Genomic DNA, 71,500 nt, shown 5'->3' on the forward strand with positions numbered 1-71,500 from the left:
TGGCACACACTTTTAATCCTAGAACTCCAGGGAAAAAGGTAGGTAGATATGAGTTTGAGGCTAACCTGGTCTACAGAGGAAGTTCTAGGACATCCAGGGCTACACAGAGAAACCTTGTTTCCAAACAAATAAAATAATGGGTCTTAAAAAATTTTTATTCTACCTCAATATTCTCATGGTGGCATCACACCTTAAGAGCTATAAAAAGCTGTGCTATGATCTTTTTAAGGCATAGACATTGTTATTAAAGAGCCCTTGTGCCATTTGGTGGTAAATACCCATGATTCCCCAGGAAGATGATGAAGAAGGATCACAAATTCAAGGCCTTACAAAGGCAATACATCCTGGGCAATTTAGTGTGACCTTATCTTGAAGTCTAAATAAATAAATGGCTAGGGATGTAGCTTGTAGATAAGAGTGCTTGCCTAGTATGTGTAAGGACCTGAGTTCAACACTATACACACACACACACACACACACACACACACACACACACACACACACACACACACACACACACACACACACGGGGGGGGGGAGGGGGAGGGAAGAATATACATAGAGGGAGGGGAAAGGACACTCTGGCTAGGGATAAACTATGCCCCCCAGAAGTTTTTAAGTTGAAATTTGAATCTTCACAGTTCCCCAGAATGTGACTGTATTTGGAGATAAGGCTTTAACGAGAAAATCAACACTCAAAGACATCAGAGCAGTTCTTAATCTAATATAACCAGGTCTATATAAGAGAAGATTATGACACACGGAGGCATGACCATGTGTAGGGAGGAAAGGGTATCTACAAAACTGGGTTCAGGAGAAGCCAGCCCTAGAGTTTTTGACCTTGGACCTATAGCCTCTGGGACTGTGAGATCAGTTTCTGTGGGGGAAGCTTCTGTGCGTTCTGTAAGGTGGCACTAGCAGGCTATCAGTCACCCAGCTGGGCAAGACAGCTATCTCACTGGGTAATGCAGAGAACAGTTTATGTTGCTAAGTCAGGAACATATGCTCCTACATTCTAGAACAAAGGAAGAGCTGCAATCAGATGCCCACTGGTAATGATCTAAAAGCCAGAGACAGCCAGAGATGCTTAACACAACCCAGACAGGCTTTTTGAAAGGACAGCCTACATTTTGTAACTCACATAAAAGAAAATAGAAGCCTGAGGAGACATCAATTCTATTTTTGAGTCCATCAAGGGCCAGCCATTCAGACATCTGTTATAACCTATGTGTACTACAGATATGGAAACATTTAAAGATGTCTACATAGTTTGCAAAAGTGGAATAATGATCCAAACTGTGTAGACTCCAGCCAAACCTATACTGCCTGGCTACACTAGCTTTGCTCTTCCTACTCTACTCCAGTCTCTTCGAAAGCTATAGCTGAATAAGGGTTTTATCTAATATTTTCTGAATGTTTTCTCTTGAGGCCTATGAGCATTTGGATTCCTTGAACAGTTCTCTACCTGCCTTCTAGTTTGTCAGGGTCTATACAAATGGAGAAAGCATGGCAAGTATCTTTGGTATAAAAAATAAGGTATTTTAGCAGCAGTGGAAAAAGTAACTAATGCAGTGTTGATTCTGAACTCTATGAATGGACTCACCATTTAGGAATTCTTTTTTGTTTTCACTCAATATCATAAGGTACATGGGTTGTGCTTTTCTTGGTGACACCATACTGCTTTCCAGACTGGCTACAAATTTGAATTCTTTAGTCCTTTTTTGTTCCTCTATCCTTTGCCGCACAGCAATGGAAGCTGGCGAAGGTAAGCTGCAGGCAGATGGCGCCCTCTTGTGTTATGCTTTGTGTAGACCATAACTGTACAGTGTTACAGGATCTTGGGTAGGCTACACTGGGGTTATAGCTTATGAATGGGCTTAAGTGTTGAGGTTCCTCAGCACTAAATAGTAGCTAGTGTTAACAGCTCCTGGGTCTGGAATGTCTGAGACCTTTGGCGTTAAAGCCTTGACAGCTCTCTAAATCTCTTGTCAACTAGACAAGTTTCTCCTCTTTGAGCTCTTCACTGCCTTTTTTTTTCTTGGTTTTTTTAAACAGGGTTTCTGTGTAGCTTTGGAGCCTATCCTGGCACTCCCTCCGTAGACCAGGCTGGCCTCGAACTCACAGAGATCCACCTGCCTCTGCCTCCCGAGTGCTAGAATTAAAGGCATGAGCCACCAATGCCCAGCTATTCACTGTCTTCTTTAACCCCAGCTCTGCTCTGTTTCTACGTGTCCTCCCCTCCTCTTTGGTCAGAATCTCACAATGTAGCTCAGGCTGGCCTAAAACTGGGGCAACCCTCTGGCACCAGCTTTCTAAGTGATGACACTACAGGAATGAGGCAAGATGGCCAACCTACATCTGAAGAATGGAATCTTTTGGCATCTCTCTTTTGGGTGGGAGGTGTTTGGGGGGGGGGGAGTTCAAAGCACAGTTCCTCTGTGGCTTTGGAGGTTGTCCTGAAACTAGCTCCTGTAGACCAGGCTGCTCTCGAACTCACAGATATCCGACTGCCTCTGCCTCCCGAGTGCTGGGATTAAAGGTGTGTGCCACAACCGCCCGGCTTTTTTTTTTTTTTTTTTTCCTTAAAGATCTTAAAAAAAGGGGGGGGGGTAGGATTTATTTTTAACTTGTGTGGATGGGTGTTTGCCTGAATGTATGTCTGTATGCCACATGCATGCCTGGTGCCCAGAGAGGCCAGACGAATGTCAGATTCCTGGAACTGGAGTTACAGGTAGTTGTGAGCTGCCATGTGGGTGCTCTGGGTACTCTGGAAGAGCAGAGCTCTTAACCACTGAGCTACCTCTTCAGTTTTAGACTGGTTTTGAACTTGGGGCAATCTTCTTGCCTGAGACTTCTGTGTTGCCGGGACTATAGGCTTGTTGTACCACCATGCCCAACTCCATCATTATCCTTCTTGCTCCTGGCTCTGGCCACTCTTTAGAGGGGCTCAACTGCCTCTTGTTCTGGCTTCTGTCGAAGTTGCTACTGTTCAGGAGGTAGTAAATGCCACTCTTCTGCTGCTGCTGCTTCTACCTTTGTCAACTGCTAGTTTTGAAGCTTTGCCTCTTTGGCAGCTTTCAATGCAACCAGATGCTCTGCCTCTTCTTTAGCTGTCAATGGAGCAGACCACTCCATTGCTTCTGTAGCTATACTAAAAGTAAGAAAGATGATTCAAGAGAAACATTTGGATCCATTGTGCAACACTAAGAAAAGCAGCATGGGAGGGTTCCCCAGCCAGCTTACCAAGGGAACTAACTGAACAGGCTGCTTAAATGCTTATTATATAGCCAAAGAGATATTTGTACCAACCAACCACAGAAAAACATGTATGCAAATGAAGGTTTGTATTTGTGCCAGTCATAGCACTCTTTTCTACCAGACACAGCAATCTTTGCTGCTACCAGACAAAGTGCTTCCCGCTCTGACCCAGGTGGAGAGGCTGCTTCTCTCCAGGTGGAGGGTTACCTAGAGTTCAGTGACGATTATTACACAAAAGTCCAGTACTATTTGAAACAGTCCTGGATTGTTATACCTTCAGGAGCCAAAGAAATAGATGTAGTTGTGTGGTTTCTTCAAGGCATGTGTAATGTGTTAAAAACAGCAGTGCTGGCATAAGTATAGTCTTGCTGGCTGTTAGGCTGACAGTCCTTTTGCTCAAGGTAGCTAGGGTGGCAAGAGAGTCCAATAGCTATCAATAAGGAAGTCAAATTTTCCTATCAACATCTTATTGACAGAAAAATGAGCATCATTAGAATGATGCTCAAATTTGCTCAAAAATGAGCAAATTAGAACTTAAGGATTTTAACACTAATTAATGCTAATGATGATTTTAACCATGCTTTATGAATGTTTAATGAAGACCCAGTGTTTCACAGTGTGTTGTCTCTTCCTGAGAGTATTTCTCTTCAGTCCTGAGAGAACAATGACAGTCCAGAAGAAACTATTCAAGTCCAGCTTGATGAACAGGTTTTACTGGGGTGACTTGGGCAGCTGCCACACTATTGGCTTTCCAAGTGTCGGGATTAAAGATGTGCACCAACACATCCAGCTACAATGTGATTTTTTTCAAGGAAGCTAAAGTGGGGATCCTCCTAAAGAGATGTTCATCTCTCATCAACAGGTAGCAACATTGGATGTTTTACTGCTGTTGGTAATCCAACTGGATGCCAGGAAGAACATGATGAAAAGTAAATTCAGAAGAATACAAAAACAGACCACCATACCTGCTTTGTGGCCGATCTTGCCTATGCTCTGGTCACTACTCTGAAGGACCAGTGATACAAGTATTCTGAGAGTATAAATGAGATGCCACACTTATTTTTTTGAAACTAAATACATTTTAATAGAAAACAAAATACAAAATAACTCTTTTCAGAAAACAGAAATATTTAATCCGTTTCCACACATTAGAACTTCCTTTGTCCTTAAAACATGGTTTGATATTTGCTGAGTGTGCACTCATGATTCATTCCTGTGTTCACTATACTGGTACTGCAGTGAGGGGTGGAAGCAGATCATTGAGGGAGAAAAAGACACCAAAAAGCCACATCTCAGAATAAACAGTCATCTGGAAATCCAGCTTTTAAGCCTATTTTGAGATTTATTCAAAATTATTCTTTATCATAATTTTGTTGATGGTGCTAGGGATGGAACCTTGGACAATCGACTCAAGTGCTGAGGCCCATCCTCTGCCCACCATAATATTTCTTCTAGGGTAGAGAAGTACTGACAGAGTGCAGCCAGTAAAAGAATCTTTCTCTCCCACCATCACTGCAAGAGCTCAATGTTCAGTTAAGCTACCTGCCTGCTTGCAAAAGCACATTATATGGTACCCCTTTCTCCTGATACATGGCTACCAAAGTCTGAATTCCCTGAACCTCAAAATTCCAAGTATCATAGCCAGTGCCAGGAGTCAAACCTGCAGACAGAAGCAGAGACACCTCTGCCAATGCTAGGTTTCCTCCTCAATAATAATAATTATTATTAATAATAATAAAAAATCCTGGTTCTATCATTATGGAAAAGAAAGACTGCTAGATCATCCCTTCCTTTCCTAGTCCCTGTCACCACTTCCCTTGAGGGGTAGCCACAGGAGACACTGTCTACAGCTGCTACAGAGGAGTTCTGCAACTGTTCCAGTAACCCTACTGGGAAGAGGGAAATGCAAAAGCAAGGTGCCTGCATAGAGCCAGGAGGCATCAAGCCTGAGCATACAGCTCTCAACTGGAGTCTTGTGCACCAGAGCTGTGTTGGGTGAGTGTGGGGTAGGGGAGGGCTCTTTTGCAATCACTGATTCAGTTTTAGCAAGTCCTGGACTGTGACCAGTTTTCCAGCCCCACCAAGTCTGCCACCTGAATTAAAAAATTAATGTTCTTGATTCTCTTGTGTGATTCCAGTCACCAGGAGGAGGTTGCAGGCCATGAACTGTACACTCAAGACATTGCTCATCTGTCCAGTGTACACGCCCACGAGCTCACCCGAAGAGCCATCAGCAGGTGTGTTGCAGCACGTGCTTCTGATGTCCCAGACACGTACAGAGTTGTCCATGGAGGCAGAGGCAACCAGACCGCTGTCTGGGCTAAAGGCCAGACTGGTGATACTGTCCGTGTGGCCTCTCAGTTCTTTAAAAAGCGTCCCAGAGGCCAAGTCCCACAACTTTAACCGCTGGTCCTCACCAGCGGATGCCAAGTACTTACCGTTGGGAGAAAAGGAAAGGGAAAGCACGGGACCTCGGTGACCCGTGAATAGCCGCACTGAGTTCCCCTGTTGGGCGCTCCACAGCCGGACAGTTTTGTCAGTGGAACCTGTTGCCAAGTAGTTTGAATTGGGGTGGAATTTGACACAGTCCACGTCAGCCAGGTGTCCTGCATATATCCTCAGCGGGTACGTCCGATCAAAAGACCACAGCCTGGCAGTACGGTCATGGGACCCACTGGCAAAATATAGGCTGTAGGGGCTGATGTCCACATCCCATACAGGGTAGGCATGTCCCTGATACAGCACAGTGTTGGTGAAGCTCCCTAGGTCCCAGTACCTGATGGACATATCTTCAGAACAAGAGAGCAGCCCCGAGCTGTCTGCGAGGAACCTTGTGCTGTACACTGGGCCACAGTGTCCTCGCAGGATCTTCATCTCTGTGCCTGTATTATCCTCCTCACTCTCCTGGAACATGGTGGGTGGGGTGGTAAAACACACAAGAAGAAAATATTCAGTGGTCTCACAAGAAATATAAGCTTGAGCTGAGCATTGGTGGCATACGCCTTTAACTCCAGCACTCAGGAGGTAGAGGCAGGCAGATCTCTGTGAGTTTGAGGCCAGCCTAGTCTACGGAGAGAGTGCCAGGATAGGCTCCAAAGCTACACAGAGAAACCCTGTCTCGAAAAACAACAAACAAACCAACCAACCAAACCCAAAACCCAACCCAACAAACAAACAAAAAAAGAAATATAAGTCTGAAAGAGGAAAGGTAGAGAGCAGGGCCTGTCAGAGGGTGTGCCCTTCATGGCCACTCCAGCTGACCATGCCCAACCATAGGCCACATCAGACTGAAGATAAATACTTTTTGTGAGTCTTAATTTTCGAATGAGGATATGACTGAAAGGCAAGCCTGTGGGACATCTACTATTCATTCTTTTGAAAACACTGACTTCTGAATTTATATAAAGTTCATAGATTCTCCTTAATGGAGCTCTCTTCAGCCATCAGCTCTTATCATTTTGTAGCCAAGTTATTCCATTTCTATTACATTTAATGAAATCTAGAGATAGGCCCGGTAGTATACACTGTGATTACAGTACCAAGAAAGCTAAAGCAGGAAGATCTGCTTTAGAAGAATCTCAAGAACCTGAGCCAAAACAAAATTGCATAGGAACTTTGAGTCAGAGAATACAGCTACCAATAGACCATGAACACTGACAGATAAAAGCTGCATATGGTGACTTATGTCTACAGTGCCAGGACTCAGGAGGACCATCAAGATTTTGATATTACATAGACTTGGGGGTGGGGGTGCAGTAAAACAAAACAAAAAAACAAAACAAAAAAAAGGATAGGAAGGGAGAGTCTCATCCGTATCTCCTAAAGTAAACCATAGACTGAGAAAGACAGTAAGGCATGGTGGCGCATACCTTTGATTCCAGCACTCAGGAAGCAGAGGCAGCTAGGTTTCCAAGTTTGAGGACAGCCTGGTCTAACATAGAGAGTGAGAGTGAGGAGGGGGGAAGCTTACAATAGAGCCCAGTGACTCATGTCACCTTTGGAAAAAAAAAAAAAAAACAGAGGAAATGTCCACAATAGCACTTGGAGATAAAGTGTGCTCCCACAGCCCTTTCCCACAAGGCTGCAGGCTATCAGTCCATTTCCCCTCTATTCCCTCACAGGGAAGCTCCTGAACATACAGGTGTGACTCTCCACTACAATGGGTAACACTAGAAGACAATCAAGATTCCTTAACACTCAGCTTTGCTGGTTACTGCACAGGAAAAGAACACCTTTTTAGTAGGCACTGTTTTTTCTACTAGAAAACTCTAAGTCAAAGCAAAATAACTGCTTTCAATGTGCACAAAACTTGAGGGAGTTAAAACACTGGTGTCTGTCTACAAATACTCAAAATGGCTACTGCAGACACTTCAAATTAGAAATGCAAAAGCATTTGGGTGCTCAAGAAATGCTGATCATGAAGGCTAACTCTCTCAGCCCAAGTTTTTATACAGTAGTGACTCTGGTAACTGAAACTCAGGTCACTGGCCATCCCAGATTAGCCACTCCACCTGACAACAGGTTATTGCACTGACTGAGAAGACACCAGAGTTCTACAATCCATGTCTGTTTTCAAAGTGGGGCTGAGACTACTCTTGGCATACAGAGCTAGACACACAGTACATCAGTGTCCTTATTTTGGACAAGGCTGTGAAACAGCCTAGATTTCTGCAGGGGAAGACAATATTCACTACTGTTTAAATGTGGACCCCCTAACTACCAATGCTGTTTCTCACTATTTGAACCTGCACAGTACACATTTGAGAGCATACAACAACAGACATGTAATGTGATCCCTAAGTCAGTATCAGCTGAAGATCTGTTAGGCTCAATGATGGCACCTGCTTTTCAGACAGTGGTAAACACTGTCCACTCATAAATAATGTTGAGTATTGGGAGAAGGGTTTAATGTGCATTTATCAGGCATGAGTGGGACTCAATGGCTATATCATCTGGCATGAATCCAGCTTTGGCTGCCTAGGAAGGGGACTACAGAGTACTGTTTGGTGAGAGGTCAGGTTTAGAATGAACACTCTAATAGGAAGGATTTACAAGAAAGAATAAATGGCACCCCTACCTCCTCCTCCAGAGTGTCACAAGCTAGACGGATACGGGATGTGTCCACATGGTGGGGCTCTGATTTCAGCTTTTTGGACCGCAAGCTCCAGAGCTTTATGCAGGAGTTGTCAAACCCAGCAGCCAGAAGCTTGCTATCAGAGGAGATCTCTGCAGTATTCAGCAGCTGCTCTGTGTTATAGAAGGCATAGAAGCAGATGGTGGTGAGGGAGGGAGGTCCATCCTTGACCCGCTTGATACTCTCCTGCAAGACTTCCAGGGCAGCCTCATTCTGCAGAATAGGGTTGGGCACATCTGGTGGCTCCAGGCCGCTGCTCTCACTGCGGGAGGAGCTGCCACTGGCATATAGCTGGTAGTCTGTCCTCTTGGCAGGCTGCACGTCCAAGTGAATGTGCACGGCAAGCACCTTGCACAGGGCAGTGTTGTTATCGCTTTGGAGGTAGCGGATAAGGTAGTTGTAGCTATCTTCCTGGAGACGGACCACATATTTGTTGTCCAGGAATGCACGAAGCTGAAAGTTTGACAGAATGTCCTGGATGGTCTGCGTTGTTTGCAGCTGCTCAATGATGTCCTTCTGACTCGCATTCTGTAGGAACATTCCATGGAAGCGGCTATAGAAGCTTTCCACTGTGCTCTTAGGGCCACTCTGGACCAGGTTGAGATGGAGGTAGACAAAGAGGGGGTAGAGGAGAGGCATAACTTCATGGCTGTGCTGGGAGTCAGAATCTGCAATGAGAAACACCAAAAACTCATACTCAGTAACACCGGAGAAACAAGCGGATCCTCCTAGAGCCAGTTACCCAACACTTCCGGCCCACAGAATCTAGAATTTCAAAGTCTCCCCAATCAAAGAAGAAGGGCAGACTCTGAGTCAAGGTTGGGGGGTTTGGCCATGCCTTGTGCAGCTGTGGTCAGGTCCAGCTCCTTCCCATTATTTCTCAAGTCAGAAACCCATGTGGTGGTAGCGCACGCCTTTAATCTCAGCACTTGGGAGGCAGAGGCAGGCCTGGTCTACAGAGCTAGTTCCAGGAAAGCTAGGACTATTATTACACAGAGAAACCCTGTCCTGAACTGCCTCCCCAGAAAAAAGAAACCCAGGCCTCTGAGGATCCTTAGATGGGTTCTAGGCAGATTGCATTCTTCACAAAGACTTTCACCTTGATAAGCTTCAAGCTAGAAACCCAAGTAAGTTCAAGATCTTCCAGGTGGCAAGCCAGGGTTGCTGGTGCATATCTTTAGTTCCTACACTTGGAAGCAGGTGAACTGCTGTGTTTGAGGCCAACCTGATCTACACAGTTAAGTTCCAGACGAGTCAGGAATACACAGTAAAAATGTGACTCAGAAAACTTCTGAATGGCACTTAGTCTTGGTTCTATGAGTACTGTAGCCAAGAGTAAAATCAAAGCTCATTGGTATCCAGGCTGATTTGTCCTATGTGATGATGACAATATGCATTTAAAGCTTTGAATTCCTTGGTGAAAAATATGAAACTGCCCTTTCACAGTGATAAATTACATATAAGGTTTTTCTTTTTGGTCATTGAGACGACTCACTAATCTGAAAAACTTTGATAACGAATGCTGTTAAGTCAGGCTTTAACTGTCACGGATGAGAAAAGAGGTGCACTTGGCACCTATGTATGTGTGCAAGTGAGGACAGAATGTGTAAGAGTAGGGCTCTGTAGATACACCGTGAGGGGCAAGGGGCAGCCACCCTCAAGGCACATGTACCAAACAACTGAGCCAAGTCCAACTTGCTTAGAGCCACAACAGTTCCTAGACACTGGAGGGCAGCAGAGGTTAGTCTTAGCAAAATCCACCTGTTAACAGCCACTGTTAACTTCACTGCTTTTTGGGTTTTGCCTGTCCTTTATTGTAATGAATTTGGATTTTAGAGAAATAGAAAGGTCTTATATTTAGTGTAATGTTCGTTCATGCTTAAGTAACTCAAATAAAAATGCAAGCCAGTACTGCTGTTCCCCTAGCCCATTTTCAAAAAGCATGAGCAGGAACCTAGGTAAATACCTAAGATGCAATCTTGAAAATGTGCACCAGCATAAACTCCAATAGTTCCAACTCAATGTGAGAAGGATTCTCTGATAAATTAGCCTGGTCTGTGATAAAATTATCCTATACCTTCATGACTAAAAACTACATATTAATACTGGGTCATCCCAGAATTATTTATTATGGAGCAGACCACATCCAGAACAAGAGAACACAGAGCCCCCCTCAATGATACAATTACATGTGTCTGGCTGAATCATGTTTGGGCTTCCTCACTGAACAGGATATTCTGCAAAGGCAACAGTTGTGTCGGAAATCACAATACCACCCTGCCAGTGCTTAACCCAAACACATGCTGAATGAATTAAAGGTAGGCTAAAGTTGTTCCCCACCATCAAGGCAAGAAAACTCCATAGCAGAGCAATAGATATATCCATTTAAAAACTTAATAAACCAAAGCTAGTTAAGAATAACCTTCATTACCTCCACATTCTTGCTTACTACAAATATAATCCTTATCATAAAGACCCTGAATTTCTGATCTTCCCGTCTTTATTTCCCAAGTGTTAGGATTACAGCATTGGACCACTTGTCCAGAGCTATTCTGAGATATAATAGTCTTATCCTTTCAGTTTAAACATAGGATGCTTTTTGACTAAATCTTTACTTTGTATAAAAGTATGACCACCCCCCCCCCCCAAAAAAAACATTAGACCATGTAAACATAGGTTTCTCTATTATGGGGGGTCAAGTAACATAGGATGACTCTACACATAGAATGGATGGAGACTTAATTTAGGTCGATCTCCTCATATGCATATTTACCATTATATTAACACAAGGACTATTCACTTGAGGGAAAATTATTTAAAATTTTGAGGCTTTTATTTATATTTGTGTGTGTGAACCCATGCATGCAAGCTACATCAAAGTGGGTGCCCATGAAGCCAGAGGAAAGTTGAATCCCTTGGAACTGGGCTACAGGCAGCTATGAGCTGCTGAAGTGGGTATTGGGAATCAAACTCGGTTCCTATGTTAGAATAGTAAAGGCCTTTTAAAAAATTATTTATTAATTTATTATATATACAGTTATCTGCATGCATGCTTGCACACCAGAAGAGGGCACCAGATCTCATTACAGATGGTTGTGAGCCACCATGTGGTTGCTGGGAATTGAACTTGGGTCTTCTGGAAGAGTTGTCAGTGCCCTTAACCTCTGAGCCACCTCTCCAGCCCTAGTAAAGGCTTTTAACTGCTTGCTGAACCAGTCATTTCTCCAGCACCCATAGTATTTTAGTTCTCTTCTGATACTATAGTGGCTCTCAGGGATTGAGCTCAGGGTGTTAGGTTTCCCGGCAATCACCTTTATATAATGAGCCATCTCTCTCTAGCCTTTTTTTGGTTTGTTTTTAACATAGGGTCTCCTGTAGCCTTGGCTAGCCTCAAATTTGCTATGAGGATGTTCTCGAACTGTCCCTGATGTCCCTTCTTCTCATGTATTAAGGTGCCACTATTCTTGGATAAGTTCAAATTATTTATATACTTTTTGAGACAGGGCTTCACTAATATATAACCCTGGCTGGCTTGGAACTCATCATGTAAACCAGGCTGGCCTCAAACTCACAGAAATCCATGTCTTTTCCTTCTGAATGCTGGAATTAGATGTGTGTGACACTAAACCAGTATCCACTAATTATTCTCAGTCCTTCCAGGGCAGAGTATGCTTTTTTATTTCTTATAAAAGGTGATTACAGAAGGAATTCAACAAGATTAGTACTCAGAATCAACATGGTTCTCTTATTGCAACTCCTCAATTTTAAGTTAATACTGGCCATCTCAGGACCAGAAAACATGGTTTAAGATCTGCCTGCCTCTGTCTCTCTAGTACTGGGATTAGAGGTGTACGCTACCACCATGGACTAAATGGCTCCTCTTAAGCAACTGTTTATTTTTTGTTTGTTTTGTTTTTTAAAAACTCACATTAATGCATCAAGAAGAAGCAAATGGAACACAAATCCACTGATTTTGTGTCTCTGTGGTCATTTCATCTATGACCTGCCTAACTGATAATGGCTAAGTTCTTCATCCAAATCATGAGCACTACTCTGAAAGATGGTCTACATTTCAAATTCACTTCACTTAAAGGATGCTTTCTCTATGGATGATTTGTCCTTCATTTATTCAGAAGTCAAAAGCCAAAAGCTGCAGGCAAACAGTGAATAGGACACACAGAGTTCTCTCTCTATCCTTGCAAACTTCAACATCAAGATCTAACTTTCACAGAAATTCTGTTTGTACACAAGAACTGTGGCACAGGCCTTTAATCACAGCACTCAGGAAGCAGAGAAAGGTGGATCTTTGAGTTTGAGGCTAGCTTTGTCTACAGAACAAGTTTAAGGACAACCAGGACTACACAGAAACACTTGTCTTGAAAAAACAAACAGCCACCAAACAAAAAAGAACCAGACTCCCTAGAACCTAACACTATGCTTGTAATACAAGAGGTTCTGAGGGATATCTACATTATTTGGTTTCTTAACAAGGACTTACCAGTAAGAAAGCTTCTCAGTCGTCCAAACTGTACTTCATATTGCTGAGGTTCTGCCTGGCAAGGGGCTGCAGACACTGCATTGGCACAACCAGATTCTGATTGGACTAAAGGAGGAGACACACAAGACAGAGGCAAGAATGTAGTTACTATGCACTATGCAGCAGGATAAACAGAGGGCATAGAGTCCAATGGCATCTCTAAGTAAGACTTTCTAGGGCTCTGGGAGACTGGGGCAGGCTGATAATATTTGTTTGTCTCTCTTCTCCCCTGACACTCCATAAAACGAGGGCAGACGAATGAAAAGCTAGAGAGCATCAGATAAATTAAGCTAAGAGAGGATAGGCACATAATAGCCCTGAAATTCATCTGAAACATCTAGTCTACGCTGATGTGTTACAATGTGCTAGGTCTGTCAATTTGAGGTATTATGCCTCCCAGTTCAGAGCAACAGTCTTCATTTGTTTCTGATCCTGCCTTCTAATTTTCCAAGATTCCTGATTTAAAAGTTGGAAGTTCTAAAAATCATTTACATCTTTTCTCTACACTTCATCCTTTTGCTTTACTAATAGGGAGGTTTCCTTAACTTTTAATCCCCCCCCCCAAGACTGCAGGCTGGCATCAAACTCAGAGATCTGCTTGCCTCTGCCCCTCCCCTGGATTTAAAGGTGTATACCACCACACCTAGCCTAATCTTCAACCTTTTTGTTGATTTTCCTTTTTATATTTTTCCAAAGAAGGAAAGAGTTAATTTGGCTCACATTCCTTTTTATCATCACCTACCTGGCAAAATGTTCTCTTTCCCTAGGCAGCATTATCTTCTTGTCGCAATACTATGATATGCACAGTGGTCAGAGAAACATTTCCCCCAAGGCAGTGAAACAGGACACCTTAGGGATAATGGGAATGTGCCTGATCACTTAGGAGGGCATGAACAGAGTTTCACAAAGAATGTCTTTGGTCTGTAATCCTGGGCAGGTCATAATCCAGCAAACTTGTTCACTAGCCTTCTTGGGGAATAAGGTTGGCTGCAGTGTTCTGGGCAGCTAACATGAAGAAGCCTGGGGTCTCAATATTTAGCATGCGAACATGCACTTTTTGACTTTATATTTTCTTTTTTCTGACAGGGTCTCATTATGCAGCCCCCAGCTAACCTGGGAATCTCAATCTTTCTGCCCCTTGTGCTGGAATTACAGGAGTATGCCATCATACTTGGCCTGAATTATGCTTCCTAAAAAAGAAACTCAAGCTTTCTGAACCATCCAGTGAAGAGTCTACACCATATTGTTCTTGATTCCTATTTTAACTTTAAGGCAAACTTTCACAAAATGTTCAGAGCCCTTGACGCTCTGCAAATGGAGAAATGGAAAGGTTGCCCTCAAATTCCTTGCAGCCAGCACCCACTTAGGTGGTACCAACCTTGACTTCCAGATGGAAGCTAGGGGCCAAGGGTTAAGATGTCATCTTTACAGTGACCTGAAGAAAATGCCACATTTAGCCACTAGAAGGTAGATGGAGGGATGGTAATGAATACAGTAGAACTGAAGGAATCAAAACATAGTGTACAAAGAAGGGGGGGAGGTAAAGAAGAGTTCCTGTCTTCCAGCAAAATCAAGATAGCTAGAACATCAGTCAAAGTCCTTCAGATTTCAGGTTACCCTCAGACTATGCTGGTTCTTGGCTGGTGTATCTAATTGTAACTTGGACCCTTTAATGATACTTAGCACCCAGTCACTGTCTTGAAATCTATCTCCAGATCTCAAATGTCCTCCTTTAACCTGACAGGAGTGCTCCTTATAATTACTCTTAAAACAGCTAATTCCTTCTGCTACTGGCCACCATGACCATAATCTGGAGAGTACCAGGCCTTTGAAAGACTCTCTTGCCCTGCTAACCTAGTGCAAAGGACCATTTTCTCTACTCGCTGACCCTGTACTGCAGCATGTATTTCTAGCAGCAATTTAAGTTTTTTTTTTTTAAGATTTATTTATTATGTATACAGTGTTCTGTCATGTAGACAGTTGTGAGCCACCATGTAGTTGCTGGGAACTGAATTCAGGACCTCTGGAAGAGCAGCCAGTGCTCTTAACCTCTGAGCAATCTCTCCAGTCCCATAGAATCCTAGCAAGTTCTAAAGGAGATGTGCAATGAAAGCCTGCAGAGTGAAGACCAATGATTCAAATCACTCATGAATCAGAAAATCCAGCCCACTTCAACTTCTCTCTGTTCCTGCTGGCCTCTTGAAAAGCCATTGCATCTAAACTGCAGAGTGATGTCTGGAGATCCATCAGTAGTACTCTCTCTCCTTCTCAACAAAAGCAGTTATTGCCCAGCAATAGGACACTCCAAGAATTGTGGCAGTTCATAAGAGGTTGCTCCAAACTTGGTAAATGGAGAGAAATCCACTAGAGGCAGGGAGGTAACTGCTCACCAGGGCAGTTACCTGGGACTGAGGGACCGAAACAGAGAAGAACAGCCAGGTATCCCTTAACAGAACATGGAGGTAGATTTCTGACAGCTTCTGTTATCCCTCCATGAAGCCAAGACTCTCATTTCAAGGACCTACTCAGGTTTCAAACATTTCATCACTTTCTCCACAGTAAAGAGAGTCTACCCTAAAGGAAAACAGGCCACTCACTAGCAGTGCTGTGAAAAGGAACCAAAGAATCTGCTGCTGCTAGCATGGAGCAGAGGCAGTACGTTCAAGGAAAGTAAAAGTCCAGGAACAAAGAGGGGAGAAGAAGCCACTCAGGCTATGTGAAGAAGAGCCAGAGCTGGGCCATGCAAACAATGAGAACTCCATGCTACACAGCTATTAGTGTGTCCTTCGGAATCACCTAATTTACTGAAATACATCAAATCACCAATACTGTTCAGAAATTCAGTATAAGAAAATCAGCTAGGCATAGTGCCATACCCCTGAGGCTGAGGCTTGCTGAGAGTTCAAGGTGAGAAGGGGCCTTATAAGAACTCGTTTCAAAAAACCAGAGGGAGATGGAAGGCAGGAAAACTATCACATAAACCCTGAACTCATAAAACAGCTAGATGACAACCTTTAGGTATGGTAACAATGACTTGATAGTCTTGATGGAGTCACCTTCCTTCCCTCCCTCCCATTTTGGCCTCCCATGTGCTGGGATTAAAGGTCTGAGCAAACATGATTTCAAACCAAAATTGAAAAATTTCAGAAGTGCTTCCAACCATCAATCCTACAGTATGCAAGCACCTTATAGACCTGATTTCTAGGAGCAGAGTTCTATGCTAGCAGAGAGAACCTATTACTCTGGGTCTTGTACAGTAAAAGTTACACAAACCATCAGGTACATATAAAACAATCTGGATGCTCTGAGGAAGGAAATATGGCTCTAGCCAGGGGCTCCAGAAGGCTCAGAAGTCCAGTGAGCACAGCTTTGAAACAGGAAAGGCCTACAGGCCAGAGACCCTAAGAGCTGCTTACTGAGTGAGCAGCTGGTAGCCTACTCTTTGCTGAGAATCTATGTGGGCACTGACAACACCTGTTCCAGGCCAGCCACAGGACCCTGGTACCTGTGAGGTTGGCTGCCATCTCCTCAGGGGTCTGTGATAGTCTCAGGCCTTGCTTCAAGGGGCCGTCTGAGTCCACGTACTGCCGGCGTTTGAGGTAGCAGGACACTGCCACCTGAACCTGCTCCGTGCGCACTCGTTTCATGACCTGTGAAGGAACATAAGAAGCAGACTATAAGGGATGGTAGAGGTTTCACACAGTTGAAAAGATGGATACTGAAGTGACCCAGTGAGGACACAAGTCTGGGTTCCCTAATTCTGACATGGCATTCTCTTCCATTTTATCTATTTTTTCCAAAGGCCATATAGTTTGCTTCTTTGATGGAAAACATAGAAACATACCCCATAGATCATTCCCAAATAACACTGTCATTCAACCAGCTCCACGAACCTTTTCGTTAGTGCTCCTAGCATCAAGCAGAAAGACCTAGTTTGATTTTCAGGCTATTTCTACTGCTCTGTCAGAGAGCTATTCATTAGCAGCAAACCTACTAAAAGCTCAAGTGTGTGTGGGGGGGCAGTGTAAAATCAAGGGCCTGAGAAACCCAGATACTGGGTAACTAGAACCTGGTAATGGGAGATATTTCTGTGTGGTTCTAGGGATGGAACCCTTGCACAAGCTAGGTAAGTACTCTACAACCTCACAGGTACCAGGGTCCTGTGGCTGGCCTGGAACAGGTGTTGTCAGTGCCCACTTAGGTTCTCAGCAAAGAGTAGGCTACCAGCTGCTCACACAGTAAGTAGCTCTTAGGGTCTCTGGCCTGTAGGTAAGTACTCTATCCCCCACTCATAGTTCATTTGATCTTTCTTTCTTGAGACAGGGTCTCACTGTGTAGTGATGGCTGGCCTGTAACTCAATTTGTAGTCCAGCCTGGCCTTAAACTCAGAGAGAGCCACCTGCCTCTGCCTCCCAAGTGCAACACACTCAGCCCATATTTCTTAATAGTAAAAAAGAGGTGGCTTCCTGCCAGGCATAATGGCACCTTTAATATTAGCCCTTTGGTAGCAAAGGCCAGCCTGGTCTTCAAAGTGAGTTCTAGGACAGCCAGAGAAATCCTATCCCTAATAAATATCTCTTAAGAATGCTTCCTTTAAATTTTTTTGTATTAATTTAAAAAAAATGCACACAAGTGTTTTGCCTGAATATATGTCTATACACCACTTTTGTTAGGTACCTACAATGACCACAAGAGAGTATTAGATCCCCTAGAACTATAGAGACCTCAGGGGTGCTGGGAATCAAACCCAGTCCACCTGAAGATCATCCAGTGCTCTTAACTGCTGAGCCATCTCTCCCGCTGTTATCTTCTTCTTTAAATACTTTTCAAGACTTTAACTCTAATTATTATTCATCTGCAATTCTTTTGAGTGTATTATGCATGAATAGTCAAGTACATTTTCCCTGGTTACTTGGCTAACACACTGCTTCCAGAGTATCTGTAAATGTATTTTTCCTTCTAAACAGATTAGTAGGATATTCTGAAGATCAACCCTTCAATTTCTTGAAAATCACACAGCAAGGAGAACACAGAGGGTAGAATCACATAGATAAAAACATATGTTTATTACAAACAAAATGTTTACAGACCCTATTAAACTATGAGATGGACATAATGCTATCTATGAATTTCATTCTTGGGTTACACAAAGAGCCCAACAAGAAATCTGCCAGAAAGGAGACGTGATTGCTGTAATGACAAGGCTATAATTTGGTCATGTAACAGAGCACGGATAAATTCCCAATACTGACATTCCCTTTCATGACGGTTTATTATTCTTCCAGTATATTGATGAGCTATTTTAATTAAGCTTTTTTATTGCGAGCACAAGGGCTCTGATACTTTGAGAGACCTCTTTTCCTGTCCATTAGTAAGACCAAAATCATTATTGTTTCTCTGTGGCCACTATTCAATACAATCATTCATTCTGACTGCATCAGTGATTCTCTATGGCTCATCCAGCTATACAAGAATCCCAGTAGCATGTCGGCTGTGTGTGTGTGTGTGTGTGTGTGTGTGTGTGTGTGTGTGTGTGTGTGTGTGTGTGTGTAAATAAGTAACCCCAGCCCTGGAGATTCTGATTGTGGGGGTGGGATTCAAATACACACAGCAGCTGTGACTCCATGACCCTTTCCAAGTATGGCCCAATCAGGATAGTCAAGACATCCAGCCTTGCCTGTATCATACTATATATACCTGCTGATGTTTTCCAGAGTGCCTAGTTTCAAACCCTACTAAACTAGTCCAATTCTACACTTCAAAAACTAAGACCTTTCCAGATTTTCCACTGTGAGCTTTCAGTGACATGGGACTATGATGTACCCACGTGAATTCACAAACATTCCCCATCATGCCATTCCCCCACAACCTCCCTAGACAGGGTTTCTCTGTGTAGCCCTGGCTGTCCTGTAACTCATTCTCTAGACCAGACTGTCCTCAGAAATCCGCCTGCCTTTTTGCCTTAAGTGCTGGGATTAAAGGAGTGTACCACCAATGCCTAGCTCCAATCAAGCCCTTTGGACAGGGAAAAAATACTTCCTGTGAGACACAAGACAACGGATGGAAGAACAGACTCTGAGATAAGTGTTCTTGAAATAGGACAATACATATGCAGATGAGGGGAAGAGATGCTAAAGCTGTAAAAGAAAACAGTTGTCAAGGGTGGTGTCCCAAATTTGTAATTCTAATACATGAGGAGGTGAAGGTAGGAGGCTCAAGCATAGCCCCAGGCTATATAAAAATCCAGTTTAGTTTGTTTAAAAACAAAATACAAATAGGAAAGCTCAGCTACATTTGGAATTGAGAGAATTGAGTTTGTAAATGAAATTAATTTACCCAAATTAACTTCGTGAAGTGGGGATAGTTTAAATGCAACTGCTTTTACTCTAGAGGCTCTCCCTGTAGACAGGTGGTAAGCCAGCTTCTGGGCCAAGGACCTCAAGGCAAGAATTCAGCAGGAACTGTGTTTATAGCCCACATGGAACACAAATACCACAGACATATCCAACCGGCTTAGCTGGTTCTATTCTGATGTACATTTTTCAAGCAAAATAATGAAAGAATGAATGTCTCAGAGCAACCGGATTTTCATGATAAATATCCATAAATGGACGTACGTACGTACGTGTGTGTGTGTGTGTGTGTGTGTGTGTGTGTGTGTGTGTGTGTGTGTGTAGCTTAAAATAGAGCCAAGTCTCTTAAGACTCAGACATGAGACTTATACTGCAATTTTGAGATACCTGCCCAGTTTTCCAGGGATCATAATAAAACACTAATAAAATAAAGGGGTTTGGATATAATTATACAATCTTAATAAAATTTCAAAACGTCTCAGTTTTCAATTTACATAAAACTGATTCCAAATAACCTTCTCTTCCGTATCTTAAAAGGTTGCTTCTGTTCCACGAACACGCAACAAAGTTGAAATGTCAAGTCTTACATGATCACTCCAAGTAATCACCAGGAAGGACAAAGTGCAGACTTCTCTTACACTTCCCTAAAATGAGGGTGCTGGAGCAGGGCCTGGTAACCCTGGTCCATCATATTTCATCTCCGCCTCACCACTTCAAATACAGTGCGTAGAGAACACACCAAGTTGTCTACTAAGACAAGCCAAGTAGTAACTACTCAGCCCTGTGAGATGCCAACATAATACTGAAAGGTTCAGGCAGATACCTAAGCAGCACAAAGGGCCCTGTGTTGCGTTGCCACGTCATGGCTATGTCACTCCTTACAGGGCTGTGTAGGGACTATGCGCATGCAGGAGCTCCCCCTTTAACCCTAGCCCACATCTTGGCTCTCTCCTCTTCCTGTCTTTCCCGTTGGTCGACCACCCCTCTCTCCTCTCTGCTCTGTTCTGGTCTCTCCTCCCACCTGTAATAAACTTTACCTTTAATGTACCCTCCACGGTTCATGATCCATTGTGCAGGCACGAGCCCCATCTCTCGGCTTATTTTTTTATATTTTTAAACTTTTACAAAATCACTACAAACTACTATAAACATAACTCATTCCTTTAGAATAGAAGCTTCAAGTACAATGAGTTCAAGATGAATCCAGGGAAGCTAACTTCTACACAATCCTCAAATTAGATCCCTAAGAGTTGCTGCTATACATGGGCCAGTTTTGGGGGTATGTGTTAGTATTCAGGTACCTGTACTGGCCTGTCCTTGGGGTCCTGACAGCATATATCCTCAGCTGCAACCACTAAGAGCACCTCCTATGCACATTCAATACATTACCTTATAAAAGACAGGCCTTGCCCACCTCCCAATCTCTTTCCCTCTCCCACCTCTCTCCCTCTCCTTGCCTCTCCTGTCCCCCAGCAGCTGGTCTCCCCCCTCTTTTCCACTTCCCTTCCCTCAATAAAAAACTGTCCACGAGAGCTCTGTGGCATGATAGCATGACTCTTTCTCCCGCTGTTTTTTAAAACAACAGTATGGAAAACTGAGTTATTTTTTTCTAATGGTGAACCTATGCTTAAAAAAAGTAGGTTCCCCCCTCAATTGTGAATTTATGCTTTATATAGTCTAGAAGTTTATACTTTTTGCTTGAGATGTCATATAAAGTACTTGCTAAGGTACTATTTAATTTAATCCCTGCCCCGTTTGTTTGATTTTGTTTTTTGACAGGGTCTCTTACAGCCTAAGTTGATTACAGTCTCTGAAGATGACTTTGAACTCAGGATCTCTTGGCCTCATCTTCCAAGTACCAGAATAACAGGTATGTGCCATCACATGGAGCAAGAGATCTATCTAAAGATCATCTAAGTGGACACCCCCCTCCCCCCCCTGCCCAAATCCAGTTATTTTCACTGTTATGAGAGTATATTCAATTAGCTTTGTGAAAAAATAAGTCAAAGTTGAGAAATAACTGAGGCACACTATGTAGTTTCAGTCATATTCATATAATTTAAAAACCTCGACTTTCCCCCTCCAGACTATGTCTCACTGCTGGGTGATGGTGGTGCACCCTGGAGGCAGAGGCAAGTGGATCTCTTTGAGTTCAAAGTCAGTCTGGTTTAGAGTGACTTCCATGGCAGCAAGGGCTATATAGTGAAACCCAGTCTCAAATAAAAAAAAGCAAGAACAAAAACAGATTATGTTTCATGTATCCCAGGCTGACTTCAAACTCATTATACGTAACCCCTGAGCAGGGTCTTGAACTTTTCTGATCTTATTTCTACCTCCAAACATGACTGTCTTTCAAAGTGATTCTTTGCTCAGACATTGCAATATGCTTCTAAAGTGGTGTCACTTCTCCTAAGGTGTCCTTAAGAAATGAAGATCTTGTAAATGAGGCTATAGTTAGGGCTCAGGGTGAAATGGAAGAACCTGAAGTTTTGGTGGTGGCATCTATGGAAGTTCATACCTAGGAGTCACAACACCCAAGAGACAACATTAGTTACTATTTTCTTGGGCTGGAGAGATGGCTTAGAGGTGCTCTTCCAGAGGAACAGGGCTCAATTCCTAGAACCCACATGGCAGTTCACAACTGTCTATAATTCTAAGTCTCTGGAAGCCCTGCCACCCTCTTCTGGCTTTCAAGGGCACTGCATGCATGTGGTGTGCAGACCACACACACAAAATCTCAAAAGGGGAAGGAAAAACAACAACAACAACAACAAAACAAACTGATTTCTCCATCACCACCTTCAAGATTTCCATGTCTTCTCTGCTCAACTGTCTAAAACATCCTAACCTAGAGATTCCACATCAGTCTCCTTATCCAGCTGGCTGACCATGTCTGGCCTCAAGAAGCTGCTGAGAAAGACTGTACTACTCACCTCCTATCTTAATGCAAGTTACTTTCCCCTTTTCCTTTATGGTCACATGACTGGGCTAGATACTGCTTAACTTGTCCTTTGAGATACCCTATAGCCAAGCTATGTCTCAAAACTGGAACAATGGTCTTACCTCAGCTTCCTCCTAGCTAACTTAATGGTGTTATTACCCATCATTAAAAAGCAAGAAACCTAGTCATAATCTTAAGATACTCTGCCCCCTTTAAGAAATCTCTAATTCCTATTTTATTTTAAAGAATTACTTCTAGACTGAATCATTTGTACTTTCTGCTGACAGCACAAAGCACTTTGCAATTGGACTATCCCAATATCCACCTACCTCTAAGTTCTTCTTGTTCCAATGCAGGCTGTCCATGCTTACCATGACTATTCCCCAGATGGGAGTCTACCCAGGAGAGGGTTCGTTCTCCCCACCCCCCACTGCCCCTCTCGACAGGGTCTCACAGTGTGGCCCTGATTGGCCTGGAACTTGCTTGGTAGCAAGGGTCCATGGAGCCCTTGAACTCAGGGCCTTCAGGTGCTAGGATTAAAGATGCATGCCACCACCACGCCCAGTGGGAGGGTTTTTTCTTAACTTTTAAACTGATAGGAGGCCAGGCTTTGGTGGCCCACGCCTTTAATCCCAGCACTCAGGAGGCAGAGGCAGGCGGATCTCCGAGTTCAAGGCCAGCCTGGTCTCCAGAGCGAATGCCAGGATAGGCTCCAAAGCTACACAGAGAAACCCTGTCTCAAAAAAACCAAAAAAGAAAAAGAAAGGGAGTCACTGGGAGTGATGGTACATGCCTGGAATTCCAGTCCTAGGGGAAGCTAAGGAAAAGAACTGCATTGAGGCCAGCCTAGGAATATAGTATAGACATAGGCCAGCCATGGGTAGAGAGTGATACTGGTTTTTTTACAATGGAGGAGAAAAAAAAAAAAAAGTGATGTGAAATAGCCTGTGATGATGCCCTTTAATTCCAGTACCCAGGAGGCAGAAGCAGGTGGATCTCTTGTCTACATAGCCTTGTGCCATCACATGGAGCAAGCATAGCCTTGTCTACATAGCATAGCCTTTTCTACATAGCAAGTTCTAGAACAGTCAGGGCTAAAGACCCTGTCTCAAATAGAAGGGAAAAAAAAAAGCAATGCAGGACAGAAGGAATAAATAGGAGTATTTTCATTTTCTGTATTAGAAAGACACATATACTTCATAATATAAAAGGAGTCTGTGCACAATGTTATTAATGCTTAGTTTGTTCTGAGTTAACCCCTCCCAGCTCAGATGCTCCTGGAGGAATACAAAGTTGACACTAGCAGAAATTAACTTGACTCCACATTTCAAGTAGTAACACCTATGCTCAAACACCCATAATGAGAGAAGAGTTAATGAGAGATGCACAGGCATCATAAGTCTCAGAAACAGGGCTGACCAAAGGGTCAAGACTGAGTCCTGGAGTGACGGACACCTTTGTGTTCTCAACACCGTCTTCTCTGCTGGCCTGGAGATGAGATTTAAGACAGAACATGAAACTTCAGAATATGAATCTTAGTCAGATGGTGGTGGCTCACACCTTTAATCCCAACACTCTGGAGGCAGAGGCAGGTGGATCTCTGTTGAGTTCAAGGTCAGCCTGGTCTACAGATCGAGTTCCAGGACAGGCTCCAAAGCTACAGAGGAACCTTGTTTCGGAACAACAAAAACAAAAAAAACCAAAACACAGACTATGAATCTCTGTCTTCTCAGATTGTTAACACACTAAATAAGGCTATATTCAATTCCTATCCTGCTTACTGGCTTCTGAAGGGACAGGTAGCATGAACTATATTATGACTTAAAAGTTTGAGTGCTATCTAGTTTCTGCTTGGACTTATTTTAGGCTTATGGCTTTTGTAATTTCTAGGAACCAAGAAAGCCACAAGTATTTTATTTCTACTTTAATACTCAGCCCCTGCTTTAGCAGCCATGGCAGGCTACAGAAAAGACACATAGGCCTCTGACACAGGGAAACACTCGGATCCTCTGGCCTGCAGGAGTCTAGGGACAAAACTGAACACATGAAACTCCAGACCTCTCCCACCCCCAGCCTCCTAGGTGCTTAGTTCCTGGGAACTGTTTGGCAACAAAAGAAACTCCAGGGGAGACCAAAACCTCCCCTAGTCTCCAGAATACAGTTCCGAAAACTATTGGTATCTATGAACAATAGACCACCTGCAAGTAACAAGACAAACCCATAGAAACCACAGAATGTTCCCTCTCAGCACTGACCAATGAGAATACCTGGTACACAGGTATTTCATGCCAAAATATGACTTTGAGACATTTTCCTGATTGTTCCCAAATGTCAACCAATCAAAAACCAACCCATACCTTCTGATGTAATCCTGTAACTTCTGTCTTTAAAACCTAGCAGGAGACAGGGAACTTTACCCCCTCTGGAGGCTGCTGTGTCAGCTTGCTAGACGGGGGTCCCTCTCCCGGTAGGATAAACAATTTAATAAACCTTGTGCATTTGCATCGGTGGTCTGTCTCCCTGGTCTCTTTGGGGATCCTTGTAACTCGGGCTCAACAATTTTATCCACAAGTTTGAGGCAGACAGACCTGGCAAGGGCTTTTGAAACCTCAAGACCAACCCTCAGTGACAGACCTCCTTCCCCAAACATTCCACCAAGGGACCAACCATTCAAATATATCAACTATGCTGGATATGGTTAATCCTGGTTTGTGGTGATGCACACCTTTAATCCCAGCACCCAGGAAGGAGGCAAACCAACATGGTCTACATAGTGAGTTCCAGGACAACCAAGGCTACGTAGAGAGACCCTGTCTCAAAACAAACAAAAAACCCACACCATATACAAACATATGAGCCTACAGTGCCACTGTCATTCAAATTATCACATATATAAAACTTCATTGACATAGAAGGACATGCCAATATACATATCAAAATGTGGTATAATTTTGTTCCAACTATTTATACATCTTAAAGCACCAGTATCCATAATCAACAAAACCATTATGGATTATCAAATTCTGTTTTCCAGGTGAGCATCATGGCACATCTTTAATCCCAGTACTGGGGAGGCACAGATGGGAACACTGTTGCAAGTGAGTTCCAGGCTAGCCAAAGATACACAGTAAGACCCTGACTCAAAAAAGTCAAAGTAAGTAAGACATGTAATTGACTTTCCCAAGCATTTTACCTTATCTACCAAGCCACACCAGGTAACTGCTTAAGTTTTTCTTGGGGGTAGAGGAGTAATAGGGATTAAACCTAAGGCTTCCCACTTGCTAAGCAAGCATTCCATCACCAAGCTATCCCGGGTCTTCACAGCACTTCTTGAATTTTCAAATTCCTTTCTTGCTTGAAACCTCAGTCCAAGCTAGCTTGGTTGGTTTTTTTTTTTTTTTTTTTTCCCCCCCAGACAGGTTTTCTCTGGGAAGCCCTGGCTTTCCTTGAATTTGATCTGTAGAACAGTCTGTCCTTGAACTCAGAAATCCACCTGTGTCTGCCTCCCGAGTGCTGGGATTAAAGGTGTGCACCACCATCGCCAGCACTTTTTCATCAATTGGTTAAAGTGCCCCCCCCCAGCCGACCTGATTCTGAACTTTCTAATGCCCTGCCACTGCCTCCAATGCACTTGGATCACAAGAATGAGTCATCATTCTTGTTTTCTGTGTATTATGTGTGATTTATACCTGTGCTCTCTGAGACATGACCCTAGCAATCATTAGTGAACATTCCTTTTTTGTCTTTCTTTTGTTATCTAATTTGGTGAGACTGAATAAAAGTCCCAAACCAGCACTACTGGGCTTGCTTCAGCCAGGTATGCCCTCTTGAAGATCATCTTGGTGTTGGAGAAACAACCAAGTGTGCCTGGTGGCAGAGACCACAACATGGAATGACACCCTCTAATCATAGGGAGACTTCTCAGAGAAACCAGCCTTCTTCTAATCTGGTACATGACATATACCAAAATATGGTGTTTAGGAAAGAATACTGTCTAGAATAACATATAGTTTCTGCATGCCTTGCTGGAGTGTTCTCTAAGCTTTGAAATTTATCTGTACTAACCTAGACACAGAAGTAGAGAACTACTTCAACCCAACATCACTCTACTACAGGCATTCTTTCTAAAAAACCAATGTGATGCACTCATTTTAAAAGTTACTGCTGTCACTGGTGTGGAGGCTAAAAATAAAACCCAGTGGTATCATCCCATGTTGCTCTGAACTGCCTATTACCCACTTGAACAGATTTTCAGTTCTCACTTTACTGGGGGTTCCACAGGCATTCTCACCTTTTATGTAGTCTTTGGTCAATCCCTCTCCAACAGATGGAAGCATCCTCACAAATGCTCACCTGGCTTGAACAACCCAGATGCTCAACAGCCTGGCTACCTCATCATCCCATGGCTTCCTCATCTTTGCCTCTCCACTCCAAGTCTGGAGCACTATCATAGTATTTGTCATATTGCTGTGTTTCACACACTACTATTGACACCTAAGGTTTATTTAACATCTTCCATTGCTGGACACCATCCTAAACTACTTCCCATATACTATCTGTCTGCTTTGACCCTCAAAACCCTACCAGGCAGGAGAGGAGTCAGACAACTTGCACAAAATCATTCAATTCTTGGATGCAGCATCTGAACCTACACTCTTTACAGCACCCCATGCTCCACTGATCCCACACTGGACTCCTCGGGGAGTTCAAGGGCAACCACTCACTGATGCTTGCTCTGAGAATGAGCACCTGGAAGTTAACCACTTGAGATGCTGATGGTTATGTGGAAGGCTGGAAACGTGACTTCAAGTACTGTGAAATGAATAGTGCTGGCATCACACAAGATCAAGCTAAAACAAGTGAGTGTGGGGGAAGCAAAGGCCCTTCCTCTGTCTCCAGATGTCTTTCCTATTTTTTTTTTTTTTTTTGGTTTTTTGAAACAGGGTTTCTCTGTGTAGCTGTGGAACCTGTCCTGGAACTAGCTCTTGTAGACCAGACTGGCTTTGAACTCACAGAGATCCACCTGCCTCTGCCTCCCGAGTGATGAGATTAAAGGCGTGGGCCACCACCGCCTGGCTACACCACCACCGTCCGGCGTCTTTCACAGATTCTTACAGTGTAGAAACAACGAAAATAATCAGTTACCAAGCAGTTAGGAGAGGCCTTCACCTCTCTTCACAGTGACGGAAGTACACAGTTGTAAAGGACTGTCCCAAAACACACGAATTTAACTTGTTATTGATGGCAAAATACTGAAGGCACAAGGTGACTTGGTTTTTTTCCCCCCGCTTAACATTTGCTTTATAATTCATAAAACAAGGTTCACACATGTGTGAATATATATCTAGACCAAGTTTCACTCTGTAGCGTAGACTGGCCCAGAACTCACTTTGTAGACCAGACTGGCTAGGAATTCGCAGCAATCTTTCTGCCTCAGCCTACAGCGTGCGCCACCACTACCAGCTGAGTCTAGTCTTAAATTACCATCCCATTTTACAGGAGGAGAAACTGAGGCAGCTAACTAGCTACATGATTGCAATCCTAACCTTTGCGGTTACCAACTCCATCCTTGACATTCCGCCCCTCCGAGTTTCAGGAGCCAAGGAGTCTTCAATCTGGAGTTAGGCGGAATCCCTTCCAACTTCACTTTCTACTACCTCCCGACCAGGCTGGAGCGGGTCTCCAAACATCTGGTCCCGACTCCCGGGAAACCCGAGGCCATCCACCTGCGAGTCCGGGGTCCCAGCAAAGGGGGAACTCACCTCTCGACGCCGGAGCCACAGCGCCTGCGAGGTCCGCGACTCACGGCGGCAGCCGGGAGCCGGCCGTCTGCAGCCCACTTCCGCCGAGCGCCCTCGTGAGCTCGCGGCTGGCTCCGCGCGAGGGCGCCCGGCGGGGCCGCGGGGTCTCCGGGAGCGTGCAGCCGGGGCCGCCACGTGCGGGGTCGCTCGGGCCTGCGCAGGTATGCGCGCGCCCCGCGAGCGGGAGGCGCGGAGCCGCCCGCCTGAAGCCCCTCCCCCGCGTCCCCTCCCCCCTCCCCGTGCCCCGCCCGCACTCACTGAACATCCCAGGCGGCTCCCGCTGCCCCGCCGCCGCCTCGGCACCGGCTGCTTCCGTATCGGTTGCCCGCCGTAGGACTTCCTACCGCGGCCGGCTAGCCGGGTCCCCGAGCGCTACGTCCTACCGCGCCCGCGGCTTTTGGTGGCCGCCCCATGACCGCCTGACGGTGCGGGCACGCCGGGCTAGGCCGCGGACGCGCGACGCCGCGGCCAGGGCGCACTCGGCGCTCAGCTAGCGATGTCTGCGTGACGCCCCTCCCCGCCCCGAGCCGTTGGCGTCAACGTCTGCCGGAAGCGCCTCCCTCACGTGTAGCTAGTTGCTGTGGAGGTCCCAGGTGGATGCCGCGTTGAGTTTGGTTTTTGCCTTGAAACGCCAGTTTGGCAGATCCAGACACCAGCCCAACTGGAGGGAACCCCGCTGGAGAGACTGGATCTGAGGAAGCTCTGCCTGAGGGATTTCCCGCCATCTGAGGGAGCCCCAGTCTGAGGTAATTCTTCCCGAGGGTTCTCCCACCTGTGGGAACCCTACTTGAGGAGAGCTCGGACCTGAAGGTGCTCCCCATGAGAGAACCCTGGTATGAGAACCTCACTTTAGAGAGTCCGACTTGAGAGAGAGCTCCCCGATCTAAGGGATCTTAGAACTGGGGGAGTCCTTCTTGACAGAGCCAGGTCCTGAGATGACCCCCCGATCCGAGGTAGTAGGATTTGAAGGTATCAATCTAGAACCTTTTTTTTTCTTTAATTATTTGTATGAGTGTTTTGCCTGTAGTACCCAGAAGCTAGAAGAGGGCGTCAGATCTAGAACTGGAGTTACCGGTGGTTGTGAGCCACAATATGGGAAAAGCAGTTTTTTCTCTGGAAAAGCAGTTAACCACTGAGCCATCTCTCCAGGCCCTAGAACGGCAGTTGCGATGCTTTAATACAGTTCCTCTTGTTGTGATGACCTCCCAACCATAAAGTTATTTTGTTGATACTTAATAACCAATTTTCCTAGCATCATGATAATGTAAATATCGGATATATGATACCCTTTGGGGGTCGCGACCCACAGGTTGAGAAACAGCTGCCTTAGTTCCTAAGGAATTTTGAGGGCCACTACCGGAAGGGTTGTTTCTCAGGGCTGAAGGCAGGTAGTAGGCTCTCCACATCGCACATTCTCCTGCCTTCACACAGCAGTATGGTGGATGTTTATCTTTTTTAAGTTAATTTGTTTAATGAAAATGACAAATTTTTATGACTTTTAAGAAACTTAAACAAGCCTTTTCTGGGTTTTATAGTAATTGTAGGTTGTTAATGTATATGCTTTCCCTTTGTTACTTAGTTTTATTGTCACAGTTTTTTAAAAAAAACTTGTGTATATGTTTTGTAGTAGCTTTGCATGTGTGAGAAGTTACGTATTGTAGTAGAAATAACAGCATTTCTATTGAAATTAGTGCCTGCCTTATTTGTTTACTTATTTATTTATTGCTTATGCATGCAGGAGCCTGGGGAGGTTAGAAGATGCAGAATTCCATGGAAATTGAATTACAGATAGTTATGAGCTGCTGTGTGGGTGCTAGGAAATGAACTCAGATCTTCCTTAAGAGTAACAAGTGCTCTTCTTGGTGGCTCTGGTCTTTAATCCCAGCACTTGGGAGGCAGAGGCAGGTGGATCTTTGTAAGTTCGAGGCCAACTTGGTCTACAGAGTGAGTTCCAGGACAGCCAGGACTGTTATGCAGAGAAACCCTGTCTCAAACACCACCCCCTCAATAAAAAAAAAAAAAAAAAAAAAAAAAAAAAGTAACAAGTGCTCTTGACCTCTGAGCCATTTCCTTGGCTTCAACATCTGATTTCTTTTTGCCCTGGAGAAACATTACTTTTTCAAGTACTATATTGCTTGCTAATTTGCTTACTTAATAAAGCTAATCCTGATACCCAATACATTTTAGAAGCTATGGGCTGAAACTTCTTTTAATCTTAAATCATGTAAGGTGACTATCATTCTGTGAGTAATTTTTTTGTTTTTGTTTTTTGAAACAGGGTTTCTCTGTGGTCTGGAACTCACAGAGATCCACCTGCCTCTGCCTCCCGAGTGCTGGGACTAAAGGCGTGCGCGCACCACCGCCCAGTCTGTGAGTAATTTATACACTTTGATTTTGCCTTATTGAATTCCTATATATTCAAAGTGTGATGTGTGATCACAGTAGGAGTGGGAGTATTTACAATCTTCTGCCTGCTTTTGCTGAACTCCTGGTTAAAATTAAATGTTTGTGTATACATATACATACATATATAAAAATTTGAGACAGCATCTCACTATGTATCCTTGGTTGGCCTTAAGCTCCCAGAGATCTGCCTGCCTCCTCTGCTTTCCAATTGTACCCATATATAAGGTATATAGTGAGGGACTGGAGAGAAGACTCACCAGTTAAGAGCACTGGCTGCTCTTGCAGAGGACCTGGGTTCAATTTCTAGTACCTGTGAGACAGCTAACTCACAACTGTCTGTATTCCAGTCTCAAAGGATTTGATACCCTCTTCTGACCTTCTTGGGCTCTTGTATGCATACACTCAGGCACATATACATAAATATTTGTAAAAAGATAGTGTTCATTTTCTAATGCCTTTTCAGTTAGGCCTTATAATAATACTGTTTTCTTTTTTAATTGTAGAATACATGTAGTTATGGCTGCTGTTTATTCTGGCATTTCCTTTAAGCTTAAAAGCAAAACAACTTCCTGGGAAGATAAACTAAAACTAGCTCACTTTGCTTGGATTTCCCATCAGTGCTTTCTACCAAATAAAGAACAAGTAAGTTTAATATAAAACTTAGATTTTTGTGATTTAAAATAATTATATATACAACTTGGATGTTGACATTTATTTAAAAGATTAGAAAACAGCTTAGGGAGGAAACTTCATTGGAAGTCAAAGTAATGTCAGTGAAAAAGTAGTGAGATCTTTCAGTTTGGTATGTTGAAGGTTGGGAAGTTGGGGAGTGTTAGTCTTTTTATAAAGCCAAGCTAGAAATAGAGAGGTACTAAGTATAATGTTCTATTAGTATTTCTTAAGCTTCTGTGGCTAAAAAGTGGATAATACAACTATAGTAGGATGACAAGCTCATGGAATTGGGTTGACATACATCCCAGTGCTGGTTTTAAAGGAGGCACCATGAGATGTATCAAAAATGTATTCTAATTGTTAGAGTAGTTATGAGATGTAGAACAGTTGACCTAGTAGTGTCCACACCTACTACACATTTGAATCAGCTTAGCAGCTTGGTAGTACCCTGGTAAGCACTCCACAAAATGATATGTCCTTATCCTTTTTCCTTTTAGCATCAGTCACTTCATACATATTGACAATCCTGGAGAGTAAAGGTGAGGGCTTGGGCAGACTAAGTGTAATTCAGTGTCATAGTGTTTGCCAAGCTTGCCAGAAGCCGGAGGTTCAATCATCATCACCATTAACAACCACAACAACAGCACGCACGCACGCACGCACGCACGCACACACACACACACACAGTTTTGAAAGCTGAGGCCTCAACTTTTCTCAGTGTTTTGTGCTTGAGTAAACATGTTGCAATAATGGAAACTATATGTGTACAACCCTCTTTCTCATAAAGCCCTTGTGCATCAGTTTGCCTTGCTTATGTCTCCTGAACCATAGATTTAGAAGGTATACTGCATATTTCTTGGGAAAATCAGGACAAATGTCCCAGTGTTCTGACACTCATTTCTTTTTTTTTTTTCTTTCTCTTATCCGTCACTGCTATTTTTTTTTTAAGATTTTATTTATTTATTATGTATACAACATTCAGCTTCTGTGTATTTCTGCATACCAGAAAGGAGACACCAGATCTCATAACGGATGGTTGTGAGCCACCATGTGGTTGCTGAGAATTGAACTCAGGACCTCTGGAAGAGCAGTTAGTGCTCTTAACCTCTGAGCCATCTCTCCAGCCCCCCCCCCTTTTTTTTTTGTTTTTTTGAGATGGGATTTCTCTGTAGCTTTTGGAGCCTGTCTTGGAACTCTCTCTGTAGACCAGGCTGATCTAGAACTCACAGAGATCCACCTGCCTCTGCCTCCTAAGTGCTGGGATTAAAGGCATGCGCCACCACCACCACCACTGGCCCTTCATTGCTATTTTGATTTGCATATGTGATCCCTTTTGTGGTCATTGTGGACTTTTATTGTGTTTCTCTTAGAAAAGGCCATTGAGTTCTTTCTGCCCTCTTCTCTTCTGCTCCTCTCTTTCTAGTGTCCTCCTGGGATTGACAGGACTTTTCCTGTCTCCCTCTTCTCTTCTGTCCTCTCTCTGTATCTGTGTCTCTTTGCCTCTTTTCTCACTCCCCATGCCCCCTTCTAATAAAACTCACTGAGCTCTGAAAAAAAAAAAGGCAATTGAACAATCTTAATTTTACTGAAACTTTTCAATGACTCCAGACTAAGACAACATTGTTTTTCCTTTTTCCTTAATCAACATTTCAAGATTTCAAAACATATATTATTATGTAACATACAAGTGAGGATTTAAAAAACAAATGCTTTCACTTTACGTTTCATGCTGCCATTGAATTGAGATCTTTTGGCCACAGCTTCCCAAGTACTGATACTAATAGCCATGTATAACCGTATTCAAGTCTATTTGTTTCAAATAGGATCTTGCTATGCTGTTCAGTCTCATCTCATGTTGAACTTGTAGACTAAGTGTTCCTCCTGTTTCAGCCTAAGTGGTAGCTGATACTGCAGACATGTTTTAAAGGAAAGTTGTTTTTTGTTTTTTCAAATAGAGTTTGGTCATGGTTGGATGTCCCTATAATGCTGAAAATCTTCCTTTCCTGTAAGAAGTTCATTTACATAGTATGTTTTCTACAAATCCAGGTTTTACTTGATTGGGCAAGACAAACATTGGTTGCATTTTATAAGAAGAAACTTGAACTGCAGGAAGATGTTGTTGAAAGGCTCTGGGTCTATGTAGATAACATTCTGCATAGTAGAAAGTTGCAGAATCTCCTTAAGAATGGAAAGACTGTAAATCTTCAGATTTCCCTTGTGAAGGTAAATAATGGTTTCTTCTGTTGACTTTTTATGTGCATCTTTGTTAATTTCTTACTACTGCTTAAACTTGTTTCAGAATCAATTATGTGAAAATGTGGGAAATTTCAAGTTAGCGGGGGGGGGGGGGGGGGGGGGGGGAGGAGGAAGTAGTAGTATGCAAAAATAGAAAGTGATACTTTTGAAACAGAGCCTCTATATGTAGCCCTGGCTGTCCTGGAGCTTTCTATGTAGACTAGGCTGGCCTTGAACTCAGAGATCTGCATGCCTGTTTCCTGAGTGCTGCGATTAAAAACGCACACTACCATTCCCGGCCTATGAACAAGTTTTTGTTACCATCTGTTCATGGTCTTCCTGCTTTGTGTACCCAAGTACTGGGATTATACGTGTATACCATCAGAGCCAGCTTTATTCCTTTTTAACAGAAAAAGGTGTAGCTATCTTATTATAACTACACTGACACACAGACATTTGATGAAATTTTCTGGAGGGAGATCAAAGGTTTTTGATTAAAATCACAAAAGTCTGAACTTTATTGTCAAAACAGTGTTTTTAAAAGCCATAATAATTGCCATTAAAAGCCAGTACTGATGAGCATTTAGTTCATGACAGGTTCAAAGGGTGTAAGAATATAACTGGCCATCATATGAATAGTAAGTAGCAATATTGGGATTTGAAACTAGATGTCCCTAGTTGTAGAGCTGTTCAGCCAGAGCCTTACAGAATGGAATAGAACAGAACAGAGAACAAGGAAGTAGATAAACTGCCAGTAATTCTTAAGACCATACCCTTTATTGTGATAGTATTAAATAATGGGGTCATTCTAAGTGGTCCTTCAAGGCAAAGCTAGAAGATCAAGAGTAGCTTTATATTTAAGAAATGATATTATAACTAATAAATGTATGTTTATAGTTATATAGAATATTACTAAAGGACACATAAAATAACTTGAACACAACGTTTGGGGTCTAAGTGTGGAGAAAATGTTTTATTGGTCTATTTAATAAAATATCTGGAAGCTGCTGGTGATATGTTGACATCTTAGGATTCAGCACATTGGCTACAACTTATCTGTTAAGCTAATACTTGAGTGAAATGATGATTGTTTCATGCGGTTGCTAATAGCTTAGCACTTCAGACAGCTCTGATTCTTTAGATTGTGTAAGTCTGGGAGCAAGTCACTGGCCTAACAGTAAATTTTGGGATCTGCCTGTTTTTGTGTCTGAATTTGGAATTTTGAGAGTTGAAAACAATTTCTCTGCTATATGAGAAAAAGAACTCTCTATTATAGGCTGGCATCCACTTAGCTATGTAATTGAGAGATAATCTTGAACTTCTGATCTTCCTGCCTGTTCTTCTTGAGTGCTGAGATTATAGGCATGCACTACCACCCTGTTTATATAGTGCTGGGGATTGAACCTAGGACTTTAAAAGTGTTAGGTAAGCACTCTACCAAGGAAGTTACATCTCTAGCTCTGCTTTGATGTTTTTAATAGGAAAATATGTATATATATATAGGACCACGGGTCATGACTCAAGTGCTACCTGATGACATCTGAGATAAGTTAAAGATTTAGGGTCTAAACCTTTTCCTCCTATTGGGTTGCCTAGTCCAGCCTTGATATGAAGGGTTTTGCCTAGTTTTTAATTGCATGTCATTATGCTATGTTCAGTTAATATCCCTGAGATGCCCAGTTTTTTCTGAAGGGAAACGGAGGAGCAGTAGATCTGGGGAAAGGGGGAGATGGGAGGTGAGAGGGTTGGGCGGAGTGGAGGGAAAGGAGTATGTGGTGGGGATGTATGTTTGTGTGTATATGTATAAATAATAAGAAAAAGTTGACTACTGACCTTTAAGCTTTGCAAAGCCTTTTGGAATTAGATGGCAAATTTACAAAGGCACTAAAACCTTTTCAGAATTGATAATGACAGGAGATGATGTATGAAGGAAATAGAACTCACACTTTTTGTCTTTTATTGATGCATCAAGTTCATGTTAGAGGTAGAAAGATCTGGGTGTTTCTCATCAAAATGTGAAAGGAATGATTGATTCTTTTATACTTTCTGAGTAAGTGTAGCTTCAAGGTAGTCATGAGCTTTCTTTCTTTCTTAATACTCAGATCATAAATGAGAGAATAGCAGAGTTCTCACTTTCGGGATCCCAGAGGAATGTCTGTGCCATCCTGAGTTGCTGCCAGGGCATCCTCTCAGCACCTGCCCTTGCTGTCATCTATACAGCCAAACCAGAGCTGCTTGTGGCCTTGCTGAGCCAGCTTTGCTGGTCAGTCTGCAGGCATCCAGAAGGAAACATGACAGCCCAGCTGTTCGAGGTCATTCATCTCGCTCTTGACCATTACCTCAAGCTTCAGCAACAGCAAGCCAACCCCAGACGTGTCTTTGGGGATATGACTGGCCACCTCCTCCAGCCTTGCCTAGTCCTGAGACATTTGCTTTTTGGAGGCACATGGACACAGGCTGGTCAGGGCCAGCTACGGCAGGTACTAAGCCGAGAGATCAGGAGTAAGATTGACACTGTTCTTCGAGGTGGTATTTTTCGACATGATTTACTGTCATCCTATAAAGAGGAGCTCTTAGAACAGCACCAAGGGAATGTAAAGACGGGAGTTCTGAAGAATCTTCTCACTCCAATGGAAACTGTGATTACAAGGCTGGTAGAGCCTGACTATATCAAGTCAGACCTACATGCTTTAGTTGTGGCCAATTCAGTGTCCTTATTGTACAGACTCTTTCTGGATTCATATCTTAAGGAAGAAAACCAGTTTCTCTGTTTTCAGGCTCTCCCCAGGTTGTTTGGCTGCTTGCAAATTTCACACCTGCAAGAGGGGCAGATGGAAGCCTTAGCCCTATCAGATTGGACCACAGAGCTTTTGGCTGTAGAGCAACTGCTAAACTCAGTGGCCACGAGCAATATTTACAATGTGGCTGCTGACAGGATCCGGCATGGAGAGATACAGTTCCACTTCTACCGACGTGTGGCTGAGCTGCTGATCAACCATTTGCAAGCACCCGTGCCAGCTTGGTTTCGTTGCCTGAAGATTTTGATGTCTCTGAATCATTTGATTTTAGAACCAGACCTAGATGACCTGTTATCCTCAGCTTGGATCGATGCAGAAATAACAGAATTTCGAGCCAAAAAAGCCCAGGAGGTGCTTATTAACACTGTCTTCCAGACATATGCAAAGCTCCGACAGATGCCACGATTGTTTGAGGAGGTTTTGGGGGTGATCTGCCGTCCAGCTGCTGAGGCACTGAGGCAGCCTTTGCTTGCCTCAGGCCCCTCTGTGACTCTCTGTGCTTGCCTCTTGGAGCTGCCACTGAGTCAGATCCTGGATACATGGTCCCTTGTACTAGATAAGTTCCAGTCTTTAGTCATGCCCTGTTTGCAGAGTGATACTGACATGTCTTTGAAGGCACTGTCACTGAGCTCTCTGCTACACTGTATCATGTTCAACATGCCGAGTTTGGACAACAGCATGCCTCTGCCTGTCATCAGACGGACACAGTGCATAATGGAGAGGATGCTGAAAGAGCTTGTGAAGCCCCTTTTGGGCCTTTTCCTGAACCTCTGGAGCCCAGAGCCTGAGCTGTGGCAGCAGAAGGTGAGTGACTCTGCACTCTTACTCTCTTATACCTGGGCTCAAGTGGACACTACCCTCAGTTTGCACTGCAGCCAGTATTATTCTCTGGCAGGGCACCTAACTGGGGCTGCTCTGGATATCTCAAACCTCCCTTTGTTGCTACCAGGTGTGGAAACACAGCTTTGGAAGAAGGTGGAAAAGTGTATAGCCCAGTCCAGGTCTCTCAGTAGGTACTGCTTAGAACAGCTGTACCTACAGAAGGTGAAAAGGATTCTAATACAGACTAATTCCCAGTCCAAAGAAGCCCTTCAAACCTTGAGGTGTGACACTGCCCACATTCTTGATTCTAGCAGAGACTGTTTAAATCAGAAGACAGTAGTTGCCTGGGATAGGCAGGTGTCGACAATGAATGAGTCCACATATCCTGTAGCACATTGGCACTTGATTGTATCAAACCTCACAGTTTTAATACCCTATCTTTGTCCGGATGATGTGAGATACGTGGCTTCTGTCCTATTAAGAACTTTACCAACAAATAAAGCCCAGGAAAGCTTGACCCCTGGTGAGCCATGTATCACACTTGAGAAAGTATCCACAGCCCTCCTTCACAGCCCTCTCTTTCCGGAGATGCAATCCCTCTATTCTGCCTTCTTGATGTGTATTATTGCAAAATGTTCTAGCATTTTATGCTCTGGTGCCCATAGCAATCTGAGTCTTATTAGTCAGCAGCTTCCCTGGCTTTTTGAAAAGGACTACCATACATTTGTGGCTCACTGGGAAACCAAATTGGCAAAAGTTGGATCTGAAGGTGTAGAACCAAGAGGAGAAGTTGCCCAGAGTTTTCTATCCATGATCAAGAATGGTTTTCCTATCAAGCTGGATGAAGAGCAGCTAAAAGGCCTCCTGGAGCTCTTAGAAGTCATCTCCACCCTTCGCCTGGACAGCCTCTTGCCATCTTACCACGTGCATTTTTTTTTCCTGATGTTCTCCATGGCTGTCTCCACACTGGGGCATTGTTCTTGTCCACTAGCCCTCCAGTTCTTGGTGACATGCTACCGGCTCCTCAGTGGTCTGCAGAGGGGAAGGAATGCCCGCTCTGTGTTCAGGATCATGTATGTTAGTGATATATTTGAGGTTGTCCTGACTTCACTGTTGCAAGCCAGTACTGAGATTCAAGTTAGGGAGGATGACCCTGCTTGGCTGCAGCTTCTTCAAGTGTCAGGGGAGTTCTTGGGACAGCTAATGCAAATGCTTATCCAACTAAAGCTGAGCTTGGTGCTCAATTTTGGAAAAATCACTGCCTTCCTCTCAAGGTTTAGTCAGGGAGCTTCCAGCAAAGAATTGAAAATCCAGAGTCTTCGGGGCAGGCAACTGCTTCTGGTGGCTCTAACCAAGTTGTGTCAAAGTTTGGGGCCTTATGTTAAGGAACGGAAGCAGCTACTGGAGGCACCATCAGTACTACCTGAGCTGCTGCAGCAGGCCACGATACAAATGGGTGCCATGCTGCAGCTGTGCTTAGTGCCTGGGATAACAGGCCGCTGCCTGCCTTCAATCCTCCTCTCAGCTGTCCCCACACTTTTAGAAGTAGACCTGAGCCAACACCTCAGGGAAGGACAGCCCCATGCTCAAGTGGTGGATGCAGATAGAACACTGCTTTCTCACATGACTCTTTACCAGGATGTCTACGTTCAGTTGCTGGAGGAATTGCCAGCCCTGTCAGGGAATACTCAGTCTTTCCAGGCAGCCTTGCAATTTCTAACTTTGTTCCTTTTGGCCCCAGAGCTGCATTCCAAGGAGAGCTCTGTTTTTGCTTCCATCTTTTATTCTGTGCGGAAAGTTCTTACAGGTAAGGTGGGTTTTTTGTTCTTTATTTGTGTGTATGGATGTTTTGCCTGTATGTATGTCTGTGTACCATTTATATGTCTAGTGTCCTCAAACCAAAGGATAGTGTTAGATTCCCTGGAATTGAAGTTACTGATGGTTGTGAGCTGGATGTTGGTGCTGGGAATCAAACCTGGATCCTCTGAACATGCAGCCAGTGTTCTAAGCCACTGAGACATTCTCTAGACCCAGTAAGGTATTTCTTTTTGTGCTGCAGAAGCTTAAGTCAGTGGGACCTCCATGGCCAAGTTACCTTGTTTCAACTCTTAGGATTCACATGCCTGCCTCTTCAGCAAATCCTACCAGTGTATACCACCACAATTGGCTGGGCCTTCCCCATGAACAGGGTGGTGTCTGGCAGCTTCAGAAGGTAGCACATGAAAAAGCATGAATCTGGGTCATTTCCTCTTTCTGTATTGGCATATGTAAGCAGTCACCTTTCCAGCTTTCTCTTCCTTGTGCACACTATACCCTTCTAGTTTTCTCAGTTCTTGCATATTTTAGGGATTATTTTGTGTACATTTGTGCTTATTTGAGGCAGAGTCTTACCATGTAATGGCTGGCCTGGAACTGATCATGTAAACCTTGCTGGCTCATCTTGAATTCCACACCTAGAAATTTTTTTTAAAGATATTATTTTATTATGTATACAACATTCTGCTTCCATGCATATCTGCACACCAGAAGAGTGCACCAGGTCTCATAACGGATGGTTGTGAGCCACCATGTGGTTGCTGGGAATTGAACTCGGGACCTTTGGAAGAGCAGTCAGTGCTCTTAACCCCTGAGCCATCTCTCCAGCCCCCCTCCTTTTTTTTTTTTTTTTAAAAGTCATGTGTATATTTGTGTGTGGGTTCTGTGCACATACGAGTGCAGGTACCTGTGGAGTCTGGAAGAGGTTTGCTGATTCTCTGGAGCTGGAGTTACACAGCTATAAGCTGCCCAACATGGATGCTGGAAACTTTTTTTTTTTTTTAAATCATTTTTTTATTTGAATTAGAAACAAGATTGATTTACATGACAATCCCAGTTCCCTTCTCCCTCCCGTCCTCCCCTACCACCCTAAAACCCTACCTATCACATATCCTTTCTTCCATTCTTCCCCTGACTCAACCTTTCTGCTCCCTCATGCCCTCTGCATCCTTCCTCTTCTTCCCTTCTCATTCTCATAGCTCCTTCCCCCCCTTCCCATGCTCTCAATTTGCTCAGGGGATCTTGACCCTTTCCCCTTCTCCAGGGGACCATGTATGTCTCTCTTAGGGTCCACCTTGTTTACTAGCTTCTCTGACAGTGTGGATTGTAGGCTGGTAATCCTTTACTCTATGTCTAAAATCCACATATGAGTGAGTACATATCATGTTTGTCCTTTTGTGACTGGGTTACCTCGCTCAGAATGGTTTCTTCTAGTTTCATCCATTTTCCTGCAAATTGTTTTTTTTCCCCAGAGTAGTACTCCATTGTGTAAATGTACCACATTTTCTCTACCCATTCTTCGGTTGAAGGGCATCTAGGTTGCTTCCAGTTTCTGGCTATTACAAATAGTGCTGCTATGAACATCGTTGAACAGATGTCCTTGTATGAATGTGCTTCTTTTGGGTATATGGGATGCTGGAAACTTAATTTAGGTTTTCTGTGTGAACATTATGTGTTCTTAACCACTGAGCTGTCTCTCCACATCCTATTCATGGTTTTAACGTCTACTGATCCTATTCATGGCCTTTAATTTTCTCTGGCCACAGATGACTCAAATGGATCATCTCACTTGGGGGAAACTCCTCTGTGTCAGACCTTAGTGCTATGGATTAACTTTGAAAATTACATAAAATCTGCTTTCCTCAGCACCCAATTCAGTGTGATCAATAAAGTGTATGTGTAGTAAAATAGGCTCACCTAGTGTCATCTCTGTTAATGAGTATCACTCTTTGAGGTAGCTAAGACCTCAAACACAGTCTAGTGAGGGAGCTGATGTCTTCTGGTACAAAACTGACCCTGAAGTTGTATATCTCAACGGTTTAGGGTTTCCTATGTAGCTGTTGAAATCATTATGAAAATTATTTAGAAACATCTAAAAATATTAATGTTTAAAAAATAAAAGTATAAAATTATTCTTTTTGGCAGGGAATGGTGGTGTATGCCTTTAATCCTGAAAACCCAAACATAAATAAAATAAAATCTTAAAAAAATATTAAAAGTTACTTACCAAAGCAGACAAAGATGAACAGGCCTGATGTCTTCTTGTATCTAGACAGTACATATCACAGGTGGCAGAGGCTTTCCTTTTAGTTTTGGGGTTTGCTGAGAGGCTAGAGTAGGAATTAGGTAGTCTTTTGAGGTTAGACTTCAGAGTGCGGGGGTGGGGGGTTGGAGGGGAGCAAGAGTACAGGCTGAGTAGCTGAGTTGATTTGCATAGAGAAGCTACAGGGGTATGGGACCTTTAGGAAGTGAAGCCACCTGGTGAGCCTGGGCCAGTACCAGATCCGGGTGTGTGAACTGAATAGTGCTGCTGTTGTCTCTCTGTCAAAGACCTTTCTGTCTCAGATTCAAGTGTGAATGAAGTAAAAAGACCCTGACTGTGATGGTCTATCTTTCTCTGTTAATAACTCAGGGATTGGTGTTTCCCTTACTGGGACTAACATCAAATGTTTTGTTAAAACTTATGACAGCATTCCAGATGAGTGTCTTAAGATGGCAGCTAGCATCTGAAGCTGTGGGTGCTGTCAGTTTGTTAAGCAGAACTTTGGCAACCTCTTTTCTAGTGAGATGAGGTAGTTCTAAGCCTCATTTTTATATTCATGGGCCTGTGGTACCCCAGACCTCTGGAACAGAGCCTCAGATACAGTGAGTCACATGTTGACATACCTGAACCATCAGGTTGTCCAGTGATGTGCTGGAGCTGTAAGCAGTCTGGAAGAAATACCAAGTGAGGCAAAGCTCAAGGCACTGGGGAAGGAAGGGAACATAACATGAAGGCTTCTTTGAAGAACTAAAAGGTAGCATTATAACAGCTTGTGGAGGTGCCCTTTCCCTCCAGTGGTGCTAAGGGGGCATTTCATAAACAGGGGCTTTTATGAAGAATGCATTTGGGCAATAGAATAGATTGCCTTAGTGGAATTGGGGAAGCCAGTGCTTTAGAGCTGGCCTTTTATATAGGATGATCTCTGATGTGGCTGATTTGGGCTTCATTAAGGGACAGATAATCCATAGAGGTTGCAGAGGAGAGAATATGGGATACAAAAACCCAACCTGAATGTGGGACTGGGGCTAAAGGATACATGTAAGCCAAGTGAAAGTGGCTTTGAAGTCCAGCCAGGCAAGTGTGGGTGGTAAGCCCTACTGGAGAGGCTCTCCAGTAGGTTCTATATCCTTGTATTTGCCATTGACAGGCATCTTTGCTGATATGTCCATTTTATTGATGAGCAAATTGGGGCTGAAAGAGGCTGTGAATCTAGGTCTTACAGGTTGTAGGAAACATTAGCCTATGATTTTAATAGTCAGAGACCCCAATGTCTGCCCTCCTGATTGTAAATAACACAGATTGAGGGCAGAAGGTGTTCTGGTGTTATGTGGCAGTCTGAAACACATGAAGGATACACAGGTCAATGCTAAAGGGCCTTGAATACCCTGCCTTCAGCTTTATTGTAAGATTGTGGGTCCTGGAGCTTCCAGAAAATACCTAATGGACCTAGTAGACTGTCCCAGGAATGTCAAGGTTCCTTCTATCTTTTCAACACTTCTGAGTGACCTGAATCAGCAGGGTGACTTGAACAGTGAGGTGTTGAGTGGGAAGGCTTGGAATGAGAAATAAAGAAGACAAAAACAATGGTTGGGACCAGGATGTCTTGCATAAACTAATGACTTATGCCAAGCAAGTTTATTAATTGATGCAGCATCATATATACTATTTGCAGGGGTAGGTATGGGGTGGGTGGCCAAGTTTAGAAGGTAGCTAAGTCAGACAGTGTTGGCAAAGAGAACATTGGATACCTCAGACACAGCTGCCTTAGGACTGATCACAACAGCTCAGGGGGAAAGAGTTTGGCTCCCTAGAAGCTGTACCTTTGATTCTTGAGGCATTGGATTCAGCTTTATACCAGCCTTGCCAAATCTACTCCTGGACAAGGATACATAACTTAAAGTTCACTCTCCACTCCCCCCCCCCCCAGGGTTTCTCTGTAGCTTTGGAGCTTGTCCTGGAACTCACTCTGTAGACCAGGCTGGCCTTGAACTCAGAGAGATCTGCCTGCCTCTGCCTCCTGAGTGCCAGGATTAAAGGTGTGCACCACCAACACCCCACTTCGTCCTTTCATCAGGGCCTCTAAGAAAGTCTAGGGTGGGTCTGGCTCCTCACACCTGGGTATTTTATGCACCCATACTGATTATATAAGGGAGATAGAAAGATAAAAATAGTCACATGTCTGCTGTGGTTCAGAGCTAACCTGAGCATATTGGCATTTTCTGTGTGCATGCACTGTACACAAGTACAGCTCTGGGTAAGAGAAAGGTACCACAATGAGCATCCATTCTGCTTTTTTCACCAGTATTTGGTTGTACTATTACACCCATCAACTCATGTTATGAGTGTCATTATGTGGACCATTTTGTAGTTCATTATCACTTGTCAGTCAGATCTTAACAGTTTTGGCTTCTTTTCCTCCAGGGCCAGGCATTCCTGCTCCAGTCACTCAAGATATTGAGCCTCACTTAGAAGCCCTGCTCACTCAGATGTTTGAGACTGGGACAATAGAGCACTTTGGGATTGTACTGCAGTCTATTCTTCAAGGACTGGACATCACTCAGGCGTGGAAGTCTGATCTGCAGGTGGATAGCTTCTTTCTTTTGTTTAGACCTAGAGTGGTGTTCACTCCGGGTGAAAGGAAGGATTGTTTGAAATTTTCTGTCACTTTTAAAACTAGACTGACAAATTTGGCTAAGAGTGGAGGAACCTGTGGGAGGGAGCCCAGTTGTGGACTATCTAGCTTCCACTGAAGAAGGGGAATTTCTTCAGAAAGTGTGTGCTCTTATTACATAAGATGCTTAATATTATAAAGACCATATATAAAAGTCTATAAGTTCATTTCATCTACCACAGTTTTTTTTGGAAACATTATTGAAAGTTAAGAATGAAGATTGAGAGATGCTTGTGGGAAAATAAGACACATGTGAGAATGTGTTTGGGCTTCTCAAAGAATTGCCCTCATACATACACTTTTTTGAAAAGTACTTGATATGGTCAAACAGCTATAGACCAGAACTTAAGAACTGTGTGTGTGTGTGTGTATGTGTATACCCACACACTTTAGGTATATAGCTCAGTTGGTATTGCATTCATGAAGTTCAGACTTCAACACCAGAAAAAAAGAAGCATTTGGGCTCTCAGTTCATAAGCCCAGTGCACTTCCATTTAGAACGCCTTACACAGCTCACATGTCAGGATGATTGTGGGTACTGTCTGGTCAGATGTTCCCAGTGGCATTTGAGGAAAAAGACCTCTATAGATTGTTCTAGGCTGCCGGGAGCTGCTGTTTCTGTCCCCCCACAGCTAGGGTCTTGCCATTGCAGCCAGGTCCTAAATTTATGATCTGCCTCAGCCTCTCACATACTATAAATATAGGTACTACAATAACCAGCCTTGTTAGTGGCTTTTTGATTCCTGGCTATCGATAATACCTGGGATTGGGTTTTTGATATAGGTTAGAGGGAGAATTAAGAGGTAACTGAATTTTGGGGAGGGGCACAAGAACAGTTGGGACACATACCTATGAGCCTGAGCACCTGCACCATCCCCACCAGCTGCCTGATACACTTCCCTATCTCTGGAACTTACATTGTGTATCTTTATAGCACAGTTGGGACTTAGTTTTGAGAAGACTGTGGGTCTCTGGGCTTTCATTCAGCAAGTGACTTGGGGGAGAAAATAGCCCCCAAGTTTTCATTAAACGAATTAATCAGAGAAGGTTTCATAAATAAGGGAAACATGAACTGAATATTGAAGAATTAAGAATTTGAAGGTGTGCATAGGTTAAAAGTGTGTTGACCTACTGGGGCAGTAGTGAGAAAATGAATGGGCACCAAGCCTCAATAGATTGATGTAGGCATGCAGGAAGTTGAGAGCAGTCAGATTTACAAGTATGTGCAGTTGAGAGAAGACAAGGGAAGAGTGCCCAGGGCAGAAATTAGGATCTGGCTGGGGCAATGTGGCTTCACAGTATTAAGGAAGAAGGAGGCTGTTGTGAAGCTGAGAAGCAGGGCAGGAGGCCAGGCTTTTGTTTGTGAAGCATTTAGTAAAAGTAGGTCCTTGCCTTCTTGTGTTCTGATTTAAAAGCATTGCCTACCGTCACAGCATCTCACTTAGTATTTCCTTTAAACCTTTCTTTAATGTAGTTTTTTGTTTTTAAATTTTAATATATATTTAATTATATATATATATATATATATATATATATATATATATATATATATATATATATATATGGGTGTTTTGCCTGCATGTATATCTGTGTACCTAGTGCATGCCTTGTACCTGAGGAGGCCATGAGAGGGCATCAGATACCCTGGAACTGAACTTAGATGATTATAATTAGATGATTATAATCAATGATGTGGGTATTGGAAATCAAACCCAGGTCTTCTGGAAGAGTAGCCAGTGCTCTTAACAACTAAGCCATCTCTCCAGCCCCCTTGTATAGTTCTTGATCAGTGAAGTAATAGTGTCCTCTGTGGACAGCATCTTAGCAAAGTGGAGTCTATGATTAGACTGTTCTTTGTCCTTCACTGAACTTGCTGTCCTGGACCAATTTTGTGCCTGATTTAGTGAGGCACCATTTCTGCTGGAATTATGCTCATTATCATTGTCTCCTCTCTGTGCACAAATGTGAAAGATGACCTTTGGTCTTAGAACTCAACCCTGACCAGGTCTTGTCCCTGTCCCCCATAAAAGGGTTCCAGTCAGTAAGAGAATCTTCTTTCCTATGGGGTTAGCTATTTCTGTTCTAAAGTTTGTCTTTTTGTTTCAGATTGTTTTGTGTGCCATTAGACTACTCAATCTACTACTCAAATGCCCACTCAATGGAGAAAAGGCGACTTTGCTGTGGCATACGTGCCCCCAGATCGTCACTGCTCTAATGGTGAGTGGTTTCTTAAGATGCACCCTCCAGCTCATTTGTCATTCTCTCTTCTGTAAGACAGCTAGTTGCTTGGGATCTGCCATCCTCTGGTTCTGGGGCTGTTTCTTGAAGGTGTCCATGAACAGGTAACCCATTTGTGTTTTCTGTCTGTATACACTATTAGACTTGGAGGAGGTGAGAGGGATGAGCACTGAGAACTATCAGACAGGGAATGATGAGATGAATAGCAAGGACAAGGTGAGGCTACTGTGGGCAATATACTCAAAGTAGATAAAGGGGGATCCCTGGGGCTGATTCCCCACAAAATTCTGTGGTCAATTAAGTACAGGAGGGGTATCAGAAGGGGTACATGTATGTAAGGCATGTGATACAATGAAGGGGAATACTCTTATCCTACCTAAGTGTTGAATTTTCATCTGGCAGTGACTTACTTGGTTTCTTTTTATACTACAAAAGCCCGGTTTATTGAGCCTGGCTCAAAGGTTCTTACTGCAGATAGGAAAGAGCAGTGTCTGTTTGCCATCATTACCATCATTGCTATCTGAGAGAATTGTCATGAATCAACATATTTCCAGAGCTAAAGCGCCTGAAAACTAGACTGCATGTTTCCTCCTGTTTTCTAATTTGCTTCTTTGTCTTTTCCCTAAGAATCTGTAAAACCAAAAGGCCTGTTCTGAAGCATGCCATTCTCCCTAGAGGTGTGTGTTGAGCAGACAGTAGAGAAGCAAGTTGTTGAGTAGGGTATGGAACATACTGATGGGTGGCCATAATGGTGACAGATTATGTATTGACCACACTGATATGCACTAGATTGAACCCACTTGATGTTTCTAATGTGTGTGGCAGACAGGCTGCAGAACCATGTTCCCTGTAGAATGATGGCACTTGTAAGATTCAGGACCCAAAGGCCTTCTTAGATACTTACTGTCAAGCTAGGAGCTGTAGGGGTGCTCTCTAGGTGATCCAGGGATGTAGTTGTTGTAGTTGTTTTTTTTTTTTTTTTTTTTTTTTTTTTTTTTTTTTTTTTTACTATTTTGGCTCTTTGTGGGGCCTGCCACCCAGCTCCCAACAATCACACATGGAACCTTATTTTTACATATGAATGCCTGGCCTTTGATTGGCTTGTTTCTAGGCAGCTTTTCTTAAATGATCCCATCTATCTTTTGCCTCTGGGCTTTTATCTTTCTCTACTTCTTCTACTTTCTTTATTTCTTACTCTGTGGCTTGCTGGGTGGCTGGTGTCTGATTTCCTCCTCCTTTTCTTGCTCCTCAATCTTGCTCTTCCCAGATTACTCCTATTTTCTCTTTGCCTGCCAGCCCTGCCTATCCTTTCTCCTGTCTTGCTATTCTCTGTTCAGCTCTTTATTAGACCAATAATGTATTTTATTAGACAGGCAAGCTTCACAGAGTTAAACAAATGTAACATAAGAGTGCAACACATCTTTGCATCATTAAGCAAATGTACCACAGTGTAAACAAATGTAACACATCTTCAAATAATATTCCACAACATAGAGAAGTCTCCTATCTTGAGTCTATTCTCTTATTTTTTAGGATAGTAACTGAAAATGTTAACAGACCTGTTTCATAATCATAGGCATTTTGGAACTGATAATCTGTTTTAGGAAAACACTGTCATGTATGTCTGACATGCAGCTTCCTTGTAAAAAAAATTGGGTGTGTCTGTTCCTTTTTAAGAAATGGCTTATTTTTATGATAGATGCACTCAACAAAAAGGAAGAACTAAAGCACCCAGGTCTATAGAGACTGGATGATAGCCTCCTTGACCCTTTGGATTGTTGATTGTTCACACCATTTCCTTGTAGAGCATAACCAGACTACCTTTGTCACCTAGAACTTTAGTGATTTTATGACTTTAGAGTTTCACCTTTATTTTCGTTTCTTTGTCTTGCTTCATAGCTGCAACACCGAGAGGCTTGTCAGGAACAGCCTGTGGCCCTAGTAGTGGTTGAGCCTATTCTTGATGTCCTGGCTATTCTGCTGCGGAAAGGGGAGGAGACCATCAGCAACCCTCACCATGTTAGTCTGGCTTTTAACATCTTGCTCACAGTCCCTCTGGACCACTTGAAGCCACTGGAGTATGGCAGTGTCTTCCTGAAGATGCACAATGTGCTATTCTCCATCTTGCAGTGCCACTCTAAGGTGAGAGGAAGAACACTGCAGCTGCTCTGATGTGAGTTGGGAATGCCAGCTTCTAGAGGAGCAGCAGAAGGGTTGGGGACTGCTCAGTGGTGTATGTGTGAGAGAGGCTCCTGGGTAATCCTTACTATTCAGAAAAATAAAAGCAATCAGACAGAAAAACTAAAGAAAGGCAAGAAAAGAAAGCTCCCCTGTTATAGATTTGCTTCCAGTAATTTCTGGTATCTCTCTGGCTGCTTCTCTCTGCTTCTGCTCCCTGGACTTCTCCTCGTCTTGTAGCCCCACCTATACTCCTGCATGGCTACTGGCCAATCAGTGTTATTCATCAACCAGTAAGAGAAACATATATACAGAAGGACATTCTCCATCAAGAGACCATGGAGGGTGTTGCTTCCTGGCTTGTTCCTCATGCCTTGCTCAGCCTGCATTCTTATAGAACCCAGGACCACCAGCCCAGGGATGGTACCACCCACATTGGGCTGGGCCCTACCCCATCAATCATTAATTAAGAAAATGTCTTGCAGCTGGATCTTATGGAGGCATTTTTCTCAGTTGAGGCTTCTTCCTCTCTGATGATTCTAGCTCGTGTCAAGTTAACATAAAACTAGCTAGCACATTCAAGCATTGAACTCAGGCATCAGACATGCATGGCAAACACCTTTACCCACTAAGTTATTTTCCCAGCAATGCCATTTTTTAACAGAAATGGTCTATTCCAAAGACTTTTCCATCTGTCACCTTTGACCTTGCCTTCTATGTCACTCACTATCTTTGGTAAAAAAATTTTTGACTAATTATTAACTGTTATGTGGCTGTATAATACAAATGAAGCACAAATCCATCACAGTCTGAGATTGCAGATCTTGCTAAAAGTGATGAAAGTAAGATTAGGAAACTGACACCTGCAAAGCTACTAACACATGAGTATCTAGTGTGTTTGGACTTCACTGTATATGGAACATCAACAGCTTCATATTAACAGGGTGATGTGAGTGATTAAAGCAGCTAACATTCACCTGACACTGTCCTGTCTCATGAGGGAAGCCAATGCATGGTGTTAGGTCCACATACATGTGAACACCCAGATAGAATCCTCTCAGATATATCTGGAAGACATAGCAGGTGGCTAACATTGACTAGACACCTAGGAAGAGACTATGGTGAGAAAACTTCACATTATAATTATTTCTTCATGATGACCTGTTATCTTTATTTTGCAAACAAGAAAATTGAGGTACACAAAAAAGACAGATTTGTGAAGTGACCAAAGGTGTCATTGTGGAGCTAGATAGTTTGGTCTGGATTTGATAACTTTTTATTGGTATAACAAGGATTCAGAGAGAACTTGAGCATTGATGAAGCTGCTCTGGATACTTTCACAAAAATAGCCTCTTCTTAAACCTGTTGCAAAAAGCCAGTATGAAAAGTTTGCTGTAATGTTGTCTGAATTTTGTTGGATTAATCATACCAGAGAGAATTGTTCTGGTGCTTTACTTTTTTTTTTCAGTCTAACATGTAGAGTAGTGTGGTCCAGCAAATAATGTTCAGTGGTGCTGGCATTGTCAGTATGGTACTCATTGGCCACTTGAAATGTGGTCAGTATAACTAAGAGCTGCATGTTTAATTTTGCTTAATTCCAGCTAAATTTGCATGAGCTCATTGCTGTTTGGCTGAACATTGTGGTTGTGTTCTTAATGTGAGGTGTAAAGAAAATATTTTTGGGGCTGGGGAGATTAAGTGTGAGGAGCCCAGTTTGGATCCCCAGAATCTATGGACATGGTAGCCTGTGTTTGTAATTCCAATACTTTTATGCAAGATAGGAGGTGAAGAGAGGGGAATCCCTGGAAGATTGAGGGTCAGCTAGCCAAGAGAACAGAGCAATGAACAACAAAGAGGTTGTGTCTCAAAAATCAGGTAGAAGGCAAGGACTAACACCTAAGGTTGTCCTCTGACCTCTACATGTGTGCTGTGGCATGCATGTAGTCACACTCACATGACCATGTGTGCACACAGATATACAAACATTAAAAAAGCATGTTTTATCACTTTAGCCTTTTGTTTTCTCTCACTCTCTCTTTTTTAATGAAATAAAGTTACAGTTTGTTGAGAAAAGACTTTTAACTGCCTGGTGTAGTAGCATTGATCAGCACTTGGCAAAGGCAGGAGGAGCTATGAGTTTGAAGCCAGCTTGGTCTACATATGAATTTCAGTCCAGTTAGTGATACATAGTGAATCTTTGTCTCAAAGAAAAAACAAATTTTATAAGTAGGAGAAAATGAGCAGGGAAGGGAGAAGCACTCGGAGGATGGTTTTAGATACTTGAGAAGGCTAGGAATAACCTTTTTAAAAAAGATTTTATGTGTAGGAATGTTTTGTTTGCATGTATGACTATGCAGCATATGTATGCAGGGCTCATGATGTCAGAAGAGTGTCTGATTGATCCCTTGGAACTGGAATTATAGACAGATGGTTGTGAGCTCCTATGTGGGTACTGGGACAGGTCTTCAGCAAGAGCACCTGTTTTTAACCATTTAGTTATCTCTCTGCTTCCAGGATCAGGCTTCTTAAAAGAATTGCCTAGTCTCAGTGTTCAAGGGAAAGTCCTAGGCAGGCTACTCATCACTGTTATTTGAGATGGTTTGATCCTTATTTTAAGTGAATTTATATAATCTTTTTTTTAAAAAAAAATACCTATTCTGTGTGTGTTTCTAGGGTTTATTAGAACCAGTGTAGAGAAAGCACAGATGCGGCAAATTTTAAATCAAGGTGACCCAAAAATTTTGAAACGTGTGTAATGTAGAACCCCTAATCCCTAAAATGTTAAAACAAGAATTAAGAAGCCAGATGTGAGCCAGATACTCAGTCATTTTAGCAAAAGATAAGTATCTGTGCTGTACAGAAGGGTGTACACCTCTCTGTATGTCCTGCCAGGTAAGCAGACAAAAGATCACTGACCTACCTCTGTGTTCCTTTAATACTACAGGTGATGCTGAAGGCCATTCCATCTTTCTTGAACTCGTTTAATAGACTATTGTTTTCAGTTATGCATGAAGGACGGCAGAAAGACAAAGGTAATTCAGAGTAATGGCATCAGGTGTACAGATTCAAGTGTATTTATCATGCAGTGCTTCTGGCCATAAATATTGCTGAAAATAAAACCACCAAACTGAGTTCACATGAGAAATGTTCAGATTATCAAGTGAATATTCAAGAAAAATTTTATTAAAGAATGTGTGTGTGTGTGTTGTGTGCAATGCTAATTCTGGTGGAGACCAGAAGAGGGTGTCTGCTTCTCTATTACTAAAGTTACAGGTAGTTTTTAAGCCACCTGATATGGGTACTAGGAATGGAACTTGGGTCCTCTGGATCTTAATTACTGAGTCTCTCTCTCTCTCTCTCTCTCTCTCTCTCTCTCTCTCTCTCTCTCTCTCTCTCTCTCTCTCTCTCTCTCTCTCTCTTGCCTTTTGTCTTAGCTAGGGTTTTTATTGCTGTGATAAAACACTATGACCAAAAGCAACTTGGCAGGGAGAAAGGGTTTATTTCAGCTTTCAACTCTCAGGCTGCACTCTGTCGCTGAGGGAAGTCAGGGCAGGAACTTAAGAGGCAGGAATTGAAGCAGAGGCCATGAGGAATGCTGCTTGCTGGCTTGCTCTCCATTATGTTTTGCTCAGCCTGCTTTTTTTTATACAACTCAGTACCACCTGCCCAAGAGTGGCACTGTCAAAAGTAAGAACAAAACTAAATACAACCCAACCAGGGCATCTCTCAAGATAATTTTTGTTTGTTTGAAACAGGGTCTCACTATGTAGCCCTGGCCGGCTCAGAACTCGTTAGGTAAACCAGACTGGCTTCAAACTTACACCTGTCCTCCTGGCTCAAGATAATTTTTTAACTATTTCAGATCATCACATTTTATTGTATCCCAAACTGTGGGTGCATATGACATCTCTAATTGAAACTTTTTTTTCTGGAAAGAAGGTGGTGTGAGAGGAAGAGATGAAGGGTTGGGCACAGATTTTGTGTGTTTTCCCTTTTCTCTGCCTGGCTGTGGACAGCTACCTAGTGGCATATCTGATTGTCACCACCTCCCATGCATGGCACAATGCATATGCTAACCTAATATTAAAAATCTGCTGGTGTAGGGGGAGCAGAAAGGATATGTGATAGGTAGGGTTTTAGTTGGGGGGGGTAGGGGAGGACGGGAGGGAGAAGGGAACTGGGATTGTCATGTAAAACAATCTTGTTTCTAATTCAAATAAAAAATCTGAAAGAAAACAAATCTACTGGTGTGTAGGACTGGTAACAAGTTCCTTCTGTCTGGTAGCCTTTGTTGGTATATGATGAGTGTCTGTGGTTCCAGTTAAGGTTCTTTAATATTCCAAGATGCTTTAGGATGGTGATATCTTCCCTGGTCTATCCAGGGAGATAGGCAGGCAAACCCAGGCCTTGCTGTGAACTGTGGAAGTACAGTGTGGCTGCATGCTACATCAGGCTTGTGCCTTGTCACATATTCTAAGCATGCATGGAAGCATGTGCTTCATGTTAGCCTAGCCTTGGTCCTCTCTAATTCCCAAGACTATTCTGTGTACTTATGGCATGACCCACATCTCTTTATTGGGTTCTAGTATACTCTTATGATAATGCATAAAGTCAGTGGCTGCAATAACCAGTGTCAGTTACTCATGTTGTCTGAAAAGAGAAGCAGTAGAATGTTTAGGTCATGAAACACATGACTACTTGTGGGCCTTGTGATGTGCTTCCCAAATGTTAACTTAATTTCATAGAAATTACATTGCTCTAGAGAACTACATTTATTAAAGATGTCTGCATGTTTATTTTAAAAAATTACCATAATACTAAAAATCAGTTTTATTGAGGTTTAATGAATGAATGATGAACTTCATCTGTTTAATTGACAGTTAAGAACAAAGTGAAGCCACACCACAGTCAAAATAGAGATTTTTCAACTCCTATTTGAGTTCTATGCCTCTGTATTATACTTGGCCCTGAGCAACTACTAGTCTACCTTTTGTTCCTGGGTTTGTTTGCATTTTCCAGATTTATAAATAAACACTGTGCTCAGCAAAGCTTGGGAGGTGCTGTAGCATGGGCCAGAGCTCCCTACTGGGCAGGGCAGGCTTGGGAAGCACAGGAACTAGATGATCCTACAGTGAATAGCAAGGGAGCTTTGGGTGTAAGAACTGACTCTGGGAAGATAGGGGTATGGTAGGAATTGTCTGTTGATAACATTGTATCTTATCTCCATTTGCCTATAAAAGGGAAACCTTACATAGACAATTTCTGAAACTGATGGAGGCAAAGACCTAATGTGGAACTCTTCAATCCTCTCAATAAACCATTTCTCTTTGAAGACAATCTTCATTGATCCTGTCTTATAGCAAGCTATCTCCTTTAAAATAATGATAGCAATCATTGATTTCATCCTGAAATCTATTGAGTTTTCTAGTTAGATATTGTATTAGTATTTTTCTCCTGACTCTGATAAAATACCTACAAAGGCAGTTTTAAGGAAGGGTTTATTTTGGCTAACAGTTTGAGGAGATACAGTCCATCATGGAGACAGAAGTATGGGGTGGTTGATCACATGTGTCTGTAGTCAGCTTTAAGGAAGGGTTTATTTTGGCTCACAGTTTGAGGAGATACAGTCCATCATGGAGACAGAAGTATGGGGTGGTTGGTCACATGTGTCTGTAGTCAGGACGAACAGAGAAATGAATGCTGATGCTCAATTGGCTTTCTTTCTTTTTTTTTTTTTTTTTTTTTTTGGTTTTCGAGACAGCGTTTCTCTGTGTAGCTTTGGAGCCTATCCTGGTACTCACTCTGGAGACCAGGCTTACCTCAAACTCATAGAGATCCTCCTGCCTCTGCCTCCTGAGTGCTGGGATTAAAGGTGAGTGCCACCAACGCCCAGCTCAATTGGCCTTCTTACTACTTTCCCCCATTTTCAGCCTAGGACCCCCCAGTCCTTGGGATCCTGCTGTCCACTTCAGGGTGGTCTTTTCTGCTCACTTAATCCTCCTTGGAAACAGAGTCTTAAGACACTCCCCAGAGATATGTTTGTTAAAATCCAGTAGGTTGACCATGAAAATTAGCTATCATAGATCCCCCCCCCCTAGAAAAACACATAAACTTGAATATTGTGATTTTACTGTTGTCATGTTTGAACATATCTTTTACCTTATTTTTGTCTACAGAATAAGCCAGTTCGAGTCTGGAAAGGGTAGAGGGTTGCAGTCAGTTTTATTTATAGTAAGATTATAGGGCTAGAAGATATCCTTCTGTCAATTTCAAAGGTAATCATTTTCCATTTGTAGGAAGCATGGATGACCTGCCAGTGGTTCTTGAGTGTGCACGCCTGGTGGAAAGGATGTTTAGCCACATTGCTACTCGAGCTGAGGAGTTCACCTCGTTCTCCCCATTCCTGGTGTCCCACTATGTGACAGAGGCACAGAAGGTAAAACTCATGCTCATCGGGGGATTCCATTCAGTCTTAGGGCATGGCTTTTTACCAGAAATAGCAGTGATAGGCTGACAGCAGTGGCTTTTCCTGTACATGGTGTGTGTATGTGTGGCGCCGGGTGGGGAGGCTGTATCAGCCTTATGGAGTTACGGTCAGGACTGAGGGATGTGTAAGGGTCATTAGAACCCCTGACTGAAGTTGGCTCAGGACTCCCAGGTTTTGGTTCCAGAACAGACTTGGGCCTGTTTCCTTTTCTTGTTACTCAATAGGCAAATAAAATGTCCCCCAGGGCTAAGAACTAAGAACTCTTATGGGTCCAGACCAGCAGAGTCTAGAAAAGAGGGGTCCGGGGTAGTTATCACATTCAGTTGCTCCTAGACACTTAGAGCAGACTATAGGGAAGACACACTGGGAAATTTGTTACTGGTGATTTTTGTTCAAATTTATCCGACTTTGGAATTGCTGTTTTAAATGATGTATTTATCATTAAGAGTTACTTGTTTGCAAATGTCCATGCAATGTTTTCACACTTCCGTAAGCCACTGGTGCCCCATGGTAAGGGCAGTTTAGGACTGAAAATGACATTGGAACTTTACTTTGATTAATGAATGTCAGTGTGTCAGTGAGTCAGGTGAATATAGGGTATATTGTGTCTCCATTTGCTTGTGTTTGTTTTTTTTTTGTTGTTGTTGTTTTGTTTTGTTTGTTTGTTTTTTGAGACTGGGTTTCTCTGTAGCTTTGGAGGCTGTTCTGGAACTTGCTCAGTAGACCAGACTGGCCTCGAACCCACAGAGATCTGCCTGTCTCTGCCTCCCAAGTGCTGGGATTAAAGGTATGTGCCACCACTGCCTAGCTTTTGCTTGTATTTGTATAAACACATTTACATGCTTTGTATCTGGGAAATAGCCAATCTGGTGGGCTGGTTTGGTATTGGGATCTCTTGTATGCATGGTAGTAGGCTACTATTATAATGTAATGTCTGGTTAGAGAAGTCAGCATTTCTCCAGGGAGGATTGGTTGAACAGCCTTTCTAGATTGTTTCCTTCCCTGTTTCAAGTAACTATAACTGTTCAGTAACTTTGTACCCTACACCCTTGCTGACATCAGTATGTTAAGCTTCTTGTCATCCTAGCAACTTTGGCTGGACTGGGGGACGAGAGGGGACAGCAGTGCTAAGTAGTAAGTACATGAAAAGATACTTCCAGTGGTCCTAGAATGACATGGGGACTTGTAATTTCATTTCCTTATGAGGATTTAGCAGTTTTATTGAAGCTTGAAATTTCCCAAGAATGTGAGTCATTAACATATAAACTTTTGATGGAAGAAAGCTTATATTTTTTAACTGGAGAATGAAATGAGACACAGTAATTTCACTTTGTTGAGGGACAAAACGGCAAGTGATGCTTGGAACCCATAAGTCATATTATCCTAAATTTACTTTTTGAAATTTCTGGCTTCATTATTCATCTCTAATTTAAACTTGTCCATTTTTTCCTTTGTTTTGTTTTAATCTTGAAAGTAAAAAGGCTTGTGAGTTATTTAGGCTATTACATCCTGGAATCTATTGGCAGAAGTCTAGGTCTTATCTTTCTCATTTATTTTTAAATTTAGTAATGAAGAAAATACTCCGTATGCATTAGAGACAGCTACTGAAAGCCATAAATTCTCTCAGGCAGCATGTTTAGCTTTAATTAAATGCTCAAGAGCAAAGACAGCCAGAGATATCTCTCCATTCATCCCCTGTGTTTCTGTAGACTGAGTGTTATGGGAGAACCTGTGAGGGATAGGCAAATGCCCTGGGGACACTCTGTTGGTCAGGATATGCTATAGCCCACAGGCCTCCTTGTTTTGTCTGCTCTTTGTGATGTGGAGTCCCAATGAAAACATACAAAGATGTTTCTCCAATGCTTTGCTCTTTTACTTCCAGATCAGGTTTACAATAGTCTCTCCATATTGCTAGTTTGGGATGAGTAGTGGTTAATAATTCATCCCACCCAATGAATTTTGAAGCTGCTGGAATACGGTTATTCATTGGCCATTGATTCTAGTTGTAGAAACTTCCTTTGTCTTAGAAAGTCTGAAGCTCGGATCTGTGGCTGCACCAGTTTCATGCTGTTTACTGAGCTCTCTGGAGTTTTCAGCATGTTTTCTGATCTGTCCTTAGTTTGTGCTTAGAGCCCTCCTTTCTTCCCAGGTAACCTTGTACCCTGCTGTGAAGAACCTGCTCCAGGAGGGGATTTATCTCATCTTGGATCTCTGCATGGAGCGTGATATCCAGTTTCTGCGGGCCTCACTGCAGCCTGGAGCACGAGATGTCTTTAAGGATCTGCACAGCGACTACCTCAAGTACCACAAGGCCAAGCATGAAGGAGAGAAAAGATACACAGCCTAGGCCACACCAGAAGCACAGTTACCAGAACGCCTTGCAGAGGCATCATGGTTATGAGCTATAGAGGATGTAAGGCTTCTGAAGTTCTTATGCACATGTCAACCACCATGGGCACACCCCCACCCCGCCCCCACACACAGTGAGTCTCACTGTGTATCCCCTAACTGGCCTAGAACTTACTATGTAGATTAGGCTGGTCTTTAACTCACAGAGATCCATCTGCCTCTGCCTTATGCATGCTAGGCTAAAGGAATGCACCACTATGCTCACTTGAGGATTAAATATTTTTATAATTTTTTTTTAAGCTTTTCGAGACAAGGTTTCTCTGTGTAACAGCCCTACTTGTCCTGGAATTAACTCTGTAGACCAGGCTGGCCTCAAACTCCACCTGTCTCTCCCTCCAGAGTGCAGTGATTAAAGGCGTGCGCCACCACTACCTGGCTGTAGTTTTTTGTTTTGTGTTTTTGTTTTGTGTTTTAAAGCTGAGTGTTCTTTAATATTCCTACACCTAGGATGATAAGGATTGAATGGAGGGCCTCACACATACTAATCTCACACTTCTGCCACTCAGCTATACCTTCATGCCTCAGTACATCTTTTTATAACTAAGTGTAGCATAAGAAACCTGAAAATAGGTTCTGGGATGGGATGAATTTAATGGAAAAAAAATTGCTGATCGTTATGACTGTGCCTAATGTAGTCCTTTTCCTTTTCCCCTCTCCTGGCTGGAAACTGTAGAACTGGTGTTTTGCTTCTGATGCATGGGTCTGTAATTAAATCCTGTTTGAATAATTCTGCCATTTACATCAAGTAGCACAGAGACACTTTCCAGCTGCCATGCCACTCCTGTGCCTTTCCTCTGAGAATTCTGGTGGTGCTGGGGGAGCAGTCAAGGCCCTGGATAGTGTGGTTTGTACCTGTCTGATAGAGAGGTATTCTAGCACAGGAGCCTGCTTGTTCCCACTTCAGTCTGAGAAGCTCATTACACAACTTCGTACTCAGTTCAAGAAATAATGTTAACTGTTCTTACTATTTAAACCATGTAAGTTATCCAAACAGCCTTTATTATCACTTTAGAAATGTCTGTTTTTAGTCTCTTTGTTGTATATGTATAGATACATAAATATATAGCAAATCGATCAAAATGTGTTTTAAGGTTACTTAATGTTTTCTTTTGTAATAGTTGTCCTATCTTAGAGTCAATAAAGATATTTGGTTATTTTTAATTTGGCATAGTATTTTGCTGATTAGACATAGCTGCTTCATTTAATTAGTCTCCTATTGTCAGACATAGGGATCTTCTACACTTTCCTTTTATAAATATTGCCCATGACTAGATCATTTCCTAAGTCAAATTCACATAAGCTGTTTATTTAGTTTTAGAATATTGTGTCTTGTATTTTTTCTCCATTTTTTAATTTAAATTAGAAACAAGATTGTTTTATATGTCAATCCCAGTTCTCTCTCCCTCCTCTTCTCACCGTGTTTTGTATTTTGAAACAGGGTCTGTAGTCCAGGCTGACCTTGAACTTGATCTTCCTGCTTCATCCTCCTAAGTATTTGGATAATAGGTATGTACCACTAGTTAACCTGACCAGAAAGTCATATTAGTTTTAATAGACTTCTGTAAATATTGCTAGTTTACCCTCCAGAAAATATACACATTGATTTTCCCCCAAGTGAATCTGTCATAACTTGGCTTGTTCTACACAGTTAGGAATTGTGGGTAGGCAAGGAGTTCTTCTAGTGCTGGCAGTCACCAGCCCAAGGCATAGGAACTAGACTGGCAGACCCAGAAGTTTATGACTTCAAGCCTAGAGAGCTAGAGACAGTAGACCTTGCAAGGCTTAGAATTCTGGTCTTGATACTTAAGTTGAAGGCTTAACTGCTGTGGGCTTTAAGAACTTGGCAAGTATTACAATCCTTTGCTTCTAATAGCTGTGAACAACAGCAGCGGGCAGTGGTGGTATATAATACTTGCTGATGATACAGCTCTTGAATGAGCCGTGGATATTGAGACCCTTAGTTCTCATAGTGACCAGGAAGATGCTTGGCCCTTGACAATGATTAGTTCTATGGTTCTTAGGCCTTAAGACTCTTGGTATTTAAGCCTTGGTGGATTTTTGGGATTGTTGGCTGATGTGTAGGGCCTATAGTTCTTCCTTTTCAGCTCTGCATTGAGCTTGTCATCTCTGCCCCTCTACTTCCCACCAAGATCTCTTTCTAGATCTCTTTGGCTAACCTTTCACTGCTATTGTTTGCTGCTATTATTATGACCGTCTTTGCCTTTGCTACTGCTCTACCTCTGCTTCCATTTCGTATATTACCAGTTCAGCCTGTTCTCTTACAGATACTACTAAAAGCAAGCAAGAAAAGATTGCTTGAGCTAAGTATGATAGTACATGCTTGTAATCCTAGTACTTGGGAGGTAGAGGATCAGGATCAGTTTGTCATTCTCTGTGAATTTGAGGCCAGCATGCACATCACATGAGATCTTGTCTCCAAGAGAACAATAGCAAAAGGCTGCTTAGAAGAAGCCTTCTGTTGGACCTAGTGTTGATTGTAACACTAGGGTGCAGCACAGAAAGGTGTCTTAAAGTCAGCTGATAGCTTGCAGTGCTTGTATAATCAGAAAAGAGGTTGTGTCAAGTATGTTTGTACCAGTTGCCAGCCTTCTCTGACCACCAGGGGAGATGTTCCCTGACTGGTTTCGGTGGAAATAGCTGCTAAAGCTCACTGAAAAAGTTTATTGTAGGGTGTTTGATGTATCAGCCATAGTTCTTTCTGGAGCTAGAGTTGTGTGCAACAAGCAGACATGATTGAATGTAGTTTCCATTTCCTCAAAGTATTCATAGAGTATGAGATAGGTAGACTGCCATAAACAGGGTTCGGCTGGCTGCTTGGCTGATAATACTCTGCTCATGCCAGCTCAGTTCCTGGGAAGGATCTAACAGCTGTCAATTAGGGAATCAAAATACCCTGGTTCAACATCTTAGCTTATTTAAAGGAAAAGTAAACATTGAAGAGGTACTTACAATAAAGGCCTTCACTTAACATTAATGGTGCTCTAGTGATAAATTTAAGTGTTCTACTCTTAGTCAAGTACTTTGAGGAAGGTTGGGTTGTTTTATCTGTCTCAAATCAGTCTTAACCACCACCACCGTCATTATTTTGAGACAATCTTATGTAGCTTTGGCTGGCTTTAAACTTGCTGTGTTGCTGAGGATTACCTTAAACTTATGACTTTCCTGCCTCCACCTCCTGAGTGCTGGGATTATAACAGGCATATGACCCTGTTCTTGGTTCCTATGGTCCCGGGGTTTGAACCTAGGGCTCTGCATGCTAGGCAGTGAAGCTACATTCACAACACTATTTATAGAGTTTATTGGATTCCCTGAGACTGGAGTGACCGATGGTTGTTGTAAGCAGCCATGTAAGTGCTAGGAACTGAACTCAGATCTTTTGGAAGACTATCAAGTACTTTTAAACTGCTGAGCCATTTCTCTAGTTCCACAACATTAATTTTTATCCTTTAATAAGAGAGCTACATCATTTTCTTTTTTTGGTTTTCGAGACAGGGTTTCTCTGTGTAGCTTTGGAGCCTACCCTGGTACTCACTCTGGAGAGCAGGCTGGCCTCAAACTCAGAGATCCTTCTGCCTCTGCCTCCCGAGTGCTGGAATTAAAGGCGTGTACCTCCACCTCCCAGCGTATATTCTTTTCAATTGCTTTAATTGCTCAGAGTATACATTTTTACATTGTCTATTTAAGTTTCTGATGTAAATTTTGTTTACATAATTATTTTTCTTACATAATAGTCTGTTTCTTATTGGACTACATTTTCTCACTCACTGACTGTAGACTTCATGTTGTAAAATGTCCTGATTCCTTCTTTTCACTCAGTCAAGATACAGACTTTTTTTTTAAGGATTTTAAGGATAACCCATAAGAAAAATTCTCTCCCATTTTGTTGTTTACAGGTCTTACTGCAGCATAGGTTTGTTTTAAACTCCCTTGTGAAATATACACTGGTCATGAATTCTATGCTCTTGCAGTCTCCCTAGTGCTGGATTGCCAGTGTGCCCTACAATATCATGCCCCTATTTTTCATACACTACTTTTTCGAGTTACTTTTTGTGGAACAGACAATATGAACTAGATATTTTGGATACCGGTTGAAAAACCCGTGCTTTATGCCCAAGTCTGATTTATTTCCTGCTTTGGCTAACTTGAAGGGAAACAACTGACTTGTCTCTCTTTCCCTCTACTTAGGCCTTCAGAGCTGGGCACCTAGAACTGGATTTGAGTAAGCTGGTACACTTTTGCTTCTTGCTGTGTACTGACAGATTTTGTTTTATTTAGGAAGTTGCTGCAGGAACCTTCAAAGGAAGCTTGCTCACCTGGAGATGTATGGGGAGTAATCGGTCTTTCCATACTTCCTGCTATAGGCATATGGGGCTGGAGCTATAATCTCTGGCCTAATGTCCCCCAGCCTTGTAGAGTAGTGCCTGATTTGTCTTCTGCTGCAGGTTTATCCGATGATACAAGGCAGGAGTTAGCCAAGCAATGATCCCTGTTCCAGATTAGTCCAGTTGCAGGCACAGTAGTTCTTCAGGTGTCCTGATGGTGGTGCTACAGTGCTACTCAAGGAACTCCGTGGCCAAAGAACTTGCCCTTGGAAGGCGAATGTGATCTGGAGCCTCCTCAATTGTGTTGTGCCAGAAGTGTGGGCCCCGATGGGTTCCCATTCCCAGAGTGGTTATTAGTGCCTCAGTCATTCCTCTGTAACCTTAAATCTTTCTCGGCAAGTCATTTCCAGATCTGCTTTGCTGATTCAGAGGGCCAGAGAGCATCCTCCAGTGGCACATGTGGAGGGACTCAGACTGGAGGGCTGTCAGAGGGACGCACCACAGAGACCTAGGCAGAGGGGCTGATGCTCAGCCAGTAGCCCTGTAGACCTGCTTTAACTCAAATCCCAAGCCACTCAACAGGTGCACAATATCCCTACATAAGCCAGTCCTGTGCAATGTTCACTTTTATCAGGGCTACTGATAATGAGTGACAGACAAGTCTTGGAAGGGGAGACATGGAGTGGAGTGGAGGACCAGGGGACTGGAGGTTGTTGATCTAGAAGAACTGATTGAAATCACTTGTCTTCCTGCTTTGGACATGTGATGGGAGCTGGGGCTGAGAAGGCACCATGTGGGGGAATCCCTGTTCTGTTATTTTGAAGGCAGTGCCCGGGCAGTCTAGAATGTTTGGGGAAAGGGACTCCAAAGAAAACATAGTAACTTCTTGCCCTCAGCTACTCCTTGTGGGCCACAGTAGATGATTTCCAGAGCCTGTCCGCTGCAATCTTCTTGACTCAGTTCCTCACAGACCCATTTTATGCCCTGCTGCTTCATGTTTTCAGTTTTGCTTTCAATGGCAGTTCACAGGGATTACTCCGATTTATTTCTAGCCTTCTTGTACCTTCTGAGCTCACTCTCTTTATTTGAGACAGGGTCTCACATAGCTAAGGCTCTCTGTGTAGCCAATGCTGGCCTTGAACTGATGATCCTGCCCCAGCCTCTCAAATGCTGGGATTACAGGCTTACACAAGAGTGCCCAGCTAAGCTCTCCCACTTTCGTTTTTTAAAATCCACTGTACAGTGGCAGACTTATCACTTCTTGAGTCTCATTCTCTTGAGCATCTTCTAAATATTCTTCCTCTCTGTCTTTATTTTACCTTCCCTTGTAGGGGACACGGTAACCACGGCTGCTAGGGGCTGGCTACAGGTATGCCTGACCATGCCTGCAAGGATGTGGTCAGGGTGACTAGGGAAGGTTTAAGAGTGAGGGGCACACACATGGAAGCCTTTTCTTCCTTTTCATCTTTGGCTTGCTGTACTTACTCCTGCCCTGCCAGCTGGCTAGGTCACTCTGTAAGTAAGGCATCTCCTAATAAATACCCTTATATTCTTCCTGACTCTGTATTGGTAATTCTCCCATTATTCCCTATCTTTCCTGTACAATCTGTATCTAGTAAGCAGTATGCAGTTTCAAAAGATGTAATTTCTATCATCCTAATCATTTTGTCTGAGTCAGTTGGTCATTTCTACTCTGTAATGAGTCTTTCTCTGTCCTGCCAGCCAGCTCCCAAATAATGACATGGAGACTTATTATTAATTATGAGAGTTCAGCTTATGGCTTAGGCTTGTCCCACTAGATATTATAACTTAACCCATTTCAATTCATCGCATAACTTGTGGCTATTACCTCTCCTCCTGCATGTCTGTTCCCTCTGTCAGGCTTGCGGTGCTGCCTTCTTTCCAGAGTTCTCTCTCTGCTCTGAAGTCCTGCCTATATCTCTTCCTGCCAACCTATTGGCCATTCATCTCTTTATTAAACCAACCACAGTGACACATCTTCACACATGTATGAAGGAATATTCCACTATACCACTCTCCTACTTCTCTCTGTGTATCAGACTTCAACTCCCTGCCACTTCTGCCTGTGGTAATTTTACCCATTCCCAGCTTGCCCTTTTTGTTTTCTGTGGGCTTTTTTTTTTTTTTTTTAAACCTCAGGGTCTATGCTGGGGACCCTGCCACTCTGGCCCTTCATCCCAGAATTGCTACTTCTGGTCTCCTGCCATCAGGCACTAACAGAAATCTTGCACTTGAACCTCTTCATTTGAAGTCCCTTAGCTTCCATTGTTCAAGGAGCCTACCCTTGGCTTACCCTTTGTCCTTCAGTTTCATGTATCTTGTTCCTTACTGCCATGTCCACATGGTGCTCATTAGCATCCCCAGTTCAACGCCTTTTGTTATTGTTACTTTATTGAGATATGAGTCCCCTAATATTCTTCCTTGGTGGTAAGGCCTCAGTGATGGATTTTCTTCAAATCCTGCTTTCCCCTTCACTGGTCCAGCTACCAGGAGGAACAGCTTCTCTTCTGAGGAAGAATCACCCATGAGGCAGCATAACTTCGGTTATGGTTTTATGGTGAAGTTATGGTTAATTGCAGCATAAATGCTAAGAGAAGGCAACAAGTGTGTAAAATGCCCTGTAGTGAATAAGCTGGTGAGAGTGGGAAATGGTTTCATTATAAAGGAAGACCTAGGGGCTGTTCGTCAAAAACTGACATTGGCTAAAACTGCAAGACATAAGCTGGCCTTTCTGGAGGTGAAAGCATTGGTGTTTGGGGCTAAAAGCTCTTGGCAATGAAGCCATTGAAGGTCAAGAACCTAGCAAGGAACATCTGGCCTGGTACACCTTGAGGACACAGCACATACAGATGAGAAAGCAGACCTGGCATATAACATGTGCCTGCTATGCCTTCATGTCCTCCTGGAGGGTGTGGCCTGTTTAAGGACTGAATGATTGTGTGGTCTCATGGTATCTGTGGCTGTGGTTCTCTGACTCAACAAGAAGCCTGCAATGGCATTTTTTTCATATCACTTTCCCTTCTATTTATAAATAGATGCACAGAATTTTCTGATTCTAAACCAGCCTGGCCCAGCCCTGTGTCCCTTCTGTGTTCCTACTAGCTCCTTATTTTCACTAAGAACACTTGGTAGAAGTGCCCACCTCTGCTGTGTGCATTCTAACCTTGCCCTTTGTGCATGATCCAGGACCCCAGCCTTGTAGTGGGTCCTCAGTTTTCCTCTCTGGCCTCCTCATGTAAGACCTCCCTGGGTTTCCACTCTGTTCTAAGGTTCCTGCACCATAGGCTTCTTTTCCTCTCCTCACCCCTAAAATTCTGATATTCTCATTCTCTTTTCATCTCTTCCATTGGATCACTAGCCTCCTTTGGGCAAGTTCTCCTCTTAAGCTTTGAATTTCTGCTTCTTGAACAATTTGTCATGTCTTGAGCTGAAAGCCTGGCAGGCGTATGTCATCAGGTCCTCCATTATACATCCCCCACAGTGTTGTCTCATTCTCCCTTAGTCCAGCCCTTATCACTTACAGCCTCCTCTTCTTGCCTCTGGTCATCCATGCCAGTGGCCATTTGTACTTGCAAGGACTCTTTCCCTCTTAAAAGCAAACTGACTCTATGGGCATGGTAGAACACATTTGTCATCCCAGCACTTGGGAGACAGGCAGGAGGAGGTAGAGTTCAAGGCCAACTTGGACTGCTTAGCAAGAAGCTCTCATGGCTTCAACAATATCAACACTCAAGCAAACCAAAGAACCCTAAACCAAAACAGAATCTACATGGGAGAACTTTAGTCTGTCCACTGCTGCCTCAGCTGCCCTGCCCACCATCACTGCCCAAGAAGGACCCTTGTGCTGCCTCATGTAGTCAAATATGTCTTGGGAATCAGTATTGTCTTGATACGGGGCAAAAGGAGTAGCTATGGAGCATAGTACCCAGACAATACCAAAAATATGTGCTGGCACAGAGGCATTGAGACAGTGAGGGTAGGTGGGGCCTCAAATTTGTTCTGTAGCTGAGGATGACCTTTAACTCTTAATCTTCCATCATAGGCCTGTGCCGTCATAGTTTATGTGGTGCTGGAGGTCAAACCCAGGGCTTTATGAAAAGCCTTCTACCACCTGAGCAGCCCCAGCTCTCCTTGGTATTTTTATTGAATGCTCCCTTAAACATTACACAAGAATATGACAGATGAAGTAGTAGAACACATGACATCAGAAGGAAATAATCAGTTAAAATCAGAACTTGGACTATTCTGTGAAACTTCACTGTGCCATGAAAGGAAGAAAAAAAGTGGTAGATAGAATTGTTTCAGACTGAGATATGTATAACCAGCAAGTTTCAATCAGTCTAGACTAGATCCCAGAAGAAAAGCAATCAACCCCCCCCTTCCTCTCCAACCATCACTAAACCAAAAGTCGTAAGAGAGACCTCAAGAGCCATTTCTGTTGAGGACAGGCAAGAGCTGAGTAGTAAAGGGCGGGGGGACATGGCTCTGAGAGGGTTCTGCAGGGAGCTTAAAGCAATCATTACCAGATAATGTCTCACATAGATATGTGCAAGTCTGGCTGCAAAGTGGGATAGTGCTGCTCAAAGACAGGTGGTAATGACTGCAGGTAGCCAGGCTGCTCCATCTTACCCCTTGGGCAGAAGGAAGTGCAGGGTGTAGGGCATTGGGCTCTTGCCTAGCTTAGAGGCTGGGTTTGGTGTGTGTCTCTGGACACTGAATTGTTCTCCAAAGTCAGACGCTGATAGTGGAATCATTGACAAAAGGTCTCAGAGTGTGCCACACTAACCAGTGCTGTTTGTAGTCTTTGCTCCTGGATCACATACCTGGTGTCTTAGTTACTTTTCTATTGCGGTGAAAAGACACCATGATCACAGCAACTCTTAGAAAGGAAAATATTTCATTGGGGCTGGCTTAGTTTCAGAGGTTTAGTCCATTATCATGGCAGGACATGGCGACATGCAGGCAGGCATGATACCAGAAAAGGAGCTGAGAGTTCTACACTTTGATCTACAGGCAGCAGAAAGAAAAATTGTCACACTGGCCAGACTTGAGCTTTTAAGACTTCAAAGCCCACCTCCACAGTGACACACTTCCTCCAACAAGGCCTATTCCAACAAGGTCACACCGAATAGTGCCACTCTCTGTGGGCCAAGAATTCACACATGAGTCTGTGGGGACCACACCTATTCAAACCACCACAATCAAGGCAACTTATAAATCATTTAAGTGAGGACTTGCTTACAGTTTTAGAGGGTTAGAGTCCATGGTCATCATGGCAGGAAGCATGGTGACAGGTAGGTGGGCATGGCACTGGAGCAATAGCTGAGAGCTTGTACCCTGATTGGCAGGCAGGAGGCAGAGCAAGACTGGGCCTGGCATAGGTCTAGTAACATACCTCCTCCAATAAGACCATGCCTTCTTTTCATTGTATCAGGTAGCATTAAGATAAATTTTATTACTCTGTATTTCATTGGTCTTTGTTAATAAACCAAATCCCCCTTTTCAAAAAAAAAAAAAAAAAAAAAAAAAAAAAAAAAAAAAAAAAAAAGACCATGCCTTCTAATTCTTCCTAAGCAGTCCACAAAGTAGGGACCAAGTATTCAGATGTGAGCCTATGGAGTCCATTCTCATTCAAACTGCCATCCCTGAGTTCTGCCCCTAGCTCTAGGCAGTAGGGGTGTTTTAGAGTGACTGAGGAAAGCCTTTTGGGCTCCTGATGTAGAATCACAGTACCCACTGCACCTGAGAGCCTGACTGCCAATGGCAGATGTTTCCTCTTTATGTGCCATCTCTTTCTAACAGCTTGGGTTCTCAGAGCTTTGAAATCACTTTTGCTCTATTTTATTTTTGGAACAGCTGAAAATCAACTGGTAGAAATGGGTTTTGTGCCAGTTCTGGCTTTCCCCCATCCAAATTACACATTTACTGAGAATAGCTATCCCTATAATTTCCATGGAACACAAGATCATTGGTGACAATCAAAAGACTGGGTGCTGTGCACCTTTTGTATTGACAATATAGTTCTGATTTGAAGGTTTCTGGTAAAATTTCATCTTATTTTCACTGTGCTGGACTGGCAAGAGCTCTGTCCATTTTTGCTCTCTCCCTGGCAAACAAATATAAATCAGAGATAAGTCAGAAATGCTGACACAGCCAAGTGTGATTGGAAACTGCTGTGCTCATTGGCTCTGGAAGCTTCTATGTACCTTAGTGACTTCTGTAGCACTTCTTACATGAAGAGACAGCTATACAGTTAATTCTGTCTGCCACCCTCATGCACCATGAGAAGTAACCATAGCACTAGTATGTTTTCAGGCTATGAGGTAACTTTTCCTTCTGCACAGATAAGGTCACCATGAGGATGGCAAAGATCAGAGAACCCATCCTGACTTTTGAGCCTTGAGAGCTACACCTTCTAGGACAGACTGTGGACCACATAGTCACACAAACATTTTGGAATTCCCTCCCTCTCCTGGCATAAGTCAGGGCCATGTAGATCTGACATGTGAGTATTCTGGGTTGGAGCATAACAGGAACTTCCAGTCTTTGCTCCTGTCTGAGACAGGTGGGGTGCATGTGTGAGACAGTTCAACTACCTGGTGGCCTCAAACCATCTGCACATGCTGTGCCCAATTGCATGTAAAATGAGGATATAGTGTGGACACTCTGCTTGCTGCTGCACAGGCTTCCTCTGTCCAGGTTTCTGAGGAACTGTGGCTGTCTGCTATGCTGCAGGATAAAGTTGATGATTATTGTATCACAGGGCTGAAGTCTGCAGTTAGCTGCTGACACCTGGGCCCCACCACCTGTGCTCATATCCCCCTTTTTCTTGGTTTCAGTATATAGGACAGGGGCCTCAGGAGCAGGCATGCATGGCTCTGCCAATTTTCTCTGCCTGTGGAGCAGCAACCAAAAGTGCTGGAAAGAAAGAAAGTGAATTGTGAGTCCTGTTTTTTCTTAAGACAGGCTTTTTATAAATCCCAGTCTAGCCTTGAACTTTTGATCATCCTGAATTCTAAAATTAAAGGTATGTATTACCATGCCTGATTTATGTGGTACTGGAAGCTAAACTAGGCTGGCCTCAAACTCACAAAGATCTGCTTGTCTCTACCTCCCAAGTGCTGGGATTAGAGGGGTGTGCCACTATGATCAGCCATTTTTGTGGTTTTTTTGTTTGTTTGTTTGTTTTGTTTTGTTTTTTCCAAGACAGGGTTTCTCTATGTAGCTTTGGAGCCTATCCTGGCAGTTGCTCTGGAGACCAGTCTGGCCTCGAATTCACAGAGATCCACCTGCCTCTGCCTCCCAAGTGCCGGGATTAAAGGCGTGAGCCACCAACACCCGGCTTCATTTTTGTGTTTTTAATCACAGTCAACTCATACTGTATCCCAACAAATATAAACACTCATTTTAAATATAAATATATTTATATTTATAAATTAAATTTATTAAATAATTAAATAATTAATTTGATAAATAAGTATAAATATAAATTTATATTTATAAATTAAATATAAACAGATATTTGGCTTCAAGCTTCAATTTAAATATAAATATATTTATATTTATAAATTAAATTTAATTAAATAATTAAATAATTAAATTAAATAATGCAGAAATTATTTAATATATAAATTTAGATAATAAATATATATTATAAATATATAATAGTAAGTATAAATATAAATTTATAATTATAAATTAAATATAAACACAAATATAAACACAGATATTGGGCTTCAAGCTTCATTTTAAATATAAATATATTTATATTTATAAATTTAATTAAATTTAATAAATAAATAATTAAATGATTAAATTAAATAATTTAATAAAGAAATATAAATATAAATTTATATTTATAAATTAAATATAAACACAAATATAAACACAGATATTGGGCTTCAAGCTTCAAGGTGAAGGTCATAGAAGCAAAGCAGCCAGCCACTAGCTTTTACCTCTACCTCAGATTTAAAGGGTTGATCCTATTTCCACAGCTCTCCTCCAAGCCTCAGATTGCTGCCTTTCCTCAACGTGGCTGGAGACTAAATCTCAGGATGCAGCCTGAGACACTAGGCTCCTGTCTTTTGTATACCTCTCTAGGTCTGGGATTAAAGGCATGAGCTCTGTTAATCTTTTAGACTGATTCACTCGCCTGTAGCCCTGGGTGGCCTTGAACTCACAGAGATCCATCCTAAATCCTGGGATTAAAGACTAGCCACCACTGCCCAGCTTCTATAGCTAAGTAGTGTGGCTGGCTTTGCATCCTGATACTTCAGGCACTCTTTATTAAATCATAAATAATATATCACCACAACTCAGAATCTTGACATCTCATTTGAGAACTAGCCAGTAGTGAATGTCCAATAAATAGTCATTGACTGAACTGAGGCATGGTAAGGTTGGGTGATACATCTCTATCCTCAGGTAGAGGTACCATTTTGGTGGTCAAGATCTCCCTGTCTTTCAAATTTAATGATTCTCTTTTCTACATATTGCTGGACTAGCAAAACTGAAAGATTTTATTTATTTATTATGTATACCACAATCTGCTTCCATGTATATCTGCACACCAGAAGAGGGCACCAGATCTCATAATGGATGGTTGTGAGCCACCATGTGGTTGCTGGGAATTGAACTCAGGACCTCTGGAAGAGCAGTCAGTACTCTTAACCTCTGAGCCATCTCTCCAGCCCCAAAACTGAATTCTTTAACATATGATTTAACTATTGATTGAACCTTTTGTCCATTTCTCAATTCCTCTGTTTTTCATCACCCATTTACTCAACCACACATCCATGCATCTATTAACCTATCTACCTATCCATTGATCCATTTATCCACCTATTTACCCACCTACTTGTTCCACAAATCCATGCATTTATTCATCTATCTACCTACTCATTCACTCATTTACACATCCACATATCCATTTATCCACACATTCATGCATCCATATACTTGCCCTTCATCCCATCCATCCATCCATTCATCCATCCATCCATCCATCCTTTATCCACCCAGCCAGCCCAACCCTCTGCCCTTCTATTCATCCATTTATCTAAACAGAAAAAACTTACCTCATTAAATTTTATTTTACTAAGTATAATAAAGCCAAAATAAAGTCTTTATGTCTTATTTCATCTTTCCAAGGTCTCCATTTCACAGTGTACCTTTTCTCAGAAACATGTGAAAACCAAGCTTCTATCTAGTTGACTGTAGCCAGGTTTCTGCTGTGACTCCATGTCAGTAGGATCCTATCTTGATTGTTACTTAACAATCTTAAATTTCCCCATCCACATACACAAAGCATATTGATATTACTTTTATAGCTGGCTAATGCCTTTCATTTTTATTGTAGATTAGTTTTGTGGTCAGAGGATAACATTATTTTCAAGTTCTAAATGGCATCTTCTATAGAAAAGTCACTGATTTCTTTCAACAAATACCTGTAGATCAGCAGTTATGTACCAGACTGTTCAAGTAGACATGCAGTGCTAGGGTGCAATGGTAAAGTAGTTAAGGGTGCTTACCAGTGTAGCTTGCACCTTAGTGATGCAGAGGGAGTTCAAATGCCCTCCTGGTACAATTACAAAGGCTATATGCAAAATAAGAAAATGAAAGTATTTTAACCAAATTATTTTAATTCTAGGTAAAACTAAAATTGAGGAATTTGCATCATAATTTAACACCACAGTTTCCTTGCCATATGTCACAGTAACACAAATGTTGCTAAAAAGTGGATACCAGTACATGTTTTTCTGTGGTAAACTTTTTCTGGCTTCTGTAATTAGTCTTACAAAGTCACCAGCCTGTCCTCACTAGTTATCACCCACTTTCCTTCTCATTACAATCTACATTTAACACACATCCCTTCTGCAGAGCCCTTGGATCTTGGCCACCACTACCTCCAGTTTGCATTATGAAACCATTTCATGAGCAAAAACTATAATAAATGATTCTCAAATGGATATAATAGTTTTGCTTTTATGTTGAGACCTGTGAATACTTCATAATGAGCCAAATATGAATTTATCACCTTTTTGACAGCAAGCATATTAGATTTTCATTTTGTCTGACTTGATTAGAAACATCAAGTGGTTTATGCTGCATGATGAATA

General features: G+C 42.7%; 2 protein-coding genes across 7 annotated transcripts; one reads left to right on the plus strand and one right to left on the minus strand.

The window, feature by feature from the left end:
* Positions 1-4,317: 4,317 nt before the first annotated feature.
* Taf5l (TATA-box binding protein associated factor 5 like) lies at positions 4,318-28,436 on the minus strand. Of its 2 annotated transcripts, none has more exons than XM_027404856.2 (5): positions 28,283-28,436; positions 16,435-16,579; positions 12,891-12,995; positions 8,336-9,060; positions 4,318-6,162 (listed from the first exon to the last, which is right to left on the minus strand). In XM_027404856.2, the coding sequence occupies exons 2-5, from the start codon at positions 16,574-16,576 to the stop codon at positions 5,365-5,367; spliced, it is 1,770 nt and encodes a 589-aa protein (XP_027260657.1). In that variant the 5' UTR covers positions 16,577-16,579; positions 28,283-28,436; the 3' UTR covers positions 4,318-5,364. The 2 variants fall into 2 exon arrangements, with proteins under 2 accessions (XP_027260657.1, XP_027260658.1); XM_027404857.2 differs by lacking the exon at positions 28,283-28,436 and adding an exon at positions 27,986-28,165.
* Positions 28,437-28,506: 70 nt separating this feature from the next.
* On the plus strand, positions 28,507-57,185 carry Urb2 (URB2 ribosome biogenesis homolog). 5 transcript variants are annotated; one of them, XM_027404852.2, is made up of 10 exons: positions 28,507-28,770; positions 30,934-31,072; positions 33,149-33,325; positions 35,440-38,764; positions 43,457-43,617; positions 45,813-45,923; positions 47,844-48,086; positions 51,067-51,154; positions 54,419-54,558; positions 56,759-57,185. In XM_027404852.2, the coding sequence occupies exons 2-10, from the start codon at positions 30,947-30,949 to the stop codon at positions 56,954-56,956; spliced, it is 4,569 nt and encodes a 1,522-aa protein (XP_027260653.1). In that variant the 5' UTR covers positions 28,507-28,770; positions 30,934-30,946; the 3' UTR covers positions 56,957-57,185. The 5 variants fall into 5 exon arrangements, with proteins under 5 accessions (XP_027260653.1, XP_027260654.1, XP_027260655.1 ...); XM_027404853.2 differs by lacking the exon at positions 47,844-48,086; XM_027404854.2 differs by lacking the exon at positions 54,419-54,558 and having other exon boundaries at positions 56,759-56,970.
* Positions 57,186-71,500: the final 14,315 nt, after the last annotated feature.

The sequence above is a fragment of the Cricetulus griseus genome, chromosome 3 (genome assembly GCF_003668045.3).
Source record: "Cricetulus griseus strain 17A/GY chromosome 3, alternate assembly CriGri-PICRH-1.0, whole genome shotgun sequence".
In the NCBI taxonomy this organism is placed as follows: Eukaryota; Metazoa; Chordata; class Mammalia; order Rodentia; family Cricetidae; genus Cricetulus; species Cricetulus griseus.

Excerpts from the sequence above, each read along its gene's own strand:
- Urb2 (XM_027404852.2), top strand. The coding sequence starts at position 30,947 with ATGGCTGCTGTTTATTCTGGCATTTCCTTTAAGCTTAAAAGCAAAACA. Across the intron at positions 33,326-35,439 it reads TTCAGATTTCCCTTGTGAAG|ATCATAAATGAGAGAATAGC; the intron begins GTAAATAATGGT and ends CTTAATACTCAG. Across the intron at positions 51,155-54,418 it reads AGGACGGCAGAAAGACAAAG|GAAGCATGGATGACCTGCCA; the intron begins GTAATTCAGAGT and ends TTCCATTTGTAG.
- Taf5l (XM_027404856.2), bottom strand. The coding sequence starts at position 16,576 with ATGAAACGAGTGCGCACGGAGCAGGTTCAGGTGGCAGTGTCCTGCTAC. Across the intron at positions 9,061-12,890 it reads ACTGAGAAGCTTTCTTACTG|ATTCTGACTCCCAGCACAGC; the intron begins GTAAGTCCTTGT and ends TTCTCATTGCAG. Across the intron at positions 6,163-8,335 it reads GTGACACTCTGGAGGAGGAG|GAGAGTGAGGAGGATAATAC; the intron begins GTAGGGGTGCCA and ends ACCATGTTCCAG.